Below are 72089 nucleotides of genomic sequence, written 5' to 3'. Positions count from 1 at the left end.
CCGGGAAACTAGTGCACCTGTTACCGTAAAGCTCCCGACATGTTTACTGCAGCTTCCCCTTTTGCGCTGAAAGACACCTTGTCTTTAAGACGTTCACTTCTTTTTGTTTTTTTTACCCTTTGTAGCATGAGAACAGCCAATACATGTACTTAAAGTATGACAAAATAAAAAAGGACATTGTTAAAACTATAGTATCTCATTGTCTGGTTTGTTCAAACTCCATCAAAGCATCAAATGATTCACAGGTTTCCGTCTCTGTCTAAATATTCTGTCTTTCAAACTCTTTCTGTTGTTTGTTTCACTATCTCATCCTGATTTTATCACGTCATGCTGCTTTCAGGCTCACAGGACAGTGACACGTCTGTGCTGCATGTTAAATGCTTGGCATCAGGGTCGGTCATCAGAATCAGCTTTGTTGACCAGGTATGTGAACACATGTAAGGAGTCTGACATTGCTCTCAGTGTACTTACATACAGCAAAGGACGAGGGCAACAAAACATATACTTACAAAATACTTCCAACTATAGTGGTGGATGGTCCAGACTAGAGAAACACTAATGACCACGACCATAAAAGTGTAGAAATGATTCTACTTTTCTTTCTATTAGGAAATAATGACACTAGTTTAAAGACCAATGCTTCTAATGGGACTTCTACTTCAGATCTAGTATCCTATACTTTCTTAATAGTTAATCTGAGATGTTGTTATAGCTCATTTGGCTCGTTGGCTTATTGTACAAACATTTATTCCAGTAAGTGCAAGTACCACGATAGAGACTGACATACTTTTATTGTGAAATTACTTCATGCAGATACATGATTGCAGATGCCGAGGCCCAGTGTTCATGCAGTTAGGTCATATAGCATTTAACCTGTGGTTGCCTGTGATTCTTTTGAGTCCATTGCTGGGCAGGAGAATCTACCTAGGTGTGTGTGTGTGTGTGTGTGAGTGTGTGTGTGTGTGTGTGTGTGTGTGTGTGTGTGTGAGTGAGTGTGTTTGTTTGTATTCGCTGACCTTGGCCAGGCGCTTTGACCTCCTCAGACCTGTGATACTGAGGTGAATGAGGAGACCCCTGTTTCAGCCGAGCGCTGCTGTCCCTTTGTTTGGTCTGGACGAGAGAGGCTCCAAGAGTCTGGAGAGACTCTCTGACCCCACCACCTCCACCACCACCACCACCACCTCATCAGCCCCTCTCCTTTCTACTATTCCACCCATTAGCCAGCAGCAGCCACTCCCAGAAACTCCACACTGCCCCGAGCGAGGGATCAGGACTGGGGGGGAGGACGGTGGGGGTGGGGGTTGATGGCTGACGAGGTGTCAGCATGAAATATAGGGGAGGGAATTAAAATGTGGAGCTGACAGGAGGGCGCTCCGCAGCCGCTACGGAGTTTCAGCATTCTAGCATTTGCATATGAAGCTACTGGAGGTTATAGGACGCTCCACGCCTGAGGCGGGGGGTAAATGCAGAGGAAAGAACGGCGGCTGCATTGCTCAATGAGACGGCATTTCTCTCTGAGCTCTGCTCCAGGGTAACTGCAGCACTGCCAGGCGATTTTAAAGGCAACAACTTAAGAAGCATACTTTCCTGCAATTTCATGAAAGAAGTTCAGCGCGTGGTTGAGCTTGTCAGTTCATTTTTCTTCAGCTGAGTAGCAATAACTTGAATACAAGACTGTGCATACAGTCAGTGATTTTTGTTTGGAGGTACAGAATTAGAATCGTCAGAAGTCTTCCGAATCACAAAAAACATTAATTTCCTGAAACAAAATGTACGCAGCCTAAGATCATATCTTAATTACATGTGTTAGCATCCTACAAATTGGCTGAGCTTCTCATATCAATCATTTTCAAATGTATTGTCAGCTGCACATATGGTACAGAAAAGTAGTTGAACGCATTTTGCAATTCCTGCAATTTCGTGAAATGAGCACAAACTTGCAAACAGTAGTTTAGCATGTTAGATAGATAGATGTACTTTATTGATCCTAAACTGGCTAATTCATGTGTTGGAGCAGCAAGATTTCCGGCACATAACACGCTATACAAAATATAACAACATACTTAATTAAAACTAAACAAAATGTACGAAATATATAACTAATAGAATCCAATCAAGATGAGTATTTGTAAATCGAGATACCATATTTCATTTGCTTCCATTTGACAATCCAGATATGAATACAAGCACAATCTGTGATTCTTTCATTTTTAAGGTATCACGTTTTTATTTTCAATCATGTCAAAAGTCTTTTCCAAATCACCAAATATTTTTATTTGCTCAACCTAAAACAACATCAAAGTTAGAAAATGCTTTTTAAATAAAACAAAAGTAAAAGTATGTACAAAATATCACAAAAACAAATCATAAAAGAATAAAAACAGTAAATGTGTGACCGAAATTTAAACATGACGATCTTCAGCCACCGGCCAATAAACCGAACAAAGAAGAAAAGGGATATTAGTGGATAAAAGATGCCAGACCAATAAGTGCTTTGTTAAAAATAACTTTTAAATCAGTTCTAAAATGTATTGGCAACCAGTACGTAGCCTAAAACCAATCAAACACTAACCACATTTTCTAAGCTTCTTAAATCGCACATTCGCAAATGAATTGTCGGTTTGCGTAACTTTTAGTGAAAAGAAGATACTTTCTAAGACATTGTTTCTTAACGATTTTCTGCCTGAAGTACGTCTCAAATTTCAACAAAAAAAAAAAAATGTTGGCTCGCGGATTGATCTGAATTCTCACGGAAGAAAACTGTAAAGGAATCTACATCAAACTAAAGTTCACATACATAATGTCTCTTTATGTGAGAACTCAATGTACTTTCATTAACTTTATATTACGTCTGCAGCAATTCACAATGTCCTTCCACAGCACTGTACCATGTTGTTTCTACAGTGAGAAGCACCTATAGCCCGTTCGTACATCAACCGTTTGTTTAAGAGAGTGGAAGCTCTGCTGGTATTTGTAGTCTGTGTTGTGTTTGTATACACTCATTCCTCTTTTCTGTGTGAACACATCAGACGGAGACGGTAAGATAACAACAGCTGTGGAGCGGCAGGTCGCACACGTACTCACGTATACGTGCACAATTAATCACACAGGCAAATTTTCCCTTTCTCCAAGAACACACATGCACAAAACAGACCCGCACACAAACTTCCGTGGTAGATACAGACATGTGATAATCTCGTCTGTCCCACAAGCCACATACCAGCATCATCTCCTCTCCGATAAACAGACAAATTAATAAAGTGATGCAACGCAGTGAAATAAAAATCTGCCCACAAACAGGTATGTTAACATTTGAGGAAACACAACCTTGGTTAGATTGTTCATTTAGAAGCTGATAACGGGAAACGGATAAGAGCTGGAAATATTAGAGTTTTGTGAGTTTATTTTACAGATTTCATGACGACTGCAGCAGGTTGACTTAAGATGTAACTCACACCGAGACAAGTGTAACGCAAACTAACACATACACACAGACACACACACATGCACACACTGTGCACAGTCTGTGTTGGTTCACACAAACAAGATAGAAAAGTGAAACTAAATGCATATGATAGAGAAATTAGATTGTCCCACATCAACCCACAAACACACTCTCTCTCTCTCACACACACACACACACACACACACACACACACACACACACACACACACACACACACACACACACACACACACACACACACACACACACACACACACACACGGTTAATTTATGGTGTCTAGGCCACAGATGTTGGTCCCACCCAAACAGAGAGCCAGCACTAGGGCTCATCTCCATATCAGGTTTCATTCTGGACCCTCAGGCTTCACCGTTCACACTCTCCTCTGCAGCCGCTCATCAATACTTTGAAATGTGCATAATTGATGCTTGCAAGTGAAATCCTTCACAAATAGTTGAAGCTGTCAGTTAGGTGGTTAGCTTAGCGGTGGATATGTGAAAACAACTATTGGCAACGAGCACAGAGATTTGTCACTAAGAGGATTTTACAACCAGCACATATCAACCAGCAGTGACGTTACACAAATGTTTAGCTGTTTCCAGACCTTATTTTAAGCTACAGCCGTCACATCATCACTTACACATTGATGGATTATCCACCTCAACCAAGTGTCACCTTTCTATATGTTGATTTATTAGTTGTAAAGCATGGAATGAAAAACACTGGAAAATGGCCTCAAAATGCAGCCGCAAGTCTGGAGGGTTGTTCTTTTATAATTTATACGTTTTCCCCCAGATTTGAAAGGTCAAGGAGAATTGAATCATAATTTCCATGATTCTGTACATATGAAAATAACAACAACTGAAATAAGATACATGAGTATAATAACTAAATTAGACATAAAGACAACAGAAATGGGCCTGCAAGTATGGAGCCAAATGTTTCAAGTACTAGTTTTCATTCCAAGTAGCAAGTGAGCTACCATCTCTTGTTTGTATTCATCTAAGTTTAGGTAAACAATATATTTTACTCATTTTTCAATGTATTTCAGGATCTATCAATGCCTCAATATGACATGAGGCTACTTTGCCGATTTAAGCAATGAGGGGCTACCTCATCTGAACTTGCAGGTGTAGCAAAAGGCAGAGGGTTACATGGTATATATATCAACTTGGATTGAAAAATGTCAATATTATATTTGTAGACATTTGTAGGTTTAGGGTTAGGGTTTGGGATAGTGAGGCTGAGGGTGTCCACTAAAATCTGTTGAGTATTTTGAATTGCATAAACCTAAAGTGTTTCCAACTGTAAAAGGCAGCACACCTCACATCATTGAGCAGAGTGAGCTTCTGCATGTGAGCTCGCCGCGTCCCCATCTCCTCCGGCCCTCGGCGCCCTGGAGAGAAAGCCGAGGCCGATATTTTGGTTAGAATGTCCTGAAGGCTGTAACAGTACACGCAGGCGCTGTGGGTTCACAGCCGATACAGCGCAGCTCATGTTCTCCACCAGGATATGGGATATTGTCGGCTGGCGTTGCAACAATCCGCTCTTTATCTTTAACAGAAATCTTTAACACTGGGGCAATTATGAGGCAAAATGTGGTTTAGCGATTGCATCAGTCAAACGGGGGATACATGATAATTATGAGTGTTCAGTGTGCGTGTGTGTGTAGTTGCGACACTGGTGACATGCAACCCGTTTCATGTCAGGCATGGACGTTCACTTGCGGGCCACAGTCAAGTGGAAACTGAAGAAGATGAGGGCAGCATGGAGAACAACACGCTCGTGGGAAGTGACACTCAATCACACACATGTGCTGGTTTCGATGAATTATCACTCTCAGATGAAGGAGGAGGAACTTCTCTTCACCATTTTCTTCCCCTGACGATAAACATCTCTCTCTTCTGCGCTCCCATCGCCTCTTTCCTTTCCCTCCCTCCCTCCTTCGGCCTCTTCTCTTCATCCACCCGTCATCCCTCTCTGTCCCTCTCCCTCTATGGATGAGTGCTGATGTTCCCGTGGGATAGTGGAGGAGGAGAGCTTTCCAGGGACTGTTGCTTCACCTTCCCAAATAAAACAGGGAACATGTTCAGACCACCTCACCCTGGCTCCAGTGGTGAAACCCTATGACAGAAACTGATGTCTTCGCAGGCATGCCCTCCTTATACAAACATTCCCATTATTCATCACGTCTCTAATGTCCTTCTCATGCTTGTCTGTTGATTTGATGTTTAAAATGAATAACGGGACATAAATATGTGGATGAAATATCAACTTTTTAATATTGTCTCTTTAACAAACGTCTCATGTTTTTACTTCACGTTTTTTTTTAAAGTATAGTTTAGAAAAGGAAAAAAATTTCCACTTTCACCTGTGATACTTCCCCATAATCTATTTCTCTCTCTCTCCCTCCCTTTTCCTTTCTTCGCCTCGCGCCCAGTTTCAGTCTACATGTCTGGGCTCGTTGGAGAATTATAAGAACCGCACACTCCTTTTCTCCTCAATCCTACGGAACAATGACAGCGTGCCCTGCTCAAGGACCGCAGCAGGGTGCGCCCCGTGCCGTGCACCGGGGAACAAGGAGGCGTTTGACGTACGAGTGAACTGTCCCTGTGACCTCCGAGCTTGGGCCACATCTGGAATCAGTTGCCATGGGGACAAATTCATCTGTTTTTCACTCTAATAAGTCTCGTAACTTTATGTTAATCGATCCTATAATGTTTTTTTTACTGAAACATTCATATCAGTCTCAAAGCCATAAAATTCACATCTTTTTTTTTACTTTTTAACTTATTTTTTTAAGTGGTAACGTTTATCAATTGTTCCAAAAGTCCTCGGAAATATTGTTGGAAATATTTAAGCTCTATGACCGTTTTTAATACAGTCCTAGCAAATCAAAAATGGATTTATGTGGCTTTTTTTACCCAGCTTTGTGTTTATTTTCATCATTTAGTTGTCTTATTTATCCAAAATGAAAAATTGTTATTGTGACCAAAACATCAATGCCCAAGTTTGACATTAAAACGGTCACAAATGTCCTGGTTGATTTATCCTATTAATAATCAGCTTCAATTAGTGACAGGAGCATATTTAATTAAAAAGCAAGAAGATATAAATTATAAAAGAATGTTATATTACCATATAAAGATAAAAAATGAACACTAAGACTCTGTCAAAAAAAACAATTTTCTAAGTTGGTGTTATATTGACCCAAACTTATTCTGACAAAAGAGGCTTTTTCTTATGGGTTCAATATTTACAGTCATTAATTCTCTCCAATTGCAGATGAATTATTGCTGGAAAGTAGAGAAACGAGTGCAGAAGGAAAACTCAAGAAAATGTGATTATGGCGGAAGAGGGATGTGAACCAAAGGTCAAATGAGCGACAGAAAACATTCTCAGAAATGGGGATGTGCAATAGCAGCAGCTTCAGGGCACAATTTAAAGGAACTAACATGTTTTCATTTGAACACAACTATATCTGAATATGACACCTTCACCTTAACATTTTCTGAATACTGAAAATCACATCTATAAGAGTCTACGGTAGAATACATGCAAATATCTAGCTTGAATATTTAGGAACTAATGCGTAATATAAAATGTAGATGCAGAGATGTAGCAGTGAGGACATCCAATAAGAGAAAAGATTGAATACATAATGGTGGAAGGTACGTCATGGGAATACTCATGGTTCTTCAAGGTAAACTCAGTCATCATGTAGGTGTCACTGTTTACAAGACGAATAGTTTAAATTACTTCACATCTTTTAATCAGACTATGAGTTGGGTTATTTCAGTTCACATAAACAGATTGTTCGAGTCGGATCCGGCCAACATGCACCTGCTTCTGTGTGAGAATTCACCTGCCAGTGCGAAGGAGGGTGAGGAGGGAGCGGGAGGGGGACAGAGGGGAGAGAGAAAAGAGGAGGCAGGGAGGGAGAGAGGCCGTCATGCCTTCGAGACAAATGCGGTTTGTCACCCGTTCAAAAGAAAACGCAAATCGAGGCATTAGTGTGAATGGAAGAGTGGAGAAGATGTGAGGAGGAGATGAGAAAGGGAGTGGAAGAGACAGCAAGACAAGGGGGGGGGGGGGAGGAGGAAGAAGGAGAGGGAGAGAGGGTGGGAGGGAGGGTGGGAGGGAGGGAGTTGTCGTCTCCTGCAACAAGTTTAACCTGAATCCAAAGCTAACAAGATGCCGTGATTGCAGGGTGCTGAAAATATGAAGGAACAACCAAAGACAACAGAAAAAAAAACAGAAAATTAAACACAGGCTTTTGTTCACCCTGATCTCCTCTCTCTCCTCGGGTTTCAGACCGATGAGAGTTCTGTCTCTCTCTCCCACTCTCTCTGTGTGTGTGTGTTAGTGTGTGTGCGTGTCTATCACTGACACAAACACACACACACACACAAACAGACAAACCCTCCACTCCTGCTGAAAAAGGCAGTTTTCTTTTTTTTTCAAAGGCCCGGAAAGAGATGCAGCAGACGGGATAAAGTTGCATGAAATCACCTGTGACTCAGGTCATGCTGCACTGAATCATGCAGGTAGCATCTGTAAGGTCATGAACACACTCACTCACACACACACACACACACACACAAACACACACAAAAACACGCGCACTTATACTGGGAATGCAGACATTTCAACCAACAGAGGTCTGCAAAACATTGGTTACATGCCACATCATGATGGAAGAAGAATTAGGATATTTCTCTGAAGTAAAAATATCACATATACGTCATATTCTACACATTACCGTATAACATAAAAATGCATATTTATGAAACAAATATTTAAATGTTATCAGCAAAATTAAACATTCATTTCTTTCTCAGATTATTCGGCCAACGAGGTTTTGTTTTCACTCCTCGGGAATAATTATTGGATCTTGATGAAACAAATCAGGAACAGTTAGGGGACTGATATCCATGAGTGTTTGCAATTTGGTGCAGCTTGATTGAATTTAAGGGGACTGTTGGGCCCTGCAGTGGTTTACACTCTGATAAGACGTTCAATGCAATACTGGTGAATAGACTTAAAAGAATTTTTATATTACAGCTGGGACAGAGAGATGTTTAAATGCAAATATGCATACAAAACCTTACTTGGACACAGAACTTGAACAAATAAAATTGAGACTACACATAACCACACATTGTGGCTCTTTTATCATTATTTTTACATGATTTAAAATAAATCAACTCAGTCATTTTAGTCCACTTATGTGGATAGCACTTTTTTTCTGTACATTTTTAATGTGTCATTTTAAGTGTATGTATTGTGTCTCTCAAAAGTAGGAAATCGCACATGTAGTATATATAGAATATGCTATACTATACTTTATTTTATTTCAACTGTATATGTGCATGAATAACAATATTACTACCCTTGAACCTTTGAACACTGGTGATCAATCAGTGTTATTGCCACAAAGATAAAAACATATTTACATCAGAATCAAACTAATTACTGATAACAATAAGTTTTGACCCAAAAAGAGGAAATAACGAAAACTATTACCTCATCTTATGCACAAACAAACACACACGCATACACACACACACACACACACACATACACGTACACCATACTTCACTGCGACACTCTGAGATGTGGGACATGTCGGGGTCAACAGTTAACAAGAGGTATCATCTTACACTAGTCATAGCTGAAGGGTGGGAGAAAGAAAAAAGCTGTCAACCATGAGCTGAGTTGGATGGGGGCTCTCACAACAGCCATTAGGTTGGGGCTCCAGGATTTGGATCAAATGCATGGACACTCACACACTGTTTACGTATACAGCACAATATCAAATGTATGATAATAGTCCTGTAATTTTACATTCTTGATTATATAATGAATACAACATCAGAATCTAGGGCAAGATTTCAGTTGTTAATCTATGATGTGTCACCATGAGGCGAGACAGAGTGTAGCCGGATCATCTGATCATCTGCTGAAGTACAATGACTCTGTGAAACTATGAAGAGCTTGTCAAACAACTTGCATTTGCAACTGAAGCCTTGAGTCATAATAGTGTGTTATGATTAATAAAGAAAGATCTGGTTTGTTGTGTCACAAATAATTATGTTAGTCACGAATGTATTGAAGCACAAATTACGCAGTTGTTCATGACCGTTTATTTGAAAACGGAAAAACTTATGAGTATCGTACAAGAAGCAGAATGACTAATGACACAAATATGAAAAGTAAGAAATTTGACCCAATTTAGCACCTGCTTAAAATGTTTTCATCTTATGTTCCATAAACATGTATTGTCTCAAACAGTGATATATTCATTGTGAAGTCATGACCAACAGTTGGATTTCTTTGTGCTACATCGAAATACAAACTGTAAGAGCACAACACTTTCCTCCACCAAGGTTTTTCTTATGGAAACAAATTTAAATTCACTAGAAATATTACATATTTTGACTGGGATCTGCACTAAATTGCACATGCTCCTAAATATGACAGATTGTTTTTCATTGAGATTAATAAATTATTCTCTGAGAAATCAAGGAAATTAAGTAGATGAAAATGAAAAAAAGTTGGGGGGAAATAAAATGCTGGATCTGGCCCCTGATCCAGATCAGCACCAGGAGTAGGTGGATTCTTTCTTGGGTTCTGCCCCACCCCTCTACAAAATGTCATAGAATTCAGTTGTGCAGTTTTTGCGTAATCCTGCAAACAAAACGTGCAGACGGAAACAAACATAACATAACAGAAATCAACTTTAAGTAACATGCTATAATGTAACGTATAATTTAAGTTTGAAAATACAAAAGTCTGTATTAATTACAACATTTCTATTCATCAAACAATCGCATTTTCTCTTATTTTGGAATAAGGCTCATCTTTGATGGCCTAGTTTTTATAATGACTGTATAGTTATATATAATCTATGCTTGTACAATTCTTCTCCATCTTACATTCTCCTGTCATTCCTGGAGTTGAAGTAGAAATGTCATTTGCATCTTCTCAGCGCCTCTCACATGTGCTCACGCAGAAAACATTCTCTAATGACAGAGATTAGCAGACTGTAGTTCTCCTCTTGCACATAATAACCAGGTGTGACACACACAACAGCAAGGCAGCGGCCGAGCTGGAACACAAGGCCACCGGGAGGTGAGACGGACACACCGCTTTGTTGTTTGCCTTATTATCTCAGCAGTCAGCAGAGGTTTTGGTGCACGCTTCTTCATTAGTGGGTCTGCACATTCAATAGAGTGCAAGGTAATAAAAAGGCTCGAGGCGATTATCACAGGGATGTCTTAGCAAAGATGGAAACAGAGAGTTCTCGTGAAAAAGGGCTGATATAAAAGAGGATGAGGTTTGACATGAGAGATTGCGTAAGAGAGATGAATATTTGCCTGTTGGGTTTAACCAACTCGTAACTCGCGCGTGTCTCTCCTGCACTGAATAATGCTTCAGGGATACAGGGATTTAAAGAATGTAAAATAGCCGATTCTACACAGAACAGAGCTGCACTCTGTGTTTGAGGCATTCAGGGTGATGGGGGTTGGATTCCAGGATCAATACGACAAAATAGTGACAGGTCACCTGTTAATCAAGGCTTATTAATATTGAACATATTAAGTGACCATATCCAAATATTCCTTCAGCCCATAATAATGCATGTGCCAAGTGTGAGGTTGAAATGATGAACAGCTCTTATGACATGCGATTCACATACAGACAGACAGTGGTCTCTGTAATTAGTAGATAGAAGCACAGAAATAATTTGTCATGCAGCTTGAACGTAACCATTACAAAGCTACTTGCTACATTGAAATAAAAATGGTTAAAGAAATCCTATTTAAACCAAAACTACAAATAAATATTCAAATCAAGCACATTTATGGCAAACTAATTGAGGAGTCAAAGGTCTTTAGCAGCACAGCTGAATCCAGGACTCATTCCCCGGGCCCTTGAAGTTGATACGTTAAAAAAACAACCCAGGACTACAGGCTGTGCATCATGTGAGTTAAGAGAGGTAAGGAATGACTTTTCTTCTGTATTGACCTTATTATGATTTGTTAAGAATATCTGTTATTACATCAAATGTCTGTTCAAAATCCATAAATGTTTGAATGGTTGTTTGATTTGAATGCTTTGCCTCAGGATCAGGATGGTTTATTCATTTACCTTTTTCATTGATTCTTGTTTCTTTATCTCTTTTTTTGTACTTTTCATTTCCTAAATAATAACATGTTGTATGTCGGTTTTAGGCTGGGCACATAATGTGCCTGACACAGGAATAAAAATCTGTCAAAACATTAAAACAAGTTTGACTCCCCTGGTTAAATTCTGAAAAAATTGGATTTGCCTCTCAGCGTTCTGACCAATACACTTACAGTAGGAAGGAATAAGCCCCTGATGACAGAACAAGCTTTTCTCATTGTGTCAAATGTTCTTAACCATCTTTTTTTATAGATCCTCTCTATCATTGTGACTAACTGATTCTTTTGTCACACATTTCTTCATCCTGTTGCTTAAAAGTTCGTGCAATGTCGCCGAAACCGACCGACCCCAAATCACGAACGAAAAAAAAGTTGCTTTGTTTGTTATCATGATTACACCCACAGTGACAAGCTCGACTAAACTCAAATACTGACAGCAGCATTCTTAATGATCTTGTCATTGTCACACTCATATGTAGAAATGCAAGTGACAAGTCTGGACCTGTGGAGGATCTAGGAAAAGCCTGCTCTTCCACTGCAACTTCTTAACATGTTAACATTTCTCCACGAGTTGGAGAACCCCCCCCATGGAGAAATGACTTCCTGTTGCATGTGTAATGGATACGTCCTGTTCGCTCCATACTCGTATCTAACGTACACACATTCTTCCGTCATTACAAAAGGCTGCTGGTCTGTTGGGTTTTTAAAACAGGCCTGGCAGTTATTAAATACACACTACCATGCCTGTCACCAACGTTCACGCATTCCTAGTGGATGGCGCCCACGCACCTCAAGGAACTGGCACGAGTGTAGGAAACCAATTATATTCTGTTGATGGTGAACATGAAGCAATTGTAAAATGTCATCTTTTATGGCGTAGAGACAAATATGCATCTTCTGGTTGGACAAAAAGAGTCAAGGGCGAAAGAGAGAAAGAGAAAGAAATTTAAATTAAAGGAATGCGTTCGTCAGAAAAGCTAACTGTTGTAAATTTGAAGAGTTGAATGCCAGGTTTCTCAACTGGGCGCCAGAGGTGTAACATTTCAACAAACACACAAGATCTCAAAGGAAACTTCTCTGTAACCTGAAGCAAATAAAATAGACACAAGAAGCCTTTGACTTGGGTTTTTTCTATTTTGACCTCTACACATGGAAAGAAGGAAGGTCGTAACCTATTGGACCAGAGCCGGGATTATTAGTTGATTTGGTTTTTTGTTCAGCTGTAATTTTGGTAATCGATTATTTACTGGAAATCATTTTTTAAGAAGAAAAGTGAAAAATAGACAAGTTGCAGCTTCTCAAATGAGAATATTTTTTTAAACTCTTTGGTTTGTTGGACGAACCAAGAAATTTGACGACTCTGTAACAGGCTGCTGAGATTTACTGTGATAAGTGATTAATCTGTGGTTTTTAGAAAGTAATGCATAGGGGAGCTTTTAACCGTTTGCTCAATCTACACACACACACACACACACACACACACACACAAACACACACACAGGTGACAGGACCTAACGCCCTAAGGAGGGGACATTAAGGACATCTGACTCCCCTGCACAAAACTCTTGTAGCCTCCATTGTTTTATAGGATCATACCTAAAATAACATTAAAGTTTTTTTAAAGTTGCTGTGCTGATGTTTGTCAAAAACAGATTTTGGTTTAACAAATCACTGCATTGCATCACATTAAATACATACATTGAGATAAGAACTAGTAATTGTGTGAACATTCTGTTTTTACGTTTACTCTCAAGCACTTTTCTTTTCTTTTTTTAAACTTGTTATGTATTAAATTTTTCTAAATTTAATTTTCTCATCTTAAGTTTGTATTTTACTCTACTCATGTTCCAGTGTTTTTCTTCTTCTTTTATTTAGATATTTCATATATATTGAGATCCTTGATATACAATATAGAATTATCAATCACAGTATTTAATTTCCCTTTTTATGTTACATGTTATATTTTATATTATCATGACAGTCATTAACTGAAGTTCATAAAACCTACTACAGTACAGCTAATCAAACCAACTGTGACTGAGTTTATAAAAAACTAAACGGAAAGGACTTTACCACAAATTCTCATTGAATGTTAAATCAATTATTTCAAAAAGTGAAATGATACTAAACGTTAACTGAATCCGTGTACAAATCATTTACTGTGATTATGTCCTTGACATCTTAATTGTTAGGTTGATTGAAAGGTTTGCTCGGCTTGGACACTTCATGCGAGGCAGTGGAAAAAGCCATTTGCCAACATACCTTCACGCACCTGTTAACACCCTGAGGATGAAGCACCTGTTTAACATCTGTACCTAACACCCCCCCTCACACACACACACTCACACACACACACACACACACACACACACACACACACACACACACACACACACACACACACACACACACACACACACACACACACACACACACACAGTCTGAGCTGTAATCAGTGTCTCTGTGATAATTATGTACGGCCACCAACACCACTTCTCATTCCAACTGGTTGTAAAGTTCATTAAGCTGGAACAGGCGCGGCAGGCCAGAGACACTTTGTAGTTCGGAAGGAGAAGTTTTATTGTGTGCTGCTAAAGAGCTCAGCCGGCCCACAATGCATTTAAATCCTATTGATCAGTGTATGGTATATTATACATGCAAGGTGTAACTGCAAATCATTTGAATAACATGCACAAGTGAGTCCTGGCTTAGCTTAAGACACAAGTGACAAGTGAAGAAGAATGCATCAATTTACGATGAAAAGGGATTTAAATGTATTTTTGACTTTATCTAAAAGAGCAATTTGACCCTCTATCAGTTCACGGCTCTAAAAACAAACTGCAAATAAAGATGGACGACATGACGCCTCCCCAAAAGTGAAGCCAAGTCCTCTCAAACGCCCCCCTGGTAGCTGGCTGCAGTATAGGTCATAAATCCTGTCTCCTCCGTGTTAGTTGATGGGACATGGGCAAAACTAAGAACTCAAAGTGCACGTTATCTAATGTTTTCTGCAATTTTGGGCAATTCTGGCTCCGAAATGTGTTTGAAAGTTCGGATCTGGGATATTTTGGCTTCATTTCTGGACAGTGGGAGGAAGATGCGTCGTCCATCTTTATTTACAGTCCATGGCTCTGAGCAAATAACTGACAAAGTCAAGCTCTTGCAACACGACAGAAAAAGAGGACACATTTTATTTATTGTATTGCTGTCATGCCTTCAGGTTCTACAGCGTCAGATTGAAACTGAAAGGAGTTAAAGTTAAATGCTAATCAAACTTATACTTGTATAAGTTGATTTGAGCATGATGGGTATTCTCCGAGTGGTGTTTCACTCCCTCTGCTGGTCGGCTAAAGAAATTTGAAGAGTAAAGACTAAATGCAATTCCAGAGTAAGTGAACGATTATTTTTCCTGATATCAAGGTGAGTGTGTTCTAAATAACATGTTTTCTCTTACATCTTGAAAAAAACACTTGTGAGACTTGTTCAACCATTTCAATAGTATGATCACTGCTAATACACGTCTTCATATTTTTCAAAGCAGGTGCAGTGACTCATCAGTTGCTCTAGTGATTGCAGAGACTTGGAAAGAAAACCTCTGTTGTCTTTTAGAACACTGGCTCACACCCTTGACCCACCTTTGTATTTTCCACAGCTCTAGTTATAGAAACAGTGTTGCTGACGTGCTGCACCGTGTCCCTCCTCTCAGTGACAGAAAGAGAAGAAAGGTGAAGTGCGTGATGCGCTGGCGACACCGTGATCACGCACGATCACGCTTTTCTCAGGTGGAGGAGGGGTTGCCAATGTCCCTTTTAGAGATCGGCCTGATAGAATGGCTGGTGTGTCACATACTTCATGGAAACGTAGTCGTGGTTGTAACGGGTATGAAACAGATGGATAAAATATCATTAGGCTTGGATTTGAGTCTGGCTAATGACACCAGGGCAGAGCTCCAAATCAGATCAGGGGATTTACTGCCACTTGAGGACCAGTTAAGCTGATCGATATCTCCCTCAGCTGCAAGTACTGGCGGACAAATGGCAGCTCAATGGCGACGCCTGGTGTCCTCAAGTGTTACTGCAGCCTACAGTAAAATATGTTTTGCATTTATGTGTCAAGAGCGTTTAAACAACACTCTGACGTGATAGTTATATAACAGTATGCTTCGCAGTCCTAGACGTTTTAGAAATTGTATTTTATAGTTGGTTCTTTCCAGGGTTGAGCAATCCTGGTTATTATTTATTTATTTTTCAGGCAAATGAATTGGCTTTTTGTTATTATACTTTTCTTTAAATTTAATTTAAATTTAAATTTAAATTTTATTTTAAATTTTATTTTATTTATTTTATTTATTTTATTTATTTTATTTATTTTATTTATTTTATTTATTTTATTTATTTTTATTTTTATTTATTTTTTTATTTATTTTTTTATTTTTTATTTTTTATTTATTTTATTTTATTTTATTTTATTTATTCTTTGTTTGCATTTAAATTTGTTTTGTTTGGTCGGTGTATTAAATTAATTTATAAATAAAATAAAAAATCCAAGTCATGTGATGCATTCGTACCGTGCGTTTGACGTCATCGCGCAGCCCACAACAAGAGAATTCAATGCGGAAGTGAGAGTGAGTCTCGACCATGGAGCGGAAGCTGCTGTGTCTCTCAGCGTAGAGACAAAAATACTCGATTAAACTAGAGACAAAAGACACAATGTCCCATCGACAATATGTCTGAATGTGTGACTATTAAATATACATGAGAAGCTGCCTCTGAACGGGATGGATATCTTTCAAAACGAGGGCGGCTCCTACACGGTGAGACAATTCACACAAAGTACTTTTTAAACATCTGTCAGAACCTCGCTTTCACCTTTTCTGTCTTAGTAAGAGTTTTTAAATGTGTTTTCACGTCTTTAAGTTCAGAGTTTACTTAAAGTTGTGAAGCTTGGTCTATGAGTACAGCAGAAGCCGGTTAGAGTGACTGAAGTTCAAATACCAACACATTGAATTCAACCTGATTGTTTTTTAAAAACAGTTTTTCTTTTGCAGGATAATCTCATCGGGACCTTACTCGCTATTTTTGGAAACGTGCTCGTCAGCATCTCCTTAAGTATTCAGGTATAGAGACCCTTTCATTTATCCAAAAAACTCCCTTATATTCCTGTATAGTATGATAAACTTATCTCTATATATGTATATACTTATACACACTCATTGTTCTCCTCATATTTGATACTGTTGTGTATTTATACATGTTTATTTATGCAGAATACGTACATGTCTTTATAGTTATATAATACTTACTTGCATTTATATGTATATGTCAATATTTCCTTCAAAATAATTCACAAATACAGTTTATATCCTCAAGCAATCATCATATTTCTCTACCCATTATATTCTGTCTCTATGTGTATATTATGATTTAAAAAATATTAAATTTGGGGTTTTATTTCCTGTTTTATTATATTTTTATTTTCTTGTCTACCTACCTCTGATTATCTGCAACTAGCATGGAATTAACAAAGTTTATCAATCTAATCAGAACTGATCCTATCTAATCTTAAATATACTTATTTTATGTCCTGCTGTGGCAAACATCCAAATAATGTATACGATATTATTTCTCACTTGTGGAGTAGATATTCAGCTCTACTTTCTGTGTATCATGTACCTAAATGTAAACAGCTGGAGGCTCATCTAGGGGAGATTAACCCTTTTGTGCTTTGCTGTCACTACAGTATTGTTTTCAGCCTTTAGATGAAACCTTTATGGATGAAATACAATCGTCACGAGTCATCACTGTCCTTTTTTTATTCCTGCTGCCCAACCCTTCTGTGCTTCTAATGTACACTAACTGTAAAATGTCTGCACTGCAAAACCAGCCTACTATAGATGTTTGCTTTGTTTAATCCACGTGTAACACAGTCTGTTTGCATTCTGCCAGTCACCGCTGTGTTTTACCTGAATACTTGCAGAAATTCAGCCATGTGACACTAGCTGGGACGAAGGACCCGCGGACCTTCTACCGCACTAAGACCTGGTGGTGTGGGTTTGTGCTGACATGTCTCGGGGAGGGAGCGAACTTTGTCTCTTATGCCTTCGCCCCCCTGGCTCTCATCGCACCTCTTAATGCTGTGTCAGTTCTGAGTGAGTATGATTCAAACTACAGTGCCACTGTAATGTGTTGATGCTGAAGTTTGGAGATAAAGTCTCACTATAATCCCAAAGCCGCTACTCACTGAAATGACCTAATTTCTCTGTTCATTTAATACACGTTGAATGGAAAATGTCTAAAATCTTGCTTTGTGCTTTATCTTTTTCAGCGAGCTCCATTTTGGGGCTTATTTTTCTGCGAGAGAAGTCGAAGCAAAGCGACATTGCAAGTAAGTTCAGCCTGTGTGTGAGGGACTGAAGATCGCTCCAGCACTCGCATGCAAATATCATGGAAGTTGTGACATTGTATGTAAATGATTACTTCGCCTCATGGCACAATGCACACTACATTCTGTCCTCATCAGCTGCTATTGTAACTGAGATTACAAAGTCCATATGTCTGTCTATTTACAGGACATATTTGAAATGTGATTCTGTAAGATTTTATAGAAAAGAAAACCGCGCTGTGTCTTAAGTTTGACTCTAATATCTGAAATTCACTGTACTTTGTCTTATATCCTAAAAAACTTTCCCTCTCTCTCTCGACACTGAAAACTGTCAAGGAGCTAAAGTGAGTTGTGTCTTGTTTCAGAGCGTTATGGGCTGTCCTTCCTGGGCTGCATCCTGACCATAGGAGGAACATACCTCTTTGTGACATTTGGACCAAACTCTCATGAAAAACTCAACGCTGAGAACATTGTGAGGCACCTCGTAGGATGGCCCGTTCTCTTGTATGTGGTAAGATGTTTTCATTCACCGAAGAAGTTCAGCAGCACCAGCCTCTATAAACATTTCACATTTGTTTTCCATCTATTACTCCACTGTGCTTCAGTTACAGCCCACACTCGGTAAACAAACGTCAAATTTATGTCATGGCTTAATAGCATTCTCAAATATTTGACTTCTCATAATTGGCTAAACACAAATGAAAACCGCAGAATCCTTAGACAGTTATAGTATTGTTAGAGATATTGTTCCTGTACACCTCCCACGCCCACTGCACCCATCATTTATGTTCCACAAACATACGTCCATCATAAAGGAAGCAATACAGGAACCCTGCAGTTCAGGTTGGGTGACTCTGCTGTTTTCCTTTCTTTCTTTTTTTGATGAAAAGGTTGTTACCAAAGCCTGTAAACAAAGATGGATAGCACAAAACCACTGACTCTAATAATTGTATAAGAATTAAGCTAAAATAGCACGGATACAGGTGCCACCATCTTGTGCTTTTGACTGAGTGCGAGTCAGAGTCTGCGTCGGAGTGATCGTGGTGCGGAGCTAAATATCTAGGTCAATCTCAGCTGTCATTCACAGTGTTTAACCCTGATTTTATAGCATCAAACTAAACTGGGTTAAAACAACTCATATGACAGCTTTGACCAAAAGCTAATTTGGGTTATACCGATACCACAAAGCTTCTATGTCGTGTTTCTGTCTTAGAATCATTTGGTCTTTCCCCTTTTGGGCCCAAAATTTATTTTATTTATTTTATTTATTTTATTTATTTTATTTATTTTATTTATTTTATTTATTTTATTTATTTTATTTACTTTATTCTTTGTTTGCATTTAAATTTGTTTTGTTTGGTCGGTGTATTAAATTAATTTATAAATAAAATAAAAAATCCAAGTCACAAGATGCCTTCGTGCCGTGCGTTTGACGTCATCGCGCAGCCCACAACAAGAGAATTCAATGCGGAAGTGAGAGTGAGTCTTGACCATGAAGAGGAAGCTGCTGTGTCTCTCAGCGTAGAGACAGAAATACTCGATTAAACTAGAGACAAAAGACACAATGTCCCATCGACAATATGCCTGAATGTGTGACCGATACCACAAAGCTTCTATGTCGTGTTTCTGTCTTAGAATCATTTGGTCTTTCCCCTTTTGGGCCCAAAATCTAACTTTTCCAGTCTTCTTGACCCCTGTTATTATTCAGCATAAACTTGTATCTCTTGGCTGTTAGATGTGAACCCTCTTGCACTTCCTGTTGTGTTCATTTGAAACTAGTTTTGTTTTTTACTGTTGCTGTTGTCCTCCCTGACAGCTCCTGGAGATTATCACGTTCTGCCTGCTCCTCTACTTCTACAAACAGCGCAGCGCTAACTACGTGGTTGTTATTCTGCTGCTGGTCGCCCTCCTGGGTGAGTCTGCGTCGTTAAAGCCCGTCCATATCAAGCCATTACCATATTTTACTGGAATACATTTTAGAATTTCAAGAAGGCCCCTGAGGTGTTGTGAAACAAGTTTGAGTTGTTTGATCTGTATTTTTTGTCACAGGCTCCATCACGGTCATCACAGTGAAGGCGGTGTCGGGCATGTTGGTGCTCACGGCCGAGGGGACCATGCAGCTGGACGACCCGATCTTCAGTGTCATGTTTGTGTGCATGTTGGCTTCAGTCGTCTTCCAGGCCAGGTGAGAAACGAATTAAGAGGCCAGAGAGGGGTTAGAATGAATGTGTGGTGGCTGTAGTGTAGTCTTGTTCATAAAGAGTAAGAGCCTACTATAGAATAGTGGCTTAATATACAAGTTTAATAGTTAAATTTGTATTTAACAAGGTCTTTCAGTACGTTTCTTCTTAATAGTCTTTTTTCTGTTGTTATCGTCCTCTTAGATTTCTCTCCCAGGCTTGTAGGCTGCACGACTCTTCTCTGATTGCCAGTGTCAACTACATCCTCTCAACCTCCTTTGCTATTGCAGCAGGTGAGTTGTGCTGTTGTTTGTCTGGGTTTGTGTTTGCCCACATTTCTGATTGTGTTGACAGTTTTCCATTGTAGCCTGAATGGCACTCAGGTGCGTTCGTACAAGGCTGAGCGATCCATGCGATTTTGAAGAAAGTGCCTGTTAATCTGCATCCAAATACCCCTTTACCTCTTAATGTGGCTCAGGAGGTTCTGAGTAGTAATAGTAGTAATATAATAAAACTATGAAGGCTCCCTCGAGAGTCACAACATGGAAGTCATGAGTTGTTTTCCCCTCTCCTGCTTTTAGGTGCTGTGTTCTACTTTGAATTTAAGAACGAAGACGTCCTGCACATCTGCATGTTTCTGTTGGGGTGAGTTGTTCACAGAAGATACTTTGACACGTTGAAGTTGAAGAATGTTTGTGAAGAAATGCCTGACAGCTGAGTTCTGTTTGACTGCCTCTGTTTCAGGCTCCTGCTGTAACGCATGCTGACTCAATCTCACGCTGTCAGTGCTTTTTATAGGATGCACACATACCTTGAAATGTTATATTTAAACTAGGCGTGATGTCACTTTCTGACTTCTTCATGACTAATAATATGATGTCATATATTAGGGAATAATGGTCCGAAACAATATTAGCTTTAGATTTACTTTAACCTGATTATTTGTGGACATATCTTTTTTTAAATCTTGTTGACTTTCAAGAGTAAATCATGTGGAGATAATCTCTACACAGTAATATTACCTCAGACGAGTGAAAACAATACCTTGCTTGAATAGCTATACTGCCGCACAGGGTGATTAACATAGAAAATTGACATTTGCTGAGAATATGTAAATACATACTCTAACTTATTGAAACCTGTTGAACTTTGTCGTCTTCTTTTGCTTAAAAGCTGTAACTGATCATTTTGTTCTTTGTACAGAACGGTGTTTTGTTTCCTGGGGGTCTTCCTCATCACCAAAAACAGGAGAAGGACCAAAACCTTTGAGCCGTACGTCACTATGGATATGACTAATGGTTGGTATTAACTTCTTGTACTGGGATCTGTTTACATTAACAGCTACGCAGCAAGATTTTTAATCCAGAAGAACCTTTGTCTTATTCATTCAGATCACAAATTGACTGCAAGACAACAATATTATTGTATATATGTATATGTGTGTGTACATGTGTCTGACAGCTTAAACAGGAAGCGATATTAATGACATCTCAAACATTTGAATTGGTTTCCTGTGACTAAACCTACCTAATATTAATGCACGTCTATTCTACAAAGTTTGTTCTATAAAATAAAGTTTATTTATAAGATCAGTGCATATTGGGAAACATAGAAGCGGCTATTTCTGTGAAAGGCTTATATTGTCCAATATCACCAGCCCACCTACATATTAGTTGGGCTCTATGTTTTCCAGAAGATTTTAATTGAGCAGTCGCTGAGAATATTACTTTTCCATCTTCAGGTGTCCCGACAATTCATGACAAAGGCCCAAGTATTCAGCCCGAGTTCACTGGTTCTTTCACCTACGGGGCTCTGGTCAACAACGATGGCGTGCTTCCTGCGACTCTGCCGGTCGCCAACCTGGAGCAGCCGCCGGTCGGCTTTGGACCCGCTGATGCCTCGATTCACCCGCCTGGACTGAAGAAAGATTAGGAACAAAGTCCTCAGGGACTTTGAAGACCACGCGGGTCACAGTCGGGTCTTTTCCCCAAACCACGAGCCCAGCTTCCATCCCAGTAGGAAGTGTCCAATGGGTGTTTTTAACCTTCCCTCATCACTGGGCCCTCCTCTCCCCGATCTTTCCATTTTTAAATCTCTTTTTTAAAACCAAAACGTGACCTTAAGAAGCCCTTCTTTTTTTTTCCAAGAAGAAGACGTGTGTATTAATAACACAAATGGAGAGAAGAAACTCGAAGCTCCTGGGTGTTTTAGAAACATGACGGCAGAGAGAGAGTTTTACCTTGAAGTTTACTGCCTTTTATCGTGCATTACCATTGATATTTACTCAAAAGACTTACTTCCACAACTGTTTTCTTGCAGTTTTGTTCTCATGTACTTGTTAATGAGGACATACTGGGGACCATGCAGTAATCTGTTCTTCCATTGAGGACTGTGAGGTTCTTCCTTGATTTCCAGGCTCCTACAACCTGTTAATGTAGCTGCAGACTATTTGCCAATGAACATTTTGACTTTTAACGTCTGCCTCTGTCTGTCTGTTTGTCTTACTTGAGCGGTTTTCTCTCCTCACTTTTTCTCGTTCGAGGGATTTTAATTTTTCTACTTTTCCTAATGTTACCAAACAACAGGTGCAATTCTTTTAACTTATTGTATTTATTATTTTTTCTTTTAATGTGCCTTGAAAAGTAGCTTTACACTAACATTACTGTAAGGTGGTACTCAACATAAAACATGTAGGTGAGTGATTCTTCACTGTGGCTGATCAGTTATTCAAACGCAACTATAACCTGTCAGTGTCTGTCGAAATAAAAATAAACACCTGAAACCTTTTGAAAAGAAAAGTGATGATGCTTTTGAGAACTGAAAAAGAAGAGAAGTGTAAGAATATGAATAATGAAAATACTGATAGTGTACAAACAGTTAAATATGTTAGTATAATAAAGTATTCGTTTGACAATGATACATTTGAAGTTGTGTTTCTGGAAGTTAAATATTCCTAATGGCAAATTTATAAATAAAAGTATGTTGCCCAGTTAATGTTTCTACCTGGTTTGCATTGTAAATGTAGTTGGTTCATTTCAGTGTAAGACAAAATAAAAAAATATTAGTGTAATACGAAAACAACACCAAAAAATATATTTGCACTTACACACATTCCATGATGAAAAAGGACGACGAAGAAAAAAAGTAGTTTATAAACTGCCTGATTAATAGGAATAACACAACATAAATGCAGATGGCCACCCTCCTTTTTTTATTTACTTTCTTTCATACTCCATAAACAGAAACACATCTGTTTCAATGTACTGTTTGCCTATGGACTTTTGAACTTATACTTCCTTCTATGATCCTCGTCATTTGTTAATAATGTAAACAGCTTTTGTTGGTTTTCACATAGGAGCCCATTTCTGGCTTTATACTTGTCGCCAATAATATTTTTAAATCTTAAAGTTTCAACGCATGTGACTTGATAAATAGTATTTTTGTTATGTTTAAAACTGGGGATCTAACCTTCAACTTTAAACCATTGTATAAACCTGAAGGAGCATGTGTGTGTGCAACAGGTGGATGCAGTGAACCAGGCCAGCGAGCAAACCTAGAAACATGCCATGTCTGCAGATTGGAAATGTCTCCACCCGGTTGGAATGAGTCAGCTGGTTGTTCCTCACACAAGCGGATCAAACGTCCACCATCACATTGTGTCAAACTCCGCTGCTGCTCCATCGCCACCGAGCAGCAGCAGCATCAGCATCCTCCCTCCTGCTGCGGCCTGATTGGTCGGTGACGTTCTCCGGCGGCTTGTCATTGGTCGCGCCTGCTGGAGTAGGCTGCATCCTCATCATCATCATCATCATCATCAGGACAACAGACACACAACACGCAGCTCCATCACAACTCGTCCAACAACAAGTCCACTTGCAATGGGCTGCCCGTGCTGCGTTCACTGACCCAAGCCAGGTGAGTGTTTTTACATGTTTTCAATCTGAGGTGGCAGCAACTTCATCCCGAGCTGCGACTCTGTTGCAACTTCCCCCCCCCCCCCCCCCCCCGTGAAAACACATAGCGTCACGAACATCTGCTTTCACATCACCGATCTGTTGTTGTTGTGGTGTTGTTGCTTGTGCAGCTGTTGTTTTCTTTTGAACGATCTCATATCTAACGTCACATCACGTTTTTTCTTCGGTTGCACATTTTGATGTCACGATCATCACCGGCCATTTATGTTATGAACATGTGGTGTGATGCTGTCGTTTCCCTACACAACCTCTGGCTGCTCGTCTCTTTCAGAGATCCTATAGCAACGGATTTTTTTGTGTTTTTATCTATATTTAAAATCCACAGTGTATTTATTCTCAATATTTGACATCGGGCTTATTTTTATTGGATGTTAGTGTGATTTTAAATATTGAGGACGTGTCATTCGACCCTGTGTACCTCTAGATGGCGCTCTATCACCAGTACATGTTTCCCATATTAGGGTCAGACTAAGCTTCACCTGTCAATATTCTTTTATTTGATATGATTGTATATGATATGTGGGTTTTTCCACTAAAGCTCATGAAGTTATTAGATTTCAAATATTTATTTGGTTAACTAAAGTCGATCAGTGGAAAATTAATCTTCTGTGATGGTAGAATCGGCTTTTACCGATTGGCCAAACCAAGCAATTTAGATGTGTCACCATGGGCTCTAGGAAGATTCTACATTTTAGACGGTAAACAAGTAATCGAACAATAAAAAGTAAGTAAATAAAACAAGTTAAAAAAAATCGTATTTTATGCAGTGAATGTTAATCTTATGCACACTGTACTTTGAGGCAGAAAATACACAGAGAGGAACCTGTGAACGCTGGTGGAGTAAAGATATAATGGAATCATTAAAAAAAGACTAAGAGAGTTTATTTAGGGAAAGCCTAAAGATGTGCTTTAATTTGATAGTGTCATTATATATCATTATTATCACCATATAATATGGTATATGTATTTACTCTCCTTTCCACCCCTTGCTGGTACCTCATCTACTTGTACCAGTGTTTCACGTCCTCCTCTCTTGTCATCAAACATCCTCTCGTTATATTCACTTCATCTCCCACCTTCTAATCTGTCGACCTCACCTCTTCCAGTTCCCGTCTCTGTGATCCCTGCCCCCCCGTCAGCAGTCTATTCAGAAGGCTCCAGCATGCTGCGAGAGAGCTCCAAGGCGTCGAGCAACGGCACCGAGGCCTACAGCAGCGATCCCGGGGAAGATGAGGATGAGGAGGAGGAAGAGGACATGGTGGTCGGGGAGAACGATCAGGACGGCGTGGCGGACGAGCTGATGGATCTGAGCGACCTGCCCACGTCGCTCTTTGTATGCAGTGTCCACGAGAGTGTGTTCGAAGACGACGTGCACAGGGTGAGACGGAGCAAACTCACTTCCTGGGTCATAGCCTAGCTGTGTGTGTGTGTGTGTGTGTGTGTGTGTGTGTGTGTGTGTGTGTGTGTGTGTGTGTGTGTGTGTGTGTGTGTGTATTTGCAGTGTGTTTTCACGTTTGACTCATCCAGCTGAATGTGTCAACGCATCAAAGATTCAAAGCCCAGCAGCTTGTGCATGATGTCATCCGCTGCTTTTGCTCCAGTACAGTCATGGTCTCAAGCTGCGTTACTACAGATCAACACACACACACACACACACATACACACACACACACACACAAACCTGATGCTGTAATTTATTTTCCAGGGAGCGTGAATGCAGGAGAGTGGATTACAATATGACAGAATCATGAGTCATACTCTGCCTTCATCCATGTGTCCATGCATATCATTTGATCATCATCCTACTCAGTGTGTTATTGTGCCCCAATGTAAAACAGGAGCACACACACACAGACACACACATGTTAGTGATATGTCTGTGTAGTGCAGAGTCTCTCTGTTACAGTTGTTTCAATTTGTTTTCAGACATTAACTCCCAGAAAATGTCGGCAGAATCAGGGGCAGACATTTTCCAGAGTTTGCCTTTTAAATATGCGTAACGCAGCAGGAGATTTCCAGGTCAAATGTGTTTGCAACAACAGGAATGTTTCCAGAGTATTCAGGCGAGAGGTGGCGTCTGGGTAGATCAGGCAGGAGGCAGGACGTGATGTATCAATTCTGCTGTGGAAATCACATGTTTTTATCAACAAAAGCGCTTGAATCCCGTTCTCTTCCCAAGTCGACGTCAGTGTCTTCTACATGTGTTGGCATCCTGAGATGTTTGTGTTCAGTTTTGCATCCATCACGTGTTAGAAACCTCAACACTCGTTTCATCGCTGTGAATTCATCAGACTTGTTCCTGCTGTTTTCTCACGTGGGTTCTTTTCCAGATTTCAAAATTTCCCAAAATGGCGAAAGCAACTTAGGAAAATGTGCGGACTTCAGTTCATGTGTGAAAGCAGCTTCAGACTCATTATGAGGCAGAGATACTCGGATCACAGCTCCTGTTTGCTGGAGGAGGATACAAAGAGAATACTTTTCCTCCATCCTTCCAGCTGGCCTGCTCCATACCTCTCTCTCTCACTCTCTTAGTCTTTTATTCTCCATCAAACCTATCCATCTATTTCTCTCTACTGTACGTTTCTTAAATCTACCCTCCTCATCCTCTGCATTTAGTTTCCTCCCCTCTCGCTCTCTCTCTCTCTCGCTCTCTCCCTCTCTCTCTCTCTCTCTAATGAGTTTTAATATTCCCCCCCTGTCTCTCCCTCTCTCTCTGAAGCGTTCTTTATTTATCCTCTCCGTGTATGTAAATGCAAGCGGTGAGGCTAAATCTGGCGCATGCACAAAATCCCTTTAAATGAATCACTCCTGCTTTGTGAGTTAGCTGTTTGTAAACCCATCGCTCCGAGTGGTGGAGTCCGCCCCCCTCCTCCCTTTCTTTTTTGTTTTTTACCTCCTCGCTTCATTATGATTCACATTCTGGCTTTTAAGTGGAAATGCCACCCACACACCCTTCAGTCACAGCGTGTCAATAGATTGTTCTCCATACGGCTCAATTAAATGAGCACGGCTAAAAATACGTATTTTTTTGTCATTTATTTAAACTTTGAAAACGAGGGCAGGAAGGGATGAGGTATGAAATATGAATAACAAGTTGTGATATTTCCAAAGCTTGAACAAGGACTTGATGAGGTTGTGTTTGGCTTGTAGCAGTGCCACAGAATCTTCAAAGCTGTCGTGAGGGTACACACACACACACACACACACACACACACACACACACACACACACACACACACACACACACAGCTGTGTCTACATGACTTCAGAGTTCATTAGTCTGACCTTAACTAGAGATATTACTAGCCTAACTCTTACCCTAACTTACGCCTAAACTAAACTGTACTTAACTTAACTTAATCTTGTGCTGAATTTAACTTTACCTTATCTTACTGTAACTTAACTTAACTTAGCCTCACCTATCCTATTATTATTATTATTTATTATTTCTTAAACCTAACCTAACCTGGCCTAACCTAACTATAGTCTAGCCTAATTTAACCCTAACCTATTACCTAATGTTAACCTTGGCTAAACCCTTACCCAAACTTAGCCTAACCTAAACTTAAACTGAGGGTTAAAACATTTCTTAACCCCAAAATGTAAAGATTATGTTATGGGGCCCTAATTTCTGTTCCCGTAAGGAGATAAGTTCCTAAATTGTGACTTATGAGGTCCCCACTACATGAGTATTACCTGGACCTCCCACACACACACACTCACACACACACACACACACAAACACACACACAGACACACACACACGCACACACACACACACACACACAAACACACACATACACACACTCAGTGTGTAACATGATTCTGAATTTGTAGAAATTTGGTTTCTTGCTGACAGCTATAAACCTGACTTGTCCAAACTCAGTGTCTTCATTCTGGGTGAAGTACAGGGACATAGCAACCTACATTCGCTGTCTTTGGGCTCTTGGCTCCCTCCCAGCACCGACATTACCTTCTGTTTCGGCTCTCAAAGAAAGGCCTGCATGCAGGAGGGCTGTTTAGAGGATGGACTGTTCATGTAATCACACTGCGAGAGGGAGGGATAGAGGGAGACGTGTGCCCCCATATTTTTAACAAGCTCTTAGCGGGCTATGAAAGCCTTTTCCTTTCTTCTACATTAGTCAAAAGAACGTAAAAAAAATACCTGGTACCAGACTTTTTTCTCTTCTCTCTACAGTATTTTATTTCCCTGAACAGCTTTTAGATTAATATGGAGAGACGCAGCCAAAAGTATTCACTGTTCCCACACAAAGTTCAGCTGAGGTCTGTTCAGATCAGCACCTCTTTGTCCTGAAGTCATTTCATTTATGATTCAGTCAGTAATAATATGATTAAAAAGACTGCAGCACAACACGTGATGATTTGAGTCAGTGATCTGAAATCATCAATATCTTAACTTCAATGATCATTTTTTTCATGAACATGTTTGTCCATTCGCAATTAATGAAAACCGGAACCCATAGAGAGGGTTGTCCACTGTTTGTGTGAATGTGTTTGTGTGAAAGCTCTGTGTATATAAATGTTGTAATGGATGAATAAGACCAGCACTAGAAAAGTGGTAAATACAGTAAAGACGCATCATTGCATGAGAAATGTCTTTCAAATGGAAAAGAAAAGCTTAGCACTGAATAGCCCTACATCTTTATATTTTACTGGTGCAACTGCTGTTCTAAACCGGTTTGTTTGGCCTGTGGAAATGCTGGTTGCATGTTTTCTTTCTGACATAGAAAAAGTGACCTGCAGTAATTGAGTCGTGGTGCATGAGTGTCGACTGACTCAAGAACTCTGCAAAATCCTGAAGCTGCGACACCTCTGCTACACAAAGAGCTGTTCACCTGTTTATTCAAAGTGCAGTGAAGCTCCACTCAGTACTCTGTTGCTCTGAGCTAGAGAACCACTTGTAGTAGTTGTGATTGACAAGGTCACGAATGTTGCTGAGTCCCAGATCAGAGTTTATTAACATTGAACGTATCCTGAGTCCAAATCGTTGCAAACTGCACCTCAGGATCTTAACAATCCGCCTGCAACGCGTTAAGGCCATGAAATGATGGTTCTTGAATGATTAGATTTGAAGAAATGGTCCAGTTTTCCCATTGTCATGATTCTGGGCCCTGAACTCTATGAACTATTGAAAAACTGACTTTTAATTTTGTATGGCCTTTTTAGTTTATTGACATTTTCCCTGTGTTTGGATTTGTGTTCTGTTTGGTTCTACACTGAGTTTTCCATTTCCTGTGATATTTTGAAATGCTACTCCTTATGTGCCTCTGGCTTTATTTCCTGCCTTTGTCTGCACATGCTCTTAATGTGTTTCAGCTGTGTTCAGTCACATGCCTTCTTGTGTATACAAACTTGTCTTGTTTCATTTCTCGAAAGTTTAGTTTAGTCTTTTTTCTAAAACTCTATATAAATCTATATTGATTCTCCTATTATTGCTGAAGTGGGATGTATGTTATGTATAGGTATAAAATGTAAATAAACCAATCAAAAAAACAATCACCCTCTGACTTGAGTTGCAGCCATCAACAAAAGATCCACATCAGGACGAACAGTGTGGCCTCTGTATGATGTATTAGCTCCCATAGAAATCACTCTGTACAAGGAGTGAAGGAGTAGGAGAGAGGTAAAGAGGTGTGTGCGTGTGTGTGTGTGTGTGTGTGTGTGTGTGTGTGTGTGTGTGTGTGTGTGTGTGTGTGTATGTGTGTGTGTGTGTGTGTGTGTGAGCAGTCCAAGTAACGAGCAAGGTGGTTTCTGTGCTTGTCAAGGGAAAGGTCAGAGAAGCCATTATAAACGGCCCCTCATAGTGGTGAGTGTATATCAGGTCTAATCAGCACAGAGCGAAGCTTTTATTGCTGCTGCTGCTGTCGGACTGAGAACATGAAGCAAACATGCCCCAGCTACAGGCTTAGTACCACACCAGGTTCAATGTTTGTATTGTTACAGGATTATACTAAATGACTTATGTCAGCCTAAAGTTAAAATAATCCTTATATTCAAAGTGGGTCAAATTATATAAAATAATTGTCTAATGTAAGTGGTTTGCTCACAGCGATGAATCTGCAGGGTGTTATGAGATGATTCTGCAGCTCCGCTCAGCTTTAGTCCTTCAGTTTATTGTTTTTTTGTTTCACAACTTTGCTGTTTTACTATATTTGTAGGGAACAAACTGTTCAGACTGATTTATCTCTTGATTTTTTGCATGCGAGCGATACAGGAAAACTCGCCGCCTTCCCCAATTGTCTTGTATTTGAATTTTCCGCACAGAATTTACATGTGTTCCTGCCCCTACAGCGGAGTCACAGGAAATCTTTTCCCAACGTTACACCTTGTAATCGTGTTGACATTATTTTGTAACGTTTATTTTCCATCCTTGACATTCATCCTTTTCTGAAGAGAGAAACATTTGATTAATTGGACTTGTCATGTTCATGCATGAGGCCCATTGAGTCTAAAGTGAAAGGTGTCAGTTTGATGTACCTTTGCTAATATGATGTGAATATGACGATGTCAGCAGATCCTTCCCATGTCTATTTCTGGTGGGAACTGCAGGTGTCACATTCACAAACAAAAGTCCAGATGCTGAAACCTGTAAATATAACATGTTGAAACCAAGACGTTCAGTACATGCCACACATTGTAGTCAGTGTGTCAGGCCTCAGTCCTGCTCCACTGTTTCTGTCTTCCTCTCACACACACTCCCTCAGTGGTGTCAGCATCATCCCCCTCTCCTCTCCTCTGCTGTGCAGTAAATGAGCAGTCTGCTGTTGTTGGCGGGCTACTATAACCAACCCTCTCGTTATTGACCCGCTCGCATGTGTCAGAATGCAGACTATTTTTGGGTGCGTGTCTCGGGGGGGATGAACGTGAGGGAGCGGGTGCTTAGCGGGCTGAAGGTCAGACACGATGCAGTGCAGCCTGAGCGAAGCGCCGCCGGCCGGCCTCCTGCTCCTGCTGCGGCCGGGATATTATTGTGCCACGCTGGCCAGGGTCGACCCACCGAGCCGGTGTGTTTGTTTTGCCTTCATTTACCGAGCAGAAGGAATCAGGAAGCAAGTTAAAAAAAGGAGACGGCAGCGGAAAAACACAGTTTGGATAAATCGAGCTGTTATAGCTCTCAGGGCGTCAGAGTATTTTGCGCTTTTGACAAGATGACATGATTATTTTCTTCTGTGAAGACAGTTTTCCACTTTTGCTCTTTACAGACTTTTCTCGATTGACACGTTTAACAATCTTCTGTTGTTATTATTATAATTTTGTTTTTACTTTTGCATATTTATTTATTTGTATTGCAATATCAGCACTGACCGGAACAGAGACTATTAACTAACCGTTTCAAATGAGTAAAATCTTATTTCACAGTAGAGCAGTGCACAACAAATTGAATTGCTCATCCCCTCCTCTCTCTCTCTCTCTCTCTCTCTCTCTCACTCTCTCTCTCTCTCTCTCTCTCTCTCTCTCTCTCTCTCTCTCTCTCTCTCTCTCTCTCCTTCACTTTATCACTCTCTCACTTAAACACACACACACATGGACTGGCTATAAACCAGAATACATTTGGTCTCTAACAACAACAAGTCATAACTTTACTTTTTGCAGTAGGAGTTTTCATGCAGGACTTTTACTTGTAATGGAGAACTTACAAGTCTAGCAGCTTTTGCAGCATCATCATCTAACACTGGCTTTATAGAAAATTATTGCTACATTTTCATATTAACATCAGACAACACTTTTGATTCAGCCGTATCAGAATCATTGCCAAAAAAAAGATAAGACATGTTTCTTATCATGACATGTTAATTTTGAAAACTCACATCAAATCAACAAATCAAATCAAATCCAATTACAAAACTCAGTGATGTCATCCTGTATCTCTTCACCTACTCTAAAGTCAAACATCTTCTTGTTTTATTTCAGTCACTTGTACCAAAGCTTCAGGGGAATAGATGTTTGTTCTCTGATCAGTGATGCTGATTGGTTCTGAGCCGGGCTGCTTTGATTTGAATAAAACGACGGCTCCTCTTCTGCAGCCCCCCCCCCCTGCCCACCACTCAGGCCGATTATGAAACGACAAGAATTCAAACGTTGTGTAAGCTGGTGTGTTATTTGTTCTCGATCTTGCTCCTGTTTCTATTTAAGTCAAGATTATTTTCTGGTTAGGTCTAAAAAAAGAAGCTCTCTGTGGGCGTGCTTAAGAATAGCGGTTTACAAAACAACAACATATGAGCATGATGTGTCATTTAACCGATGCCAAGTCTAAACGGACTCCTGGAATCGATGCGTAGCTGCAGTCACAAATTCCGTGAAATAGATAATGTTCTGCAGATGATCGCTTTCAGGCTCGGATGTGAGAAATTAAGGAGCTGAAATGAGTCCACAGGCGACAGAAAGTTAAGCTGATTGCAGGAAATAAATGAAACGGAGGCTATATTTATCTCTATTCTATTTAGACTTTTTTTATTGAAAAAAGGAAAACGCTTGCACTCTGGACTTTGCTTCTTGTTTATCCCTGTTTCTCTCAGGAGTTATGTTCTTCGTCGTCTTTCTGTCTGCGCTCCCTTTCTCTTCATCGTGTAGATCGCTGGCGGTTTAGAGTTAATGAGACTGGCGGGTCTGTCTGTGTCTGAGTCTTGTACAGTTTGATCACCTGTTGCTCTGGGGGATAATTCTATAGTGAAATCAATAGAATAACGCTTTTTATGCCCGGCACCAGCGACAAACCACTGGCCGGAGGCATTATGTTCTTGGGTTGTCCCGCTGTCTTGTGACCATAATATCTCAAGTGTGCTTTGGGGGAATTCATTCAAATTTGGTACAAACGTTCAGTTGGAATCGAAGATGAGCTGATCGATATTTGGTCATCAAATTTCAAGTCACTGTAATCAAATGGTCTGGTTGAACATGATATTTCAGGAACACTGGTAAATAATTTTATAACATCTGGCACAAATACTCACTTGGGCTTAAGAGCTCTATCTCAACTCAGGGGCTGCATCCTTCAGAAGCTGCATTTGAAGACTGATTGCATCACGACAGCACAAATAGGCTGTCTCATTTTGAAGGCTCCTTCAAATGCGGCCGACAAATGCGTCCTTTCATCCCATAGAAACAAAGGCTCCAACGGCTGGATCCCCCACGGCCCCACTTATCCCAGGCTTCAGTGTTAACCTTACACACGTTAAAAAAAGCCAAGAAGAATCAAAACTTCCTGTCGTTTCCAGCTTTAGTCCTGTTGACAAGTTGGTGACGCAGATCATGGAAATCCTGTCGAGTAGACTTATTTCGGTTTGGCCTGTGTGGTCCACAGCTAATAATTACCTGATTAGAATTCAGAGGTCAAACGTCAAGGTCACAAAACCCTTTATAACTTAAGAATGCATATAGAGCGCCCTCTTGGCACAAATGTTCACTTAGACTCAAAGATTAAATAATTACATTTTAGAGGTGAAAGGTCAAAGTTCACAGCGATCTGATAAATATATATATACTGAATACTGCATTGGTTTTGCTTTTCATGTAATGTGCTCTTGTCTCATCAGTTGCTACAAGGATCCCATGTCTTTAGCTCAGACTTGATTTAAGTGAAAGAATAGAAGGTTTTTCCTGTCCTCTGTCTTTGTTTACCTGCAGAAAGTGGCCCCACTTCTCAGATCGCTGTTTTGTCTCCGCAGCTCTGAGAACACCGTCGGTCTTCGCCTCCCTTTTTAATTCCTTATTTGTTGTGTCTGGTTTTTCTAGCCGCAGGGCTGAATGCGGGTCAGAGAGTCCACCTAACTCAACCAAAGATTTGACCTGATTTCAAAGCAAAGCAATCAGTGGAACCATCAGCACGTGTTGCTCTCTGTGCTTCCTCCTCCTCCTCCTCTTCCTCCTCTTCACCCTCTGCCTCTGTCTCTGCTCACACACAGATATATGGCAGCTCAGCCTAAGCTGCTGCTGGACTGGGTTAACATGCTGAACAGCTGCTGGTGGCTCACCAGATGTGGCCTGTGATCCAAAAACATACTATTGCTGATGTTTGGACAGTTTGGACTGTTTGTAAAAGCTCTGCTCTGAACCGAGAGCAGCTTTTAAAATGTTATTTATTTAAGCATTTGTACATTCATGTGATTAAAAAATTGTCTCAAAGCAGATTTGATATCCTTTAAATAAATCTTATATTTCCCACAATACCTTACAAAATTAGTGAACAACTATTGAAAAGCCCTTACACCTCTATGTTGTTGTTCAATGTTTACTGGTGCAGTGGATGGGGCTCCAAAAGTATTGAGATCAGGTTCATCCAAATTTCACCACTTCCTAGATGCCTGTACTCTAAATATGCCTGTTTTCTTTCCGAAAGATCTCTGCACTATTTCTGGAAAATTCTGAAAAAAGTCATAAAAGTCCTCCCATCAAAGAAAATGAAACAAATTCCTGGCTCTGCCTCCTTTATCAAAATCCAATTTGAAAGTTATCCCACCCTTCCACAGAGTTTCAAGTCTATCAGTTCAGTAGTTCTTGTGTAAACCTGCTGACAGATAGAAAAGTGGAATGAAAACATCATCCGAATTAAAAAAAAAATTTCTATCAATTTCTTTTAACCATTGTGTATTATTCACCATTCATTTCAGAATGCATGATGGAGCAGGACTCAAATCCCGATTCAGCAAAGGTCTTTCTGTGTGGAATTTGCATTTTCTGTCCGTGTCTACATGGGTTTTTCTCTGGGTTCTTCCAACAGTCCAAAGACTTGGAGTCTGGAGACTCTTCAATTTTCTTATGTTAAATATCAGACTAATTTTAGTTGGTTAGGAGAAAAAGAGTTTCAGTCAGAGATGTCTTCTGGGAGTCGTGGGTCACTATTAATTAAAACGCCATTGCTAGAAGTCATATAGAACTATATCAGCATGTCTCACATCCAACAAGTAAAAACTGCATCAGCCACTTTCCCTCACTCACATTTCCTCCTGTTTATCTCGTCCACAGAACTCAAACCACCGCGTGAAACGTGTTTCAGCTTTGATGTTGAGTGTTGATGGAGGTTGGTTGTGTTTGTCACAGCAGATGGTGTCCGCTCAGGCTCAGGTATCCACGCCGCTCTCCGCCCCTGACGTGACCTCTCACTCGCTCTCTGTCACTTTCTATTTTTAATCACTCGCTCGCTGCTTTTATTCCGTCGTCCGTGTGTGTTTCTATCCTCCTCTCCCGCTCTCTCTCTCTCTCTCACCTACACTCTGAGGATCTGTCTCTCTGCCCTCTAGACACTCTCTCATCCTCCCATCTCTCTGTCTCCCCCTGGCTCCCTGCGCCTGTACTTGGCTGCTTGCTTTATAAATAGCTTGGCCTAGATTACAGCAGCTGCATTGGCCCTGGCACCACGGCTTGGTTTGGCTGCATGGGCCAAGTGAGGTAGCCTTGGTGTATCGAGAGGCTGGCATTGAAGTGATTTGTGTGTGTGTGTGTGTGTGTGTGCGGGTGTGTAAAAAACTGACCATAGTACATCCACATTGGTTCCTCTTACACAAAAACACAGAATATTTGGCACGAAAAATGGATCAATATCAGAATGTGCAGAGAAGACCATGTGTTTTCTCTTTTACCTGTGGGGTGCAGACAGACGGTACCTTTCTCACCTATAATCTCCTGTACTGAGGATTAACAGTTCACCTGTCACCTTCAAGCGATATCTCTCTCTCACAAGTATATACAGTAGGTGAAAAGCACGCTGACTGCTTCCATTGGAGGTCACATCAGATTCAATGATGAGTGTGTTAATTCTAAAGGATTTGGTGGAGCTGAAAGGCCTCATCAGGAGAATATGGTTTTGATCTGCTTCTGCCTCATGGATGCAGTGTGAGGTCCTGCTGAGGTTCAATAGGTTGTTGGAGATTACGAATGACAGAACAACAGAGAGTAACTGTGGCTGGAATGAAGGGTGAATGTTTGAGCATCACTAAGTCACCGCTCAGACCAGGTATCAACATCCATCCTTAGTGATCCAATCACATGAGGTCGATGCTACGATACAGATCTGAATGCATCTTGAGATCCTGTCACTCAAACAACATTTGGAGGTGATCTGGGATTCATGTGACCCAGTCTACCTCCTGAACCGCATGTAATTCGGCATTAACCACTGCTACTATAACGCTATGGATAATTAATAACAAGTGGTACTGACTATGTTGTCTGTGCCAACAGCTCAACGATACAACTTCTTACATGTGTAGGAGATGAGTCATTATTCGAGCAATCTGTGACAATTCTGCCACTAACAAACAAAGGCTTCTGTTTACACCTGCATGTGTAGTGTACACCACTACATAAATAATGAATCAGTCCTCCACATTTGGGTGGAAGCAGCTTGAGATGCTCGAGAAGAATCTTCTAATTCTCCTCGGCAGTTTTCTCTTGCCGCCTGTGGCCGCAGCGGGGACGTTTACCACGTCATCTGAACCACAGGGGACTGTGTCACAGATGCTATTGATTCCAAAGGAACATGTGGTAGATCTGGAGTTGAGAGATGCATCTGAAAGCAAGCAGACGTCGCCCATGGAGACAGACGGTTCTGAGCCAGTGTATTCACTATCTGGGGTTGTTAAGTGGACCCTGTCCTCAGTTAGACAGACCCTCATTGCAGTTTGGGAGGTGGTCAGGCTGGATGAGATAAGACAGTCAATTATTAAATCAGTCAGTGTCAATTAATTAAAGCCATCAGTCCATGCAAACTGAAGGCGTATTTTAGTTCCAGTGTGAAACGACACGTGGTCACTTACTAGTCTCGGCTGTCGACGTCCTCTCTCAGGTGGCTCATGGAAATGAAGGGCTGCTGCAGAGCTTCAAGAGGAGAGATCCTCTCATCCCCATCAAGATGCAGCAGCCCTGCTAACAGAGACACGAATGCCACACAGTCTTCCATCTCACTGGCCTCCAATTCTGGATAGATCTAGATTTGAAAAGAGGTTTCAGGTCAGATGATCCAGCTCCTTATTGACAGATAAATAACTGGTACAGGTCCAGTCTTAACTGTACAACACATCAGAGAGTACTCACATGAATCAGGCCGTTCAGAGAGTCCGGCAGCTTGATGAAGCTGTCACGTCCCTTTTGTCTCATGTTGTTAGCGACAGTAAATTCTTCTGCAGTCTAAAGGAACCAAAGGGTAAAAATATGAGAACAGGACAGCATGGTTTAATAATACTCCAGTAAAATTCTCAAACAACGCAGAACATGGCTACTCTACCATCAGTCTCCATGATGAACCATCTTCAGCTTCCTCTTCAATGAAGAACAGATGGCTGTACATGCCAGCACTGAGCAGGGGGTCCTCCGGCTGGCCTAGCACGAAAACCAAGGTCTTCATCTGCAGACGGATTACACATTATGAGAATCACATCCACTTACATTGTCTATGAATATGAAAAACAAATCAAAAATATATATGGGATGATGATACATACCATTTGATATTGGCAGTGTACGTGTAACAGGTTTTCAGCCAGGTACAGGAACGCCAGTATGCACCCGACCCCCCACACATCGATGGCCTCTGTGAACGGGAGGCCAAGGCAGATTTCTGGAGCCCTGAGAAGGAAAGACAAGAGCCATGGAGGAAAAATCTGTTGGAATGTTTTCAGAGCAGAGAAAATTTGGCTAAACAGACAGTGTGCAGGATGAACTCACCTATACCCACATGGCTGGATCTCCATCCCCAGCTCGGCTTGGGACGCCGTCATAGCGCAGCCGAAGTCGATCAACTTCACCCTGAGCGGCTGGTCTTGCATGTTAACCAGCATGACATTGTCCGGTTTGATGTCCGTGTGCAGTATGCTAAGACCTTTCAGGACAACCAAGGCCACCAAGAGCTGCAGGGACAAAAAGAAGATAAACATTTAGAGTTATTTTCCCCATGTGCTAAGGGTTTCAGGCTTTAGGGCTCCCTTACAAAAAAAGATTGGTTTCATATTGCATTGATCGTGGCTACATACCTGCTTGGCAATTGGACGTATCTCATGTAGAGGAAGGCGCTCCCACTCTCGCTGCTCTACCAGGTCGTAGAGACTCCTGTCCAGCATCTCAAACACCAAGCAGGTCTGTTCCATGTGTTGGAATTGTTCAAAGAACTTGACCATGTTGGTGTAATCTGAATTCAGCTGATTGATGACTTTCAAAATGGCAACCTGCAGAGAAAAGATGAGGCGTGATAAGCAACATTTTGTGATCTGTCACATTTTCTACTGGAGCAGGCAAAACCTGAGCACAGGAATACAATCAAATACGTCAGTCATCTACCTCACGCTCAGTGTTCTGGGCGAACTCTGTGTCCTTCTTCAGGATTTTCACTGCCACCTTCTGATTGGTCCCGAGGTTTAAGGACTTCGCGATTCTGCCATAGTGGCCCTCCCCTATAAAGTACAGCACTGTGTATGAGGACGAGCTGCTGTTCAGCGTCTCTCCGGCCTGAACTTCAGGGGCTGTCAGTGCATCTGTGGAGAGAGATGGTGGAAACAATATATGTGACGTGGGTGTATTCAGTGTGAGAGACGCACTCAGTCAACGCAATATGAACAAACGCACAACTGAACCAGGAGTCACGTCTGTGTATTTCTGCGGCTGTCATTCTAAGACTATGTGAAGACTAAAAATATTACCAATATTGTGTTGATTTCTTGATGACTGAAATTATTTGTGTTTTCATTAAACAGATCAGACACGATCATGTGGATGGTGTTTTAAACAGCTAGCAAACACATCATTGGCCTCAAGTTACAGATGCTGGTATTGTATAGCATGCAATGAGTTGTTCTTAGACATAAAGCCAGTGCAGAATGTGACACACAGAAGCTCTGTTGTGTGTTACTGTGCATTTAAAGGGATAGTTCACCCAAAAATGCAAAATTCAATAATTATCTGCTCATCACTATGCCGATGGAGGGGGTGGGTGGTAGCCTGACGTTGTCATACTCATTATTCTAGTCAGAATATGAGTCTGAGACCGCTCCATTGGGCTGTGATTATGGGGCGTGTTTCAACAGAACCAGGAAACAAAATGCCTCTTCGCTCAATTGGATAGACCTACAACCAATCAGAGCAACGTAGTATGTGACGTATGTCAAGCGACGCATAGTTGTTGTCAGTTGTCTGTTTCACAAGTGTATTCACTCTCTAAATAAATCAATGGAAATGCTGCTAATGCCGCTCGTATATCCACCGGAGGCAAAGCCCCCAGGAAGCAGCTGGAGGCCAGGGCTGCTCGTGAGAGCCCCGGCCGCCGGCGGCTTGAAGAAGCCCGCTACGGATCTCTCTCAGAGCCTCGCTACCGGCCCGGGACCGCGACCGGCCCGGGACCGGGACCGCGACCGGACCAGGACCGCTACCGGCCCGCGACCGGCCCGGGACCGAGGGTCTGGGAGAGATCCGTCCCTACCAGAAATCCACGGAGCTGCTGATCCGCCAGCTGCGCTGCAGAGCTCCGCTGTCATGGCTCTGCAGGAGCCAGCGAGGAGGAGAAACGGCAGCTAATCGTTTTACACTTCCTTGTTGCTCCAACATTAACTACAACAGCGTCCCAACTTGTGTCTTTTTTGTCTCATATGTGCTGAGGAGCGTAGCGCCCCCCCCACTCTCTTTTTATTTATATGACTGCTTGTGTGGCTGCAGCATCGGGGCCAGCTGATAAATTAAAGTTTTTATGAATCCCGTAGGAGGACGGCAAAAACATCTGTTCGATCTACAAATGCCTTGATCACGGTCCTCTGTTCCTCTTTCAAAATGAATGCGCTGTCGATGTCTGCTGAAACAGACATCGATAGCGGCATCGACACATCTCAGCTCTGCAGGCAGCGCTCTCTGGTGACGTGGTTGATTACGTCACTGTAGATCATCTGTCAATCATCGTATAAAGCCCGCCCTGACGATTTGATTGGTCCGATCAGCTCCTGATCGGCCATAGTTTCTCCCCAACGGAGCGACTCCAGACCGAACTTCCCGAACAACAAATGTTGTGGGCGGGGCTAAGTTTGTCTGGCACCCAGGCTAGGTGGGTGGGTGTTTGAGTCCACAAAACCCTTTTGGAGTTTCAGGGGGTAAACAGCGCTGTAGCCAAATCGAATACAATTGAAGTAACTGGTGACTCAAAAACTTCACTCAATACTTCAATCAGCATAGTTGTGAGTAGATAATAATTGAATTTTAATTTAGGGGAACGATCCCTTTAAGGATCAGTTCTACACAGAATTGGGTCCACACTGTGTTTACACAGCAGATATGTTCGGCTTCATTTTCATCTGAGAGAAAACTCTGTATTTTACCAGAGGCAGCAGAGGAATCTCCTGAACTATCCCCCGATGGCATTATTCAAGGTCAACTATTTGCTTTTCAATAAAATGTGGCTGAGAAGGCTGAGTATTGATCACGTTTTTGCTTGTATACCCTGACAACATGGTCATCTCTTTGTTGTCTTTGAAGTCTCTGAAGTCTTAAATCTTAGAACATCATCAAAAAACCTAAAAGAGCATAATTTTTTCAATACAAAAAATGTAATATTTCTCTCTCTCTCTCTCTCTCTCTCTCTCTCTCTAAGAACATACTTTCACATATTTCTACTTTTGTTTTATTTAGCTATTTCCCTTATGTTTTCACTTCAAAGCTGAAATATATTTTAAATACAGTTGTATTTTTGTCATGTGCTGTACGGTTGTGTGTGGCACCATTGTGCATTAACATTCAAGTGTGTGTGGTGAGCGTGTGTGTGTGAGTCTTCCCACCGTGATGATCCACTGCCCTGATTTCCTCCCTCTTGCTCCTCTGCAGAGCTCTTCTTCAGAATACAAATTCAGCTCGTCAGTGAGTCTGAGACACGCCGTCTCAACCTTTTGAGCATCTCGGCCTCCCCCCCCATCCATCTCTTATAGAGCACACCGTGCACCTGAGAGACCCTGCGATAACTGTATTTGCACTATTCCATCCGTGTGCCTTTTCTGTCAATGCATATGCAGTATATGTATTCCTTCTTGCAGGCACAGGAAGAGGTAGCTTAAAAAAACATCAGACGAAAGATTTAGAACGACATTTTAGGATTTTACCAAATCTGATTTGCATGTAATGATGCATTTACAGGCTTGGCTGTCAAATCCCAAGGTGTTCTCAGACCCTTGGAACCCACAGTATTTCATTTACATAACTAACTTATACAATATACTGCATTACATGTTGTAAGTGTATAAGTTTATTCTGGAAAATAGATATCCGCCATTCGAATAAGAAATGGCATTATTACTATGGATGGATCTAGCTTTAGTTCGAAATGATAAGCCGCTCCTGGTCTCATTTCAAATGTATAAAAAAATGTGTTTGAGCTTCATGTTTTCCTGCGAGGAGTTCGGTTCAAGGCGTGCCAACTGAGATCTGAGAGAAGGAATTGTGAATGAGGAGAAGAGAATTCAGAATGAGGAGGAGGAGGAGGAGGAGGAGCAGAGCTGCAGAATCAGGCCAGAGAGGAAGAAAAGTGCTTCATCATCCTCAGCCTTCCATCGTACTTATCAGCAGTGACAAAATGGATCAGAGGAGCGCATCGGCACTGTTCCTTGAAATCCAAAAATCACTTAAGCATACATTCAGACAGCAAATATGCCCTCATGTAGGTTGTTTTGGTCAAGTTTACATTGTACTGCGATGGATTTATGCATTGATTTGAGCTATTTCAACCATGTATCCATTATTTTTGCTGTATCAGTTGTTTATTCACATGAGAATACCAACAGTTTGTGTAACAAGCACTTAGATTATGTGTGTGCACCCACCTATGTAGGGACGCTAGAATAAAAGTTGAATACTGCACCACTGGCATCAAACCAGATTTTTGTTGGTCAAAAGCACAATGACTTTCTGCTGCCTCAGGTTAATGATGCACCTGACTACACATCATATTAAGACCAACAAACTAACGGACACGCAGCTGGTAGCAAGCCCTTTTGCTGTTGATTAATGGGGACGCCTGACAGGGAAATGACAACCGTGTCTGTCTGAAACTAGCAAAGACACTTTTTGTTCCAGGTGCAGCATAGGACCATTGACTATAAAGATGGACGAAGTGTCTTGAGACCAATCACAAGTCAGTCTCAGTTGTTAATCATGATATGTCAGTCTATGGATCGGGCCTCAAAAGTGTGGTTGAATACAAATAGTGTGGCTTGAAGAACCCTGGTCCAAATCTCTGTATGTCAGTGAAGCATCTGTTCAGCCTGAGCAAGACAGTGAGTCCCTGCACATCTTCTGTTGATACAAGGCTTTGTAAATAGGGGCAAGTGGAAAGAGACAAGGCATAAATAAAAGATCACAACCTTTGGCAAGCTGAGACTACATTAGAGCTCCGAAAACAGAGCGGATTCAAAGGAAAAGTCAACACAGCTTCATCACTCCGCAGCTTGCGATTAATGAGCAGTGGGGCTGATTTTTAAAATATATATCAAAACCTGTCCAGTAACATCTTCTGCTCCTACTTCTGTGACTCGAAAGAATAAAGCGGACTCACTCCCGGCTGACAAGGCTGTTCAGGCTCAGACCAACATGTGACAGTGTCTGATTTGTGGCGCTTTTTTGGCATTTCGAGACAAATTGTTCCAGACTGACTTGGCACCGTCTGCTGGAAGAATGTCACAGTCATCCTCACACGTCTTTCTCATGTTCTCCGTCTGCACCTCGTGGACAATGCTTTACAAGCGGACATAAATAGCCCTCACCGCCTAGAGCCGTAATATTAATGGCTTATAGGGGACTTAGCTGTCTCGGCCGGCATGGCAATTATTATTATGAAACAGAGGGTGGAAGAGAAAGAGGGGGATGATCTCAGTGATGGAAAGAAGACTGTGTTTGTTTGGATATTATGCGATAGTTGATGTTCGTGGAAATTTAATTAAATGACTGAAGTAGTTTGATAAGTGTACGAGAAAAGGAGCAGTGGCAGCAGCAGTACGGGGTTGATCTCAAATCGAGTCGCCACAAAAGTTATTTTCAAGTTTGGATATCCGACTCTTGCTGGGATCAACAAGGCATCGGCCCCGAAGACTCTAATGTCCAAATGATAGTGTCTATTGATTCTCTGCATCTGCTAACAGCAAGCAGGGAGTAGACGCATCAGTGTGAGCAGCCGCCACATAGCCATGTTGTTTGTCATACTCTTAAGCCCACAACGCCATAGACCATCTCAAGCAAAGGCAGCGTTAACTGCAGAGCTTTCAGCTGACAAACTCTGTTATGCAATTATGACATGACAGGGATAAAAGTATTGGAGTTGCTTTCAGTGAGAGGCATAGTTTTGGCGCACAGTGCTGTCATATGAGTTCAAGTTCAACACAAAGCAGTATTCGATGGTATTTGGTCACAGCTCAGACCTTTCGTAGCTCCTGTGATTTTATCATTAGTAAAGCAAAGCTCTGAATCTTACAGGCTGCTTGCGATGTTGGGGTTTAGACATTATACAGTTTCATTGTGTGTTTACTGCCAAAGAGATGATACTTTTCAGTATTTCAGGGCATAGAAGTCAAATTAAGACATGGCAAGAAATTAGTCATATAAAGATATGAAATAATAATATAGATCACTGGCCTTGATGCAAACTGGATGTTGCAGTAACCCACAGGCCTCTAACTGCAGAACAGAACAGTATTCACAAGAGCAATAATCTAAGATTAAAGAAATGTAGGAAAAACACAACTTTCCAGAGCAGTTATTAATATCCCAGGAATCATCACTTGAACTGATTAGATTTAGGTGGTCAAAGGTCAAGGTGGATATTTTGCCAGGTGGTCACTTGCACTGATTAGATTAAGGTGGTAAAAGGTCAAAGGTCAGGGTGGATATTTTGACCAGTGGTCACTTGAACTGATTAGATTTCAGTCCTCACAGGTACCATTGCTCTCACATGAGAAATAGGATTTATGTAGACTGAAACTACGTTGGCGGAGTCTTACAACCGTAGGGAGGCAGTTCTATAAAACTGTAACAAATATCTATCAGGGTGTTTAAGGTTCATCGTTATTTTTTCCTCTTCATACTATGAACCTTAAAATTGTCTCTGCCTCTCTGAAATCCAGCGCCCATATTAAGAAACACTATAAGCTCATGTATAATAGGGCTTTTACATAATATTTTGATTAAGCCTGTATTATCTTAATAAATATATTTGGATGTACAACCTCTGCTGTTGTGCTCAGTGTATGAACACATCATCAGGCTGTCTGTTGGCATACAGGGGTTTCAGTCGTGGTGACACTGAGGCAGATCCTTCCTACGTGAACCGTGTTCATTTACGTCATTTGTCAAATTGCTTGTGCCACATCTTTTATTCCTGCCGCAGCAGCAGCAGCAGCTCTGTGAAAAATAAAACATCACTACAATACAACGGGAAAGCGGAATAAACCGGACCGTGAATTCTGCAGTGCCCCCTCTGCATGGCTCGTCCACCGCTGTAGTGGCGTAAACCCGACGAACGTGAGGATGGTGATGACGTCAATGTGGAGGGAGGGGGGAGGGAGGATGGGTGAGGGACAGAGAGAGAGGGAGAGAGAGAGAGAGAGTTGGTGCTGCAGCATCACTGTGAGCAGCGCGTCAGTGCAGAGAGAGACGAGTCCAGCAGCGAACTCTCACCGCGGAGTTTAACAACCACAGCTCCGCTCCGGACTTTACCTCCAGTTCCTTCAGCAAGAACAGAGACGCGCTCTCACTCTCTCTCTCTCTCTTTCTTTCCTTCTCTCCTACCGAGGGAGAGAAAGACTTTTTACTCGTTTTCCTCTCCTCCTTCAACCACTAAAAGGGAATGCCATCGATAAATATGAAACTGGAGCTGGTGACCATCATCGCCTGCGACGTGGACATCGAGGTGTTCACTTCGGACAAAATGCAGGTACGGTTTTACGCACGTAGATTGCGCGCTCCCGTTGTGTAGCGGTTTTGCGCTCAGGACTCTCTGCATGCTGCCCTATGTGCATGTGCATAGGTCCTGGTGACGTTCAATGCAGCTCTCTCTCTCTCTCTCTCTCTCTCTCTCTCTCTCTCTCTCTCTCTCTCTCTCTCTCTCTCTCTCTCTCTCTCTCTGTGGAGAGGTTTTTTATCAATGGGAGACGCGGATGCAACGTGCGCGCACTGACAATGATTGACGTTGGATGCTTTTTTAAGAAATGACTAGACAATGCAAGAATGGGACACACACACACACACACACACACACACACAGAGTCATATATACCCACGTGGAATGCGCTTAATGCACCAATTGTTGTGTGTCATTATGTAAGTTGTTCTTTATATCGCGATGTCTTGGAGATGACGCGCAGGTTGGATGGGATGGGGGGGTGTGATGGATTGAATTGTCCATTCCGGGCACATGTAGGGGAGAAGAGAAGTGAGGCAGTGTTTAGACGCAGTGTTGACCAGAGGCTCCTCTCCTCCCTCTGCTCTCACCTCATCCCGTCCAAGCTGCAGGAACATTAGGTCAGATGGGAAGAAGAGACAAGGGGGGAGAGGGGGAGGGGGGGACAAATTACACAACCATCTAATTCATGCTCAGAAACGAACTAGGGCTCTGGGGGTTTGCTATGAAGCAGTGAGAGTAACTAACTATTGTGATTTTTAAAGGCTGCCATTATGCACAAAAACACACATCCACACCCACTAGAGGGCAGAGCAGAGTCCAAAGCGTCGGACAATAATAAACATGGCGACGGTGGACGAGAGAAGAACCCTAGCTCACTTGAACTATTGGCTACGCTGCCCCTCCAGGATTTCCGGTGGTACTTCTCGGTTTTGTCGGTTAAGTTCATATCCGTAAGATTTCAGAAGACGTGCACAAACACAGACACATTTTCGGCCCTTTTTTCCGTATCCAGTGTCTTTACCCTCTTTGATATTGACTTTTGATACGTTTATGTCATTGCAAACTCCGCCTAAACTCTCCCTACGGTGATATTTTATTAATTTGTCCTAAGGACAGGTACAGGCATTTGACGTGCTGCCTATCAGTCACAGTGCAGGGAAGCAGCTGCACTTTGTATCCATTCAAAGTGAGCCGCGGGATCCCACCTTTGGCACCGGAACGTGCCAGTTTTGGGGCTTAAAAGGCCACACAGATGGTCTGCCAACGCTCCGCTCACCCTCTAAACCCTTTGGAAATTCCATGTCAGAATACGTTCCCTCACCTGCTGGCTGCTCGTCTGATTTGACTCATCACCAGAGAGACACTGGAGCTGCACTAAACTGGGCGAGAGTGCAGCTCAGGAGGGCGGAACAGTTTGTGCAGTTGTATAAACGCACATCAGGTGCAGTCAGTGTACAGATGGCAGTTACTCTTCTTTATCGGTGACACTTGCTCTCCGGTGGGGCTGTGCTCAGGTGGAATGAAAGCTGATGTCCACATTCTGGATTCCAGGTTTCCTTTTCCAGTTTGACCAATCACATTGGAGCAGGCTTTGGTTGGTCGAAGGTAAAAACACCACGAAGAGAGCAAGAGAGGCGGAACACATCGACCAAAGCGCATATCTACTTTTTTATTCATCTGCATTCAAATGCTGATTGCTGTTAATAGAGATTAGCCAAAATATCATCCGGATCTAAAAAACCGTTGCTAGTGTGGCGGAGAACGGAGGATGGAATCTTGGCCCACTTATCTGCTGTTTGGACCAGAAGTATCAAAATAATGGCTGTTGCCCCCAGAGGCTTCGAGATTGGACAAAGGCTGAATTCTGCTTTCTCTTGCAAGCAAAAGAAGCAGTTGCAGGTTTTTTCCACTCAACCGTGTCACCCTCGTCCCCACGGCAACTTGGTCAGCCTTACGTGATCACTTTTTTTGCAACTTCATGTTTGCACAAACCTTAGTCAAGCTGCCCGGGGGAATATGTGTGTGTGTGTGATGGTGTATATCTATCTTTCGTCATGGAAGGTGGGATTTAGCAATTCAAGAACTGCATTGTTACTGAAATATATCGTCCACATGCGAACACACAATCAGTGTATTTCAGCCTCTGATCCACCCTGGGATGTGCCTACCTCCAATGAGCCAGGCAGCTGCACTTCTCATTACAGTTTCTCGCCATGGCAGATCTGCAAAGGTGAAAGACGCTAATGTGTCCCCCTGCAGTTGTCCTGTAATTATAGAATGGCGGTTTCCCTAATGAGTTGAGAGACACGTTGATCGTGCTGGGTTTCTGCAGAATGATTCTCCCCTGATATTGACATGTTGTGACCGTCTTTTCATTTACCACCCGGGACATGTGCTAGTGCTTGCATGTTTTCTTAGATGTCATTCATTTCAAAGTGAAACACTTTTGTTAATGGAACCTGGCTGACGCTGTTGAATTAGCCGTCCTCTCAAGACAGACTTGACAAAGCCACGGGCAGGACAGCCTGATCAGTCTTCACCTGAGCCTCCTGTCAAGCAGCTCTTATCTGTCCCCGGCTCCCACTCTCTGCCAAAGAAAAGGGGGTTCCAAAATTAAAAGAAGCGACAGGGAAGGTGACTTTTGAATAGCACAAAGGAACACCAGTAATCCTGGTTTGTGGTTCCCTGAAAGCGACGGAGAGCACTGGGGGAGAAGAAGAAGAGAGGCAGATAAAAGCAAAGCATTGTGGGGGAGCAGCCTTTAGCTTGAGCTCACCTCCCATCCACCTGCTTTTTTATTATCATTCATCAAGATCTGAGCTCGTCTGACTCTCCTGTTTTTATTAATATCTCCAGATCTGAAGACAATAATCCGACTGTTGTTCTGCTGCAAATCACTGAACAAATATGTGGATTGCTGCTATTAATAGACATTTCACAGAGAGATTGGGATGTGGCAGTGGTGTTCGAATGGGCGGCATTAGGGAAAATAAGCAAAATTGTGAGTTTCTTTTATTTAGAGGAAAGGCTTTGTGAAGTTTCGGAGGCATTGTTTTGACACGGTTGAGATGGCCGACCCACGCCTTGGCTCAGTCCCCACTGGTTACATCATTAATGAGCCAAACACAGAGGCTGTGGACGGGCCAGATTGTTGTTGTAATAATGAGACTCTTTTTATTCCAAAGTGATCCAAAAACAAGAGGTACTATTGCGGTCGTGAGGTTTGGCCGAAGCCCTAGATGTTGGTTGACGCTGTAGTATGTGCATGTTCATCACAACACTGCCACTACCTGGAAAATCTACCGGCATCAGCAGATTATATCACAGGACACACGGTGAAGGTCACAGCACATTGGCAGGTGGATGTATTACTGAGCAGCGCTTGAGGCAAAGCATCACAGTTAACCTCACAGGCTGGAGTCCACGCTGGCATTTACATCTAATTTATATGTTCATTTGCATTATTTGCAGCTTTAAATAGAGTAATGTATGAATAATTAATCATCATCCTGTCAACCTGCTTTTTCTCTTGATAAGTGCCTCTCTGGCTTCAGTCTGTCATTTTAATTACAGATGTTGGAATACCATTTATCTCTTCCCACATATTTTAACTGCTGTATGCTACTAACCCTGTATGGAAGTGATGATTGGTATCATTGTTGTATAGACTTGCTCAGGTTTAACCCTTTGAAGACAAATACATACTGAGACCGATGTCATAAATCTTTTTTTATTATCTAATTTGACAGTCATGAAATGACAAACATCTCAAATCAATAAATGTAGGAATACACAACAGAGATACTTTCGCTGAATCTCTCCAAGTAAAGCAGGGGCACAGGGAGCCCAGCCGACCTAGGGACAAGAAATGGTTCCGAAGACCTCTCTCGTGATCCTAAAACTGCTGTTTTAGAACAAAGAAGGAGGGATTTCCGCGAAAAGAAAGAGTTCAGTTTTTACCTGGGTGAAACTACTATACTTAAAGACGTATCGTATCGGCACAAAGATTTGTATTCTCTCTGACGCCCGACCCGACATTCAAGTCAGTATTGGAGGCATTTCCGATGCTGGTCTCAGAATAAATAGGATTTTACAAAGCATCTAATTTGTGAAGATTTGGCGTGAAAACTTTGACATTGAATTCAAGTCATTATGGATTTTTACCACTTTCAATTTGTGAAACCTGTTATACAATCACAACACAGGCAGCATTACAGACTACAATCAACTCAATCCTGCCCTCCCACACACAGACGAGCATAGTAACACACAGTCACACACACACAACAGTCATACACTCCAACCCCAACAGTGAGTCAGCGGACCCATGAACACCTCTGTCAGCAAACACACACACCGCTCCTGGCCGAGGACGCCTGCAGAAGTTTCCATCCACCTGGGGTCTGTCCTCCTCTCTGCCTGCTTATCTCCCGCTCGTATCGTATATCTGTTCTCAGGCTTTATCATAACAGAAAGTACACATGTTTTGAGGAAGCAGGAGACATTTGATGAGTTATCTGCTATTTGTTGGAGCTAATCTGAGCTGATTTACTGACGTCGATGATGCTTTCATTCTTTCCCACAGTATCTCTTTTGATATACAGCCTCACATAACAAGTTGTCATTCCCTTTGTTTTGTGATGGTTATTTTGAGCATCTAATCTGCAAAGTGAGGTATCTATTCAACTGTTAGTTGCTTTTCTTCTTTGGAAAAGGGACACGGCTTCATGCTCATCAAATTAAAAATTTGATCTTCACATTAATGTGAACCCAGACTTGCATTTTTTTTAAATGCTCCTGCGATGCACTCCGATCAGTTGTTGGGGTGAAGGCGAGCGGCAGAGGAGCAGAGGCAGGACAGACAGGATGGATGTCCACAGTAACTGTATCGTGTTCTCTGCTGGTTGGAAACCAGATCTGCACCTTGGCAAGGTTGAGCGGTCCTGGGCCCGAGCAGTGGGCTCAGGTGTGCCTGCTCCCCCAGCCCGGGCACTATAGGCAGAAGGAGATGGGCAGCTCACATTGGCCTGAAACCCTAGAGGAGAGCAGCGGCTCAGGTGTCAGCTAAAGGTTAGCGCTGTGTCCGTTAGGGTGACGTAGAACAAAAGGGCCGTCTCCTGGGCGCGGGGTCCGGTTACCATGTGGTGAACACGCCAAAAGTATGAAGCGATAAGATTAGAAGCAAAGAAAAAGGCCTTGGAGTGGAATGTAGAGGCCCACAATGAAAAAGGCTGAGAAACTGTGTCACACAATGATTGACCTTTGTGGCTGTAACATTATTTTGCCGTCAGAATTTCCAATGGGATTTCCAGCCCAACACAAACGACTCTGGAAAGACAAGGTGGTCCTTAAAATAGCAACGTCCAACCTATTACCTAAAGATAGACAGTGTGTCTGCAGCTAAAGGTGAACTTTATTAATGTTGCATAACAAAGCCTTTCCTAAGACCTGCTATAGTGCTGAGACAATTATATGTACTGTCTATATATTATCTATGTAGGTTACATTTATATATATTAATATTTCTCTATATACAGAAAATAAGCGACAATTTGATCATTGAATAATCCAGTTATCTTTGTCACTGGTTTCAACTAGATTATCAGCTGTGACACATTTGTTATTCTCATCTGTCACAGTTACAGTCATAAAACTACCCTTTTACAAGTAAAATAATTTGACTTAACCCACAAAAGTATAGATTTATTATGCAGGATGTCCCACTACAGAATAAAATGATATTACTGTATGACTAATTTTTGCATTAATGCAGTAATTTGAGTATCCTCATCAATATGCAATTCTTTACTTTTGAGTATAGTAGGACTCGGTCGATAACTATTCACTATAGATGTCACATTAATATTTATTTTAAGTTTAAATACAGATTTTGCTCCTGGGTAAAGGTTGTGTTTCTAAACTCTTCTTTATGGGAAGAGTATGACATTATATCACGTTATATTGAACCTGTATTATATTGCGATTGAGACAATCTATATTACCATTATTATTGATATTGTTATATTTGCCACTCCTACTTCATATAGTGCAAGGTACTTTGATACAGGGTAATTATTTATCATAATCTGTTTGTTAAACATATTTAGCTTAATCTGAATATTTACTCTGAATCTGCAAGGTCATGAAAGGTTTGAAATATGTGGTGTAGTAAAACACGTGCTAGAATGTTTCTTTCCAAACTGTAGAAGATAAGAAGTGCATAGTAATAGGAATACTCAAATAAAATACCTCAGAACTAAGTTAACGTACCCAGTTACCTTCTAACACAACCGTCTATGTTTCAATACTGAAGGACGACATACATCACATTTGCAAAGCTGTGCAGCCGTACTTTAGCATCTGCTATATTCATTATCATAATACCTGAGCTTTCTGCTGCATCATTACCAAGGTGAAGCAGCGAAGGAGGAGGGGGGAGATGATGGAGCGTAAAGAATAAGAGTTCATCTGTTCATATGCTGCAGTGGCATGAAGTAAGAGCTGCTTGTGTAGCATCTCTCAGCTGCCTTATGTAATGTGGGCCGCTATGGATTAGCAGCCTGTATGGACATACTTGCATGTTGTGTGTGTGTGTGTGTGTGTGTGTGTGTGTGTGTGTGTGTGTGTGTGTGTGTGTGTGTGTGTGTGTGTGTGTGTGTGTGTGTGTGTGTGTGTGTGTGTGTGTGTGTGTGTGTGTGTGTGTGTGTGTGTGGTGTGATAGTTCGAACCGGCCTTAAGTGCTGCTGACGAGGAAAAGCTTCTGCCTCAATAAAAAGCGTAATGACCACATTGGTGGTAATGGGATTAATGTGTCCTCACATACTGTAAACAGATTTCAGTCTCCCCTGCCGTGGACTCGCTGTCCCAGAGGCAGAGGCAGCGGCAGCGGTGCAGCGCGGCAGCCGGCCCCCGTCGATACTGCTCCCCGCTCCAGGTATCGATCCCACTGTAATATCACTCGCCCCAAACACGTCCGTCCCCCACCGGGGCCCATGCAGTCCGCACAGTGCAAACACAGCTATTTAATCATGAGTTGTTTTTGTTGTTTTGCAACACGGAGGATTTGCTGCTATGCTGACAGTAACTGCTGCTTCGACAGAGGCTGTGATTGCGTATGTGTGTCAGTGTTGGGTCACCACACACACACGCGCACACACACACACACACACACACACACACACACACACACACACACACACACACACACACACACACACACACACACACACACACACACACACACACACACACACACACACACACACACACACACACACACATACATACACAGGCATACACATGTCTAGTGATGTCTAGTCTCTGTTTTTCTTGTGGCCACACATCACCTCATCCGGGTGGAGCTCAGTGAGCTAGTTAACTGCAGGTTGGAGTCTGTTCTGCTGCTGAACTTGCAGCCATAGTGTCAGGCCTTTGTGATTATACCCGTCCAAATGATTGCTGTATTCACTCATTGCTGATTAAGATACATTTTAATACCAACTTTTGGCAACTTAAAACCTTAGGTGGTTCATTTGTGCTGAAATTCAAGATGGGAGATAGTGGTTGTGAATCTGGTTCTAGTTGATGAGTTTAATATGTTTATCTTATATTTAAAACATTCCTTCTTCCTGAATATTTTGCTAAGGAGGTTATGTTTTCATCTGTGTTTGTTTGTTTGTTTGTTAGTTTTAAACAGGATAAGGATTAAGGGGGCTGTTGGTCTGGTAGGACTAGGGTTGCAAAATTCCGGGAATATTCAAAGTTGGAAACTTTCCATGGGAATTTACGGGAATTAACGGGAATATACGGGAATTAACGGGAATATACAGGAATTAAAGGGAATTAACGGGAATAAACTGGAAATGTTGTGGGTAATTTATACTAACTGTATTTACCTTCTCATATACAGACATAAATATAAAAAATTTTTTTGTCATAGGCTGATTTGAGCCCTGAGGAAACTTTGGGCACTTGACTATATGCTTCTGCATCGTTGTGTCATTCTTAACATAGGTCTTTGCACAGTATTTGCAAATGTACACAGCCTTTCCTTCTACATTGGATGGGGTGAAATGCCTCCACACATGAGATAGTGCACGTGGCATTGTTCTGTAGAATAAGATGAGAAAAAAGTTTGTAAAAAAACGCTTTTTTTTTTCCTGTTTTTCCGAGATAAATCCTGTTTTTCGAACTTTTTTTTTCCTGTTTTTCCGAGATAAAATCCTGTTTTTCGGAGTTAAGTTTTCTCCGGAAAAGGCGTTCCCTTAATCCTGCCTGAAGCTCTCACACGCATGGAGAATGGTTGCTGCTGCATCAGCCTGAACCTGCAACAGACTAATGTAGCCGAGCGGTTTGTTCTATTATACTGTCAGGAGGCCTCAGCCTTAAGATGATCCGAGAGATGGTTATTGAATCGGGACATCACACTCGTTTATTTTCCTTCACACTTTTCTCTATCGATAGAACCCTTTTCCGTTAGAACCCCTTTCAAAACAAGAGTCCCAACTACCAACCTGCTTATAACAGGAACTACACATCAATCTTCTATAATAAAGCCACTAACGGGACAAAAATGAAAACTATCCTCTACCTATCTGTAGCATATCCCCCGAAAGATGGTTGAGACTTTCGACTGATGTTTTCAGGTTTATTTGACGCTACGTCTATGGACGCTATACGTCACTTTCAAAATAAAAGCATGGAAAAAAATTTGAGCGAAAAACAGGATTTTTATCTTGGAAAAACAGGAAAAAAAAAAGTTCAAAAAACAGGAAAAATCCTGTTTTTCGAACTTTTTTTTTTTTTTTACCCAGAGCTTTTTTTATTTTTTCAAGTGAATGCAATATGCTTCCGTAGAATCGTCTGTAAACATATTTTACAATTGATGGATAAATGTATGGAAATATGCTAGATGAACAGATGAACAATCCTCAATCAGCATGCTAATATATTTTCCCGAGTAATATCATCGAAACTTACCTGACTTACCTGACTGCACACTACAGCAGGCCTCAATCAGCCCTGCTGTAGTGTGCAGGATGCTGGGAATTATCTGTGCAGTGGAGCTCAGTGGAGGGTTGAAATTCAACGTGCAGCGTGTGCTGCATTCCATACATCTTTAAAATAGAGTTTTGAATGATGTTTTTATTGCTCAGCGTTTAATTTGCGTATTTTTTTCTTTTTCAAAATTCCCAAAATTCCCGAGCTAAACTTCCCATGGAAAGTTTCCGGAAAGTTTCCGGAAAGTTTCCGGAAATTTACCGGAAACTTTCCGCCCCTTTGCAACCCTAGGTAGGACTGAGGTAACAATGACGGTCAATACAAAGAACAACGATTCATAACATTACTTAGTTTTATTTGATTGACCCTGTTAACTAGGGCCTTGTCTTAGCAGCAGCTGCTATTTCCTTCCATCTTTGTAATTCTTTCCCATATGGTGCACCGGGGGCAAACGCTTCTTGCACGTTTGGAGTCTGGGGCTTGGTTTGAGCACTCATCTGTTCTCTGGTGGCTCTCGTCCTTGGACTCTCTGCATACTATTTGACATGTTTGTTGCATCGGTGGCAAAAGAGGTCAGTGGGGTTCGAGTCTGTCGTGGTGACCGATCTGCAGCATATAATTAGGAAGACAGTTTTTAGGTCCATGTCAGAATATTCACACCCAATCATCAAGGTGCCTGTTCTTTGTGTAGTTTTCTTCTTGGCTGGTCGGAGTCCTTCTTCTGTTCGGAATGACCTCGTCCCACGACACATTTCACTGTCCTCCGTAATTGTTTGTGTTGGCTTCAATGTTAATTTCCTGCCTGCATCCATCACGTGGGGATGAATGCAAAGTCCTGTCCAAAGGTACTGCTGTAAATAGTGTGAGGTATGGAACACAACAAAATAAGGGCATGGTGTGAAATGATACACGTTTCTCTTTTGGCCACATGATATGTTTATATGCTCATATTGCACAGCCCTAGTACCCGTCTAGGTCCAGTGCTTTGCTCAGTCACAGCTCTGACTGAAACCTGAATATAACAATCTCAGTTAAAGTGCTACAAAGCTGCAGCAGTGGACGTTACAACCACTGTGAAACATGTGGATCGTGATGTGTGTTTGTGTAAAACAAGGCTGAAAACCTGAATGATGTAATGGAAACATCTTCATATTTGGAGTATTTTCTTTACTTCAGACATTGTTCTTAGTAAGCAGCTAAAAAAAGGTCTGCCGTGTTTTAAACACAATACGTTTTTCATGTCACAAGTAATATCCGTAACTGCAGTGGAAAGTTGGCTCTGGTTTATGGAGCTGTAATGGAAACAATATGGAATGTGATAAGCAAAAAATGAGCTGGAACAGACAGTGCATGCAGGTATTTTTCTGCTATCTGTTATCGCCCCAATCTGCCCGACGTGTTTGACCTCATTAGACCGCTTCCAGTTTGACCCTTTAGGGAGGAACAGTAATTACACACGATGGTCCACACAATAAAATAAATAAATTTTCTTAATTATTCCAACAATGGACTATTTTTAGTGTAAAACTGTCCCTGACTCACCCCGAGGCTCCGTGGCCCAGATTGTTGGTTTTCACCCAAATCCCATTCAAGCACGAGGGTTGGATTAGACTGTGCTAAAGCCAAGCACGTGTCGTACAGAAAGATGAGTGATTCAGCAGAGGGAAAAAAACACTACAAAAAAAAAACACTGAATAACCTGTTTTTACATCCCAATTAGGTTCGGTTAATCTTTTCATTTAATTCAGGAATACCAAATAGTGTCGTTCAACTTAGAACTGAACTAGATTGTGGATTACTGGCGTGGATTTTGTTGTTTGAAACAAACATGGTACAGGAATCAGAAACCAGATCCAAATAGAGAATTGTGGTTCCGTCAGTGAGTTAAAATGTTTCAGATGCAGAACTTTACGCCCTAGAACCATGTTTGTAGATAAAACATCAGGACTTAGGCCAGTGGTGATTGTCATTAATCTGCTGGTCATTTTCTGGGTCAATCACTTAATCTTTCTTTACTTCACCAACAGATTTTCTGCTGAAGTTTAAAAAATGTGTCTTTTGCACAAACAATGGTCCTAAAAACCCAAAGATATTCAGTTTACTCTAAAAAAGATCTTAATAATATATAATAATTTACATACACACCAAAACCTGTGAAATTCTGCTACTTTTTCCTTGAAATTATAAAAAAAATTACAATTAATTTGTTTATGAATTGTAAAACTTCTTGTTTCATCTCTATAATTAACTTTTTTGTTATCTCTATGTGCTGCTTCTCTACACATTTAGCAAATGCCCGTTATTCTATAATTAAAATTGGAATGGTTTGTTGTTCTTTGCATTTTCCAGTCATGTGGACGATCAGAAGGAGGGAACATGTCAGCGAGTTCCACCAGTGACAGGGAGCAAACAGCTGAATATGTCCCGTGTGAGGCCGTGAGCCTAATTTAACTCCTCAAACGGCCCAAAGAGCCGACAAAGACAACGATGAAAGTCGACAGCATGTAGGAGCTTATCTGGAACATCGCAGTTCGGACACGAGTTGCCGAGGATTTATTCAGAATCTGGTCCTCAAGGGAAAACTTTAGCACCCCTGAAGCTCGAGTCATGTTTATAAAGCTGCTCTCAGACATTCACTGAAGTTCGGACGTTCAGGTTAGAAATGAACATGTTTTGGGGAAATTATCATACAGGAGACTCATCTAAGAAAACAATGAAAATCTATAAACAACATATTGGCACACTGGTGTGGGATGTAGGAGACACAGAGCTCCACCTCTCAATCGCTGCCTGCGTCTCCTACATCCTATGCCGGAGCGCCAATTCTGATTGGCTGCACAGACGCCATGTGAAAAGAGATGTGTAAAATACGCATGTTCAATATTCACGTACATGTGTATACACCAATGTTACAACCTTTAATAAGCTAAGACACTGAACGATGAAGATAAACCAGATAATGGGAATTATTGCATCATTTATTGTACATTATACAGAGAGGGGAATTATCGTACCTCCGGCAACACTATGTGAACGTCATGTTGTCTGTAATATACGACCGTGTGTACCGTCAGTTGTCAGCCATGATCCCTGCAGGCTGAAGAAACACAACCCAGCCTTTACATCAGGAAAACACTTGAGTCACCGCCGGGTGTCAGGCGGTTACACCTAATTCCGCCACTTGACTGATTCATTACCTGGAAGAGGCGTGAAAGAGACGCTCTGTATTTCCTCCCTCCTGTCGTGTGCCTCTGCAGCGCTCTGTCACTCACATGCTGTTTGTTTGTCTGCCCCCTGACTTTGCTCCAGATGAAATCATGTCGACATCGCCCGATAAAGCCCCCCCCCCCGCGCCTTCTCCCTAAGCCCGCTGATCTTTGTTCGGACGGCCGTGTTGTCTGGACCGCTCGCCGGCTCCGTGCGTGCTGCCTCTCCGGGGTCGCTCGATTGTGTCGTGCCCGCGGTCATGTCCCGCTGTCTCTGTGATGACAGCCTTTCCATTACCGTCAGGAACATAACTGCCTCATTACCCAAGAGGCAATCTGCTAAAGGATAGCCCTGCAGCCACCAGGGGAGCGGCTGCGGTTCACTGTCGAGCTTCACATTTCTACACATAGGATTTTTATTGTGTTTACTTTGTCTCTTGGTTTATTTCCACATGATCAGTATAGTGGTATACAGTATATCACTATAATAAAGAGCATCGGCCTATTACTTTGATAATAAAAATACTATTTGCAGTTCAACCACTGTAGTGTTTTCATGTACGGGCACTTTGGCTCCTTAGCAGCTGCCAAATTTCCTTTCAGATCCTGGCTACATCCACACCAGTATGTTTTCATTTGAAACCACCTCACTGATGCTGTTTTCACATCTTCCATCCACACTACTCCGGAGTTTTTCAGCACCTGAAACGGAGAAGTTGAGAAACGCTGTCGGCCCCTTTTCAGGTTGAAAACTTCAGCGATCAATCAGGAAGCAGGTCACCCGTATCCGCGTCCTGATTGGCTCTTATCAGTCACGACTCTACCATCAGCAGGGGATGCAAAACATTGCTAAGACTGATAAGTAACAGCTCCTCCTCAACATTGCTCATTTGAGTTTTCACCACTGCTGTTTCTCGCTCATCACATTTGCTGTAAGTATGTAACCAACTGGCAGATAGACAAGCTGCTTCCTGTTTACATCATCATGCACATTAACCTGGAGGGTCAAGTAATATATATTTTCAGGTGTGTTACATGGACCAGGATTATTAGGGATTTGGAGCTAAAAGGCTTGTGTGAAGAGACTTTTTTTTTTGTTTTAAAATGGCATTTTGTTTTACTGCGGATTTAGCCACTGTGACCACAGGTATATTCTGAGCTACTGAAATGACTTTGTTTCCTGTAAAGTGTGGTCGCTGCAGGAAAAGGTAAAAAGCAGGAGACCACAAATACAGGGTGAAATTGCTCCATTTAAAGAAAACTTGGTATTTCTTGGGTGAAAAGCTGTGGAAACTGGAAACACAGCTTATATTTTATTTTCTTATTTCAGATATTTCAGCCAGCTGTCACAAGTATTACAATTATGTGGATTTTTGGACAACGAATGAACCCTGTTGCAAATTTGGTCAAACAGGCCCTCGGCGATCCGAGCTGTGCAACATCCAGACAGAGTAGAGCAACAGTCTGGGACGGCAGAGGAAGGGAATTCATCCTGTTGAGGTTCATGTTACGTAAAGGTGAACCAGAGAAAACATGCAGTCAGCGATAATGACCGCACTCACCGTCTCAATCAAGTCGAGTTGTCGGCCATTTGAGAGCTGCGACTGAACGCCTCCTCCTCTTGCCAGCCTTAACACATCAGATTTCTGTTGTTGAGAAAACAAAACCTATGAGTAAACTTTGACGTGCCACTGGAACATGAGGGTGAATTTAGAGATGTAAATTATGTGTTTTTGTTACCTAGCTACTGCGTTGGAAACGAATCATATTTTCGTCCCGCTTCTACAATAGATGTTGTCTGGTCTGCCTTGTTGAGATTGAAAAACAAGGACATGCTGTTCCCGTCTCCTTTCTCACCTGTTGTCCTACAGCCTCACTCACTCACTGCAAAGGCAGGAGAAGCAGGTGCTGGATCAAGCTGTGTGTGTGTGTCTGTGCATGCATGTATGTGTGGTTGTGTAAGAGAGTGTGTGTGGTTGTGTAAGAGAGTGTGTGTGTGTTCTCAATAAAACCGTCTATATCTGCTGACAGTCAAACGGTCGTCCTTCAGCTGTGCTTGGATACTAATGGTGCTACCTGCCACATTATTTGACCATATACACACGCCCTCTGTGCATGTGTGTGTGTTTGAATGTGTGTGTGGGAGGGGGTGGGGGGGCGTAAAATTGTGAACACGTCGTCCACATTGCACACATGCTCCCTCACAAGTTTCACAAACACACAAAGAGAACAAAGGGAGTGGGTCACAGCAGGGAACATTGCGAGAGCAGATGAGCAGGGCCGCTTTTCAGCCGTGTGTAACTCAACTCCCCTCTCCTCTTCCTCGTCTCCCCCTTCCTCTTCGTCCAGGATGTCCGCTCATAAAGACCACATCAATAAGTGATCAGCACGCTCACTTGTTACTCGCCGATCAGCTGCGGGTGTATCAGCGTCAGTGTGTGTGTGTGGGGGGGTAAAAACAAACAGCACATGCTATTATGGAACGTGATCCTGGAGCGTCCCGCACTTCTCTGCTCATGCTGAAACATCCATATAGGAGTGTGTGTGTGTGATTGAAAGATTGCCTAAACAGCTATCACACATGGAGTTTGATGACACATGAGTCACGGTACCTGACTCATCGAAAATTCCCGGATTGAGTGGGCTCTGCAGAAAGGCCAAACAAGTGCTTTGTTGTTGTACTCAAGCTAATCACAATTATAGGGCGGATAAGAATTATCTTGTCAAAGACGCTGATTTGTCCATTCTGTGTGTGTCCCTACACACCCCCTGACTCGGTTAAAGAGAAATGAACAAAGAAACGCATTATTTCCATTATTTTATCATCATTATTATTATACCATTAGTGTAATCGGCAACAGAGGGCGGTGTTTCCCGCAGAATTCACTCCAGTTTCTGGGGGCATTTGTCCTGTGAACATGGATGCTGTACATCATCATGTTCACCCGATGCACAGCGACAATGCCCGACTGCTGAGAGCTGTTTGCTTGTTGCTTTTTGCGGCAACATAAACTGCTTTCAGGCATATGTGAACTCTGCAGTCTCTGTGGACTTTGTCATGCCTGGCCTCTTTGTATAGAGTTCATAGAAATCCAGAAGAAGACGATGTGAGAACACAGCTGGATCCACCGCGGGCAAAATGGGGGGTGGGGGGGGTTGATGACGCTTCTACTAGCAACAGACGGAAAAAGCGCAGACACACACGTAAGAGACCCCGACGAAGATGTCTCGAGAGTTTGTGGTGATAGAAGCTGACAATGGTGTCTGTGTGTTGTCAAGCAAAAATCACCTGATCTACGCAGTGGAGTCAATACGTCACTTCCTGTCTAGGTCTGAATAATGCGGAGGATTCGTTGCTGATGTGAAAGTGTCTTTGGCAGAGAACCTACACTGGAGACTCGGGGGAAAGTGGTATCTACCGATGTTGTGCTGACACCAAGCCGCTGACACTGGGGGAGAGAAAGTGCGGCATTAGGAAAAAAATGCAGCTCACAGCTGAACTGACACTTTAATGGTGCTATGAGAGGATATTCTGGATCATTATAAAATGGGGGCGGAACCACAGTCTGTACGTGAAGATGGACGAGGTGACTGCTCCCGAAAAGTGACGCCAAAGTATCTCACCGCCTGGTGGCTGGCTGAAGTACAGGTCCCAACTCCACCTCCTCCATGTTAGCGGATGGGAAATGGGTCAAATTGAAAAGTCAAAAAGAAGATTTCAGCGTTTGTATGTGGGAAATTTAAGCTTCCTTTTCTGGATAGAGGGAGGAAGTGGAGACCTGTCAATGAGCCTATGGGCAACAGTGGGAGACAATGGGCTTTAGCCCCGGGACAAGCAAAAGGATAAAAGAAGAGAGAGGGAAAGGGGGAAGTGAGAGTGAAAGATGCTAAATCGGGGGCATGATAGTGAACTAAAAGATTACTAGGGGAAGGAGGAGGCTATAGCAGAATAAAACAGGGATTGAATATTGGCGTTCACATTATAACAGGCGTCCAGGAACACAACTTCAAATGAATGGTAGTGTTGCTCCGTGTCCAGGTCTTATCAGGTCACTGAAACATGTTGTCCTGCTCACCTGAAAGCCTCTTACGAACAGTTTCGACACAGGCTGTGTCCTGGTTTCTCTGGCTTTGACAAGGGCTCAAAAATATCGAGACAAAAACAGGGCTCTCACAAAAGAAGGATTAAAACACGGAACAGTGTCGCAGAGGACGACTCTTTAACCTCCTGAATAAAATATTTGACATGTTGGTCTTTCTGCTGTTTATACCCAATTACAGGGAGGATTATATTTGGATAACTGCCGTTTTGCAGTCGGCTCTGTTGTCTGTGGGAATGACAGAATTAATTTTAAATGAGCACACTTAACACTTGGCCGTCCCTGTATTGTTGTGACTCGCACTCTTCCCTCTCCTCTGGTTTGGTGGAGGATTTTGTATTCTAATTGTTAAACCAGTCTTCTCCTGTGAATGTATAAAAGGAGACATTTACCCGTTCCTGCCTGACCTCTTTCCCAAGCTTCTGCTGTAGAATGCACCTTGTATGGTGAACTACAAACCGGACTAAAAATGGTCTCACAGAGCCCGAAGTTGAAGTCAGCTCTGAATTGTAGCCAGCTACCCCGAGGCTTTTGGCAATGAAATGCCAGATGTATTTCCATGCGGAGAAATAAAGCATGGAGGGAACGAGATAGTGACATGACTAAAGGTGTTTATCTGCAAATTCTTACATTGCAGTGTTTTTCCACAGTTTACAGCACAGGGCATCTGACCTGCGGTTTACAGGTCAGATGAATCTGTAAGAACTCGGCATGTGTCAGACAGGGGGATGATGTCCATCCTGTGTTTTAGAGCCTCAAATACTCAACTGTAGAGAAAAACACGTTATTACCTCGGCCAAGGAGGTTATGATTTGGTTTTTGCTTTGTTGTTGATAACATTACATCACGTATAAAGTACCTGACAGATCAGAACGAAACTTGGTGGAGCGATGTGGTGTGGGTGAGTAAAGAACCCGATACATTTTGGTTAAGATCCAAAACAATGGGGAGATTCAGGATATTTGTTAACATTGGAAGATAAAGCGTTTTTTGACATTTTGATGTTTTTTTTCATAGAATATGCGTATTTAGGGAACAGATATCTATAAGTGTAGGACATTTTGTGCAGTTTGATTGAATTTAAGGAGACCGCATTCCTTAGTAGAGGTATGAGTACCATTCAAATGAATTACAGTTATTATCAATGATTGTAAATCTTCTGTATAGCATTGTTTTTACAATTGATTTGACAAATAATGCTCAAGGCTTTAAAAAGATATTTTATATGATCGTCTGTTTGGATTTGATTTCCTCAACAGTAGAAAAATTTGATTTGCTTAAATAAAAGTGATTTAGATCATTACACAGCCGTATTCTTACACTAGATCTTATTTGTAAGGACATTTAGTGTGTAGTTAAACGTATCTTATGAGCACATCCAAATGATTTCCATAAAGTACAACACAAACCAAGTATTGAAGTGAACAACTCTAAAAAGAGTTCTTAAATAACACAAATGTACTGTAGTGTTGAGACCAGATGTAAACATGAGGGAGTATTTTAAGGATTCATCGAAAGGACACAGAACTGACAGGACACCCGCTGCAATGTGCTGAGTTTACAGTTTACCGGGTTTCTTCCATCACTTTGCTGTCACTTGTCTCACCTCCGACGTGCTGCCTTTACCTTCAGGTGTCAGGAAGCCTCCCTCTCCCGGTGAGAGGTGCTGAGTCAGCTGAACAAGGGACGTGTTGTGGGAGAATTTCACTTTTCTGTCTCCCGCTGCCTGCTCTAGAAAAGTATATTCAGATATAGAAGGTGTCAGGCAGAAGTACAATGTGGGACTGATTTAACATCGATGACACTGACAGCATATACTTCTCTCGGGATATATGAATAACATAAATATATATGTAATGATATGGATCAAATAAAAATAATGAAATGAAGATAATAGGATAAGGGATACTGTGAAACTGATAATGTTATAGTCGTATGATGTAAACATTGATGCATGGATCAAAAAACGATTTGATTATTTGACTGCACCCTTAGAAAGAACCTTCGAAACTTGCAGCGGTCAAATCAGGTCACGTCTTCCCTCTCTCCGGCCACTTCCAGCCAATCATCCATCATGATTTTTGAAAAGCAGCTTCATAGTCGTGTTTCTGGCCGCGCTGGGAGATGGTCGGCAAGGAGACGAAGAATAAAGCGCACCTGATTATTAAGAAAACATCTCTCCCGGCGGCCTGTTTCATTTTTCCTTCCACCCTCCTACCGAGCTGCTTGATTGAGTTCACAGCTGCGGAGGCCAATTTGTTGCCCACAGAGAGGGCCGACTGCAACACGTAAGAAATGTGGGAATGTATCACACGGGTGCAGTTAAAAACAAAGTCTGATGCGTGCGGAGCGGAGAGGGCAGTGATCAGAGACCGGGGAGAATTAGGTGAAGATTAAAAAAGAAGGAGGAGTGAGACGGACAGCATGAGAGGAGATTGCCAGGAAACGACAGGAAGCTGTAAATCAAATTTCACCTCAATAATTCTGTTGCAAATTAATTGGTTGTGTAACAGTTCGAGTCCCGTCCGCTGCACAGACTGAGGTGTCAGGGAATTTTAACTTAACCTCAAATTTGTCAGATGGTAATATTGTTGTTTAATCAATCACATTTGATTTGTTTAACCCATATTCACAAATCACAATTTGTCTCATAGGGTTTTAACAAGCTGCTGGATGTTTACAAGAAATTAACTTATTGACAATTTAGAAAAAAGCATTTGAATGTAATATTTATATTCAATAAAAAATCATGCAATAGAAGATTATTAAATAAGCTGCTCCAATGGACATTTTACCAGGAGGCAGCTACTTTTCCGTGGAGCTACTGTTGAAACAATCAGTTGATTATTTGATTAGGAGATTAATGTGAAGTAAATCAATTAAGATTCATTATCTTAAGTATCTATTAAGCAAAACTGCTATTGGCTTTTACTATTTTCTCACTGCATATTGAGCATGCTTGTGTTTTGAAAAGTTAGCAGGAGGTTGATTGGACACTCTTAGACTAACATGTGAATGTGAGTTGTGAATGGTTGTCTCTATATACTGGCCCAATGTCACCGATTGGCTCCAGCTTCCCTCCGAGACCCTCAAAGTATAGATCGTGAATAGATAATTAATGGATGCACGGCTGGGTTGCAAGATGCCATGTTTAGTCATAACACATAAGATATAAATCAAAAATGACATGTGTACATTTGTAAATCTTTGTCTTCTGCAGGAGAGGTTTGAGGCGTTGTTTAGGATCTACGACGAACAGACGACATTCCAGATGTTCAAAAGCTTCCGGAGAGTCCGGATCAACTTCGGCACCCCCGAGGTCGCTGCCCGCGCCCGCATTGAGCTCCACGAGACAGAATTCAACGGCCAGAAGCTGAAACTCTACTTTGCCCAAGTGAGTGTGAACATAGAGGTCTGGGAAAGGGCAGCCTGTGGGCCTGAGACACGGACCATAAGAGCACTTCTTATTTACTTTGACAGTTAAGGCCGTGTGCATCATTCTGTCCAACGTGCACACGCAGTACTAGGACAGAAACTGGATCCTGTCTTCTCTGAGCCACATCTGACGGCTTCCCCTATTCTCCTGCTACAAGCCATCACTCATAACTGATCACATGAATTCTCCAATTAAGGATGTTTCTATATACATTTCACAAACACCTACAATTAGCTCCTAAATAGAGGAGGCCTGGATTTTCTAATCTGTAGGTGAATAGAATCGATTTGGCTAAAATGCAAATATAAACTGGGTTCCATATAGTCAGTGATCCAACAGCATTTAAATGGCTGCAGTTTAATGTGTAAAGAAAATAGAATTTGACATAGTGTGACTGAAAATCACTTAAAAAAGCTAATAACCAGGATGTGTTCTAACCCAATTGAATCTGGTTTTTGCCCAGACGGTAAATGTCAAATTGCCACGAGTCATCTATTAATTGATTCCACCTCTGTACTTCTTTCATATAAGAGGATTAAAGATTTTACAGCTCAGGCAGATAATTATGGCAATTGGCAGCTATCAAAAGCCCAAATCTCCTCAAAGGAAGGAGCGTACAATATGAGACTAAAAGACAGAATCCATGGCTACGAACCCAATGTGCTTTTCTAGCTCTACAGTATCAGGATTACAGTTATAAAATAGATCCTCATGCAATCAGAGCCAATTTGCAAAGGTCTGCACTAGTGTTTTAAAAGGTAAGAACTGTTATCTTCTCATACAGAGATCCAGGATATTGTCCCTTTGCAAAGGCATAATATCCATTATATTGAATGAGTGAAACTGATGTTCAGAGGAAAGTTCAAATACAAGCAATATTCTTCCAGGTGAATTCATGGCTACATTTGTTGTGCCCTGAAAAGGGGAGATGTGAATAACGTTACTCAGACACGGTGCTTCTTCTTCAGCAGCTTCAGCAAGAATCGGTTTATAATTTACAGCATCAATTTACAACCTTACAACAAATGAACAGGTAACAGTATATATTAATGGCCTATTCATCTTTTAACTTTTAACTTAAATTATTGGTAATGAACAAAAATATCTTATCTCTTATTATTTACACACATAAACATACTGAACATTAACCACACACATACACATCAGCAACATCATACTTTCTGTTAGGTGTCTTGCTATGTGGTGCACTCATGCTTACCACGTGATGCTACCTGCCTACCACTGGCAGAGCGGAGCTACATAAAAAGTGTGAACTAGCTGCACAAACAGCACACAATCACAAATTCAACCATCAAAACATTATAATCTTGTAGCAAAACAGGTCAATAACATCATATTCACAGAACATAAACATTCATTTCCTACCTGAAAAGGGGAGATGTGAATAACGTGACTCAGACAAGGTGGTTCTTCTTCAGCAGCTTCAGCAAGAATGACACCAGTGCCCAGAGCTCCCCTAATCCGGCCCCTGTAACTGATCGAGATGGAAATCATTTATTTTAACTATCTATCACACATTTACCCCATCACCAATCTACAACACTTACAAACTGTCTGCTTCTCTCCAATAGGTCCAGAACGGCGATGAGAACATCGACAAGTCGTACCTGGCCCCCCCGCAGCCCGTCAAACAGTTCCTGATCTCACCGCCTGCCTCGCCACCCGTGGGCTGGAGCCAGAGCGAGGACGCCACGCCCGGCATCAACTACGACCTGCTGTGTGCCGTAGCCAAGCTCGGACCTGGTCAGTGCTCGCTAATGTCAGCTCAATAAGCTCGTGCAGCATGTTCACACATTTAATACGCAGCCGTGTGCACCAGCAGGTACAACACTGAGGTAATTTGAGTGATTCATCTCAGGGCAGCAACCCAGATACGAACAGGAAATCACTTCTCTCTCCTCAGCAGGGTGTTATAGGAAGACGATGTTTGTAGGAAGCAATTAGGACGAAGGAATTGGCGAGCACCTTGTAGAATCTTCCCCGATTCATTCTTCACTTTTTTCAGCTTGTGAATCAGCCTTGCTTCTAATTTACCTTTTTCTGCTATCACACGTCTGTATCATTTAATTATGGGGAATTTTGAAATCAATGTCTCTAAATGAAATGGGCTTTGATCATAGAATTTTTCTTCTCAAGTGTTACTGTGCATTAGATCCTGGTCAGACGAAAAGCAGCTTGAAGCCCATAAACCATCTCCACTGTGCTGGCCATCATACGTCAGTGTCCATGGTGCCGAACCTAGACTTGCTGCAGTCCGACATCTGAAAAGAAATACGCATCAAAGCTACTTAGTGTGTCTGTGTAGGGGTCTGCAAAATACAATTCACCATTCATTAAATCCCTCTGTTAAACAGTGGTTGATTAATCATCAGCACAGTAGGTCAATGTTTTCTCAACATGGGAAACATGTTTTGTAAGTTGGCGTTTAAAGAGCTTTTTTTTTTTTTTTTTTATCCTTAATCCAAAACCACGAGTCCAGTCCAGCTTATCCTTGTTTTTGAGTATATAGGCTAACTTTAACGGCATTATCCTCGTCTTTCTTCATTTTTAGATGGTTCACACTCAGATAAAATTATTTATTTAAATCAGAACAAAACAGTTTAATCTGTTTTTTTAAGATACTTAAATATAGATTCAGTACTGCTTTTGTAAGATAACTATATTATTGTAAACAGTGTCCGAGGGTACTGCCATCTCTCCAAGAAACACGACACCACAAATAAATTCTTTCTCTGCACCACAGATGGATCTTTTAGCAGTTCATGCCCCGTTACAATTTTAGCCAGTGTGTTAAATGTGTAGGCAGCTCGGCCAGACGCTGTTAGATTTGGAGAATTTCAACATCTTTCCCTTCAGCCTTGTTCTCCGGCAGCCTTTCCGCTAAGTAATGGCGCCTCTGTCTGCCTTTGTCCACACGATTTTAGATTGCAGCAACCTTTATGAAATGTCACCCAGCCACACATAGAAAGGTGTGTCCACCATGTCCTTCCCTGTCTGTGTATGTGGGCACACTCATGCTGATGAAATGGAAAACAGAACTGTTAAGTCTGTATTCACTTGAACACTATTAATCTTTTGTTGTTATCATCAAAAACACGATTTAACTTTCTGCACACACACAAACGCAACACACACACACACATACACAGTCTGGACCACGCTCATCGAGTTATTTTGTTACCATAGCAACACAAGGCATCAGGAAATGGCTTTGTTGCTGGGCTCAAATCCTGGCATTTGGAATCAGATGGGCTCTGGGCTGCAGCACGGTGCGCTGACTCCCTCTATCAACTCCCCGCGGTAACAGCAGGAGCCTTTTCACCGGCCGTCTCCGGGTTGTTTGGCAGCGCTGTGAAAAAGCCACTCGACCAATTTCCTGCTGCCTGCCAGCTGTCTGATCTCATCGCCATGGCAACTGAGATACAATCTCTCAAGTGTGTGTTTTCGCTCCAAGTCCGCCGAGTTTGGCGTCTGGACAAATGGCGGCACTTTACTGAGGAAGAGCCTTTTTTTGATTTTCTCTTGGATCCGTGTCTTTCCACCCGAGTGTTGGAGAATTACCCGAGAGAGAAACAATACAGCAGATTATTTTGAGCTGTAAAAATTCTGTGAATGAAATTCTCAGTAGTAAACACTAAATTGCATAGTCATATTATTTCAAACAGAGCAGCTGCAGCATGTTTTTTTAATACAATAGCAGTTTTTGTTACCTCAGCCAAGTAGGTCATGTTTTCGTCTGTTTGTTTGTTTGTTTGTTTGTTTGTTTGTTTGTTAGTCGGTCTCTCTGTTAGTTAGTAAGTAGTGTTTAAAGATTAATTTAAACAGTACTGGAGGGATTACCACCACACTTGGTGAGAGGATGCTGTATGGGTCAGGAAAATAAACTTTAAAATTACATCTGGTGCAGATCCAAATTATGAATTTCTCTTTTATTTTAATCAGGGTTCCTACGGTCATGAAAAACCTGGAATAGTCATGGAATTGTAAAATGTGTATTTACAGGCCTGGAAAAGTCCTGGAAAAAAATAAAATCCCAAAAGTTTTGGAAAAGTCATGGAAATTTGTTATATTCATATTTTCATGTTGTTCATTTAAGCTGAGTTTTAAATAATTAATATGCTTTTAAAGAAATACGCTCAAAATATAAGCAGGCATACCCTCTCAAACTAACTGAGTTAGTATGAGAGCGTATGCGTAAGGTATACTGTATGCCTTAGAATTCTCATTGCTAGTTTAAATACTACATTTTGTCACGTTCTCATGTATACACCGAGATTTCACAAAATTTTTGGACATGGAAATTTGGTTTAAAGTTGTTGAAAAGTCATGGAAAAGTCATGGAAATCCATTGGTCAAAATGTGTATGAACCCTGTTTAATATTTGTGAGATTTTTCCACATTTTTGTTGATTTCTTAATATGTCATGGATCTCGATGGAGCTTTTTCCCCTAAGTGTTTAGGGGACTGATATTTATGAGTGTGTGAACATTTGTGCTGATCCAAAATTTCAGATGAGTGAATTTAAATGTGGTGTCACAAGGGGACAAAAACTTAACATATAGGTATCAAACTACTGAGTGCCATTCTATTCACTGTATCTGTGTTAATTTAGAAATATTTCCTTGGTAACGCTTGCTCTTCCTTTCACTCTTTCCATCCCTCACCCCCGCCCCCCCCCCCACAGGTGATAAGTATGAGCTCCACGCGGGGACAGAGTCCACCCCCAGCGTGGTCGTCCACGTGTGCGACAGCGAGACAGAGGAGGACGAGGCGGCGCGGCCAAAGCAGCAGATCGTCCAGACCAGACGTCCGGACGGGCCCCCCAAAGTCTTCAACTAGAGAGGCCTCCCCCCCCATGACACCGGCGCGGCACCCTGACCGCACCCTTGAATTCCGCGACACACCTGCCCTCTCTCTCTTGTCTCTGCACTCACAGAGAGCGTCGATGCCCCTCATTTCAGTTCAACTACAAGCAAAAAAACAAAACCAACAAACATTGCTCAACAACGGTGTTTGTGGGGAGCGTGGCGATGGAATGAGGCGGCCTGAAGGGGATGGATGAGAACCACACACACACTCATCACATTCTGCGGACAGCGTGGGGAGAATGGCGGGCACGCTTGCCTCCACCCCACACAACCCCCCCCTCGTTTTCAGCATGAGGGGTCGAAACACCTGTTCCACTGTAGGCACCTGTCACTTATCACACACACTCAGCTCTCATCGCTAGTCCCGCTCAGCGGCTTGCTGGTTAGTCAGCTGGCAAGCCGTACCTCTCCCTTAGTTTCACGGTCATTGTGTTCGCTAACAAAGATATTTTCATGTTTTTTTTCTCCTTTTGTTTAAAAAAATAAATTGTGTCTTATATAGATATATATATGTGTTTAATATTTATATAAAATGCATATATTCGGGTCTGTTATTTTTCTTCTTCATCAATTTTCATATCTGGTTTGTCTCTTCAGCTTACATCAAGATCGAGTGTGTGATGTTCCCACTCGTCTGCATGTATATAATATATTAGAAAAAAAAATACGTACAGAAACACAAGTACTACAAGATATATCGAGAAAAAGGAACCTATTTAACATCACACAGCACGAAGCGCCATATGTGACTAACAAAGTTGTGGTGGTTGTTTGACTTTTTTTTCTTTTGTCGCTCGTTTCTTCGCTTTTTGTCTTTTTTTATTTTAGTTGGAGAGGTGTCGTTTTTTGCTAAACTACTAGATGTGTATTCTTACTCTGTATTTTATACCCCAACACTTTTTGCATGCTTACTTATTTCCGTAGATGAGGAGCTGAGGTGTTTTTTTTATTTTTATTGTCGTTTGTGATGACAGGGAAATAAATGGTGTGACGCTTCTGACGCGAGTGCATATCCCCACGCAGAGTTTAAAAGTGACGTCTTTCGGGGGGAAAAGCTTAATGGGTTTTTTGTATGATTGACGGTTCAGTCATGGTATGGAGGCAAATTTGCATTTGTCGCTTTTTGGGGGATTTGATGGATCAGAGACAGTTAATCCCCCCCCCCCTCATTTCCTTCAAGGGTTTAAGGGAGGTTGTTTGTTTGTTTTTCTCTCTGACTCTGTTTGTTGAATTTCATATCTTTAATGTTTTGGTTATGTCGTTTGATCAAACCCACTTTCTATGTGTCAGGTTTTTTCTTCTGAAACCTACTGCTTTTTTTGCACTGAGTATCTCTTGATATCTCCAAGCAACTGCGGAGCTCTCACGCGTCTGCTGCTGCGCGCCTGATTACTACTGCGCTGCTTTTCTCTGTAAATAGCTGAGCGTGGTGTCGAGTTGTGGAAATAGTCCTTTTAGATTTTGTAGTTTACCTGGAAGCATTTTGCTGAGAAAAGGGAATATTAGGGTAGCCTCATGAGATATCAACCAAAGCATTCACTCACCTCACATCAGAAACATACAGTGATTCTTTTTCTGAAAGACACCTAATGTATATTTGTTAATCTGAGAGAAATCACATTTTCCCAACACATCTGCAAATACTTTCTTGCATTTTTATTTTATATTGAAAAAAGTCCTTTTCCACTTTTTTTGTCTTTTGGCACAAACTCAAACTAATTTCCCTAAAAAAAAAATCATAACTTTCTTACTTCCTTTCCTTCTTTTATTGTGAAATTCTCCCGTCAGTCCTTTATCAGATTAATGTGCTTCAACTACTCTTTAGATGAAATCATTCTGTGCTTTAGAAGCAACAGGAACAAATGTTTCTAACAGGGATCTTTGGGTGTCAGCAGTGAGTCTAAACCTTGTTTGTCATTAGGCAGCATGAAATCGAACTTTTTTGCTGTTTTATTTTGCAAAAGTCCATCTGCATGTGAGCACTTTATCGTCAGTGTTTCGTTTCCTCGACATGAATTGTCTTTCTTGAGACAAAGTAGGAAGCACATTGAATTTCTTGTTTCTTTCGTGTTTTTTCTTTTTATCTCAAGCTGAACACCTGGTTAGCCTTTTCACCAGCATATTGCAGTGAGTGATACGCTCCACTTCCTTTTTGCTAGCGTGAACCTTGGAGAATTTCAGGCCTTTTTGGATATATATATATATATATATGAAAATGTGCTACTGGAAAGCGTGCAGAGACGCAGCACAGTAAGAGGCTGAAAACGAGGCAGGATGACACTGCAGAACAAAATCAATGTCTTTGTTTTTGTGTTTGTCCAAAAGAAAAACATAATCTTATCTTCTGAGAGAGTTAAACAGTTCTTTGAGATTCATCGTGTGGGCAGAGTGCAGTTTTATT

The 72089-nt window shown here is 41.6% G+C and overlaps 2 protein-coding genes across 3 annotated transcripts; both read left to right on the top strand.

Moving 5' to 3' along the window:
• Positions 1–16277: 16277 nt before the first annotated feature.
• Positions 16278–22996, top strand: nipal3 (NIPA like domain containing 3). Its single transcript, XM_061082614.1, has 11 exons — positions 16278–16466; positions 16701–16769; positions 17630–17801; positions 17978–18037; positions 18400–18545; positions 19851–19947; positions 20084–20219; positions 20419–20507; positions 20796–20859; positions 21418–21512; positions 21956–22996. Exons 1-11 carry the CDS (start codon positions 16431–16433, stop codon positions 22144–22146), a joined length of 1155 nt encoding a protein of 384 aa, XP_060938597.1. The 5' UTR covers positions 16278–16430; the 3' UTR covers positions 22147–22996.
• A 2354-nt stretch (positions 22997–25350) lies between these two features.
• On the top strand, positions 25351–69659 carry rcan3 (regulator of calcineurin 3). 2 transcript variants are annotated; one of them, XM_061083271.1, is made up of 4 exons: positions 25351–25566; positions 64584–64757; positions 66392–66563; positions 69505–69659. In XM_061083271.1, the coding sequence occupies exons 1-4, from the start codon at positions 25351–25353 to the stop codon at positions 69657–69659; spliced, it is 717 nt and encodes a 238-aa protein (XP_060939254.1). The 2 variants fall into 2 exon arrangements, with proteins under 2 accessions (XP_060939254.1, XP_060939255.1); XM_061083272.1 differs by lacking the exon at positions 25351–25566 and adding an exon at positions 45001–45087.
• The last annotated feature ends 2430 nt before the right edge of the window (positions 69660–72089 follow it).

Source organism: Limanda limanda, chromosome 12 (assembly GCF_963576545.1).
Source record: "Limanda limanda chromosome 12, fLimLim1.1, whole genome shotgun sequence".
In the NCBI taxonomy this organism is placed as follows: Eukaryota; Metazoa; Chordata; class Actinopteri; order Pleuronectiformes; family Pleuronectidae; genus Limanda; species Limanda limanda.
The sequence above is the reverse complement of the archived record's forward strand: the minus strand, read 5'-3'. Positions and strand labels throughout refer to the sequence as shown.

Bases quoted from the DNA above. Each gene is read 5' to 3' on its own strand.
- nipal3 (XM_061082614.1), top strand. From the start codon at position 16,431: ATGGATATCTTTCAAAACGAGGGCGGCTCCTACACG. The intron at 20,220-20,418 runs GTGAGAAACGAA...TCGTCCTCTTAG, and splicing joins TCAGTCGTCTTCCAGGCCAG to ATTTCTCTCCCAGGCTTGTA. The intron at 20,860-21,417 runs GTGAGTTGTTCA...TTCTTTGTACAG, and splicing joins ATCTGCATGTTTCTGTTGGG to AACGGTGTTTTGTTTCCTGG.
- rcan3 (XM_061083271.1), top strand. From the start codon at position 25,351: ATGCTGCGAGAGAGCTCCAAGGCGTCGAGCAACGGCACCGAGGCCTAC. The intron at 64,758-66,391 runs GTGAGTGTGAAC...TCTCTCCAATAG, and splicing joins TGAAACTCTACTTTGCCCAA to GTCCAGAACGGCGATGAGAA. The intron at 66,564-69,504 runs GTCAGTGCTCGC...CCCCCCCCACAG, and splicing joins CGTAGCCAAGCTCGGACCTG to GTGATAAGTATGAGCTCCAC.